The sequence below is a fragment of the Kryptolebias marmoratus genome, linkage group LG10 (assembly GCF_001649575.2).
Source record: "Kryptolebias marmoratus isolate JLee-2015 linkage group LG10, ASM164957v2, whole genome shotgun sequence".
Lineage (NCBI taxonomy): Eukaryota > Metazoa > Chordata > Actinopteri > Cyprinodontiformes > Rivulidae > Kryptolebias > Kryptolebias marmoratus.
This window is the reverse complement of record NC_051439.1, coordinates 13,501,979-13,574,067: the sequence shown is the minus strand read 5'-3', so window position 1 is coordinate 13,574,067 and position 72,089 is coordinate 13,501,979. Positions and strand designations below refer to the sequence as shown.

General features: G+C 41.5%; 3 protein-coding genes across 4 annotated transcripts in view; 1 reads left to right on the top strand and 2 right to left on the bottom strand.

Moving 5' to 3' along the window:
- otx2b (orthodenticle homeobox 2b) overlaps positions 1-6,074 on the top strand; it is a 7,086-nt gene extending 1,012 nt beyond the window's left edge. Inside the window, exons 2-4 of the mRNA XM_017409786.3 lie at positions 1,006-1,204; positions 1,691-1,842; positions 2,343-6,074. Coding sequence (XP_017265275.1) covers positions 1,108-1,204; positions 1,691-1,842; positions 2,343-2,966 — 873 coding nt within the window. The 5' untranslated portion in view covers positions 1,006-1,107 and the 3' untranslated portion in view covers positions 2,967-6,074. The remainder of the gene's footprint in view (positions 1-1,005; positions 1,205-1,690; positions 1,843-2,342) is intronic.
- A 17,329-nt stretch (positions 6,075-23,403) lies between these two features.
- tmem260 (transmembrane protein 260) lies at positions 23,404-51,179 on the bottom strand. 2 transcript variants are annotated; one of them, XM_025004696.2, is made up of 17 exons: positions 51,121-51,179; positions 50,778-50,888; positions 47,965-47,996; positions 45,387-45,538; positions 35,558-35,735; positions 35,361-35,474; positions 34,948-35,127; positions 34,820-34,860; positions 32,615-32,701; positions 31,516-31,624; positions 30,664-30,836; positions 29,346-29,517; positions 28,210-28,349; positions 27,483-27,659; positions 26,269-26,322; positions 25,940-26,024; positions 23,404-24,954 (listed from the first exon to the last, which is right to left on the bottom strand). In XM_025004696.2, exons 2-17 carry the CDS (start codon positions 50,884-50,886, stop codon positions 24,715-24,717), a joined length of 2,043 nt encoding a protein of 680 aa, XP_024860464.1. In that variant the 5' UTR covers positions 50,887-50,888; positions 51,121-51,179; the 3' UTR covers positions 23,404-24,714. The 2 variants fall into 2 exon arrangements, with proteins under 2 accessions (XP_024860464.1, XP_017266787.1); XM_017411298.3 differs by having other exon boundaries at positions 50,778-51,149.
- A 6,584-nt stretch (positions 51,180-57,763) lies between these two features.
- Positions 57,764-69,882, bottom strand: peli2 (pellino E3 ubiquitin protein ligase family member 2). Its single transcript, XM_017417073.3, has 6 exons — positions 69,558-69,882; positions 64,842-64,971; positions 62,758-62,859; positions 60,938-61,135; positions 60,579-60,767; positions 57,764-60,497 (listed from the first exon to the last, which is right to left on the bottom strand). The coding sequence occupies exons 1-6, from the start codon at positions 69,632-69,634 to the stop codon at positions 59,919-59,921; spliced, it is 1,275 nt and encodes a 424-aa protein (XP_017272562.1). The 5' UTR covers positions 69,635-69,882; the 3' UTR covers positions 57,764-59,918.
- Between the last annotated feature and the right edge of the window lie 2,207 nt (positions 69,883-72,089).

Here is a 72,089-nt window from a genome sequence, read left to right as displayed (position 1 = left end):
TAATCTAATGTGTCATGTTTAATATATTTCAGTTGTTTTTATTATATTTGGCTTCACTCAACAAACAGATATGAGATTTGAATCATTTGGGGTTCAGGTTTTTAAATTATAGAGACAGAATTATGACAGAAGAGATTATTTTTGCACATTAACGCGCAGAATAAATAATAAAAATCCAACAGGAGCCTCGAACACCTGTCACCAGCTCCAATTAGGTGCCACTTAAATGACTTCGTTCATTCATCAACAGTAAAACATTATCATCATTAATTGCGCACGGGGTAATTATTATTGAGCGGGTGTGTGTGTGTGTGTGTGTGAGCAACTGGTTGACGGGTGTGTTTTAAGTGACAGATTGGGATGAGGGGGTTAGAACCGTTGGATGTTCAGGGAGGGAAAAAAAGGCAACTAATCAAGAGGCGCAGTGGGGATAACGGGTGGTGAGGGTCACTGAAGTTGAAGTGACAGCGATCAGCAGACAAAACGTCACATTTCTTCCCGTTTAAAGAGCTGCCAGAGCGCGCGCGCACACGGACGTTTTTCTTCCACCGGATTGCTGCCTGAAATCATCTCTGTTTAAAAGCAAAACCTATTTCATTCGTGATTCCTTTCAGAACAAGATAAAAAAAATCTTTTTATGTCACTCTAACGAACCAGATGATTACATGTTTACCTAGATTTGGTTTGTTTAGAAACATACAAAATAAAAAAGTAAAATCTATACAATTCATCGGGCGATTAAATTACTTTAATCACGTTTTCAAGCGACTTGCTGCAGTTGAAACGCTCGTGCATTGTTTTTGGTTCATGGGAGGGGGGTGTGGGGGGAGGGGGTTGGTGCGATGAGGACAGCTGGAGATGTGCTTGATGCTTTATGAGAGGCGACATGCGTCTTTGGAGAGGGCTTATTTCCTCACAACTCCGTGTAAACTGAGCTAATATCACTCCACAAGAAGTCACCTCTTCCCTCTTTCTTCTCTTTCTTCTCTTATTATTCTGAAACAGGTGCCCGGCATAACACGGACTCGCGGAAAACAGACGACACCTCGGGGAGCGACATCACTTTTCAAAATTTTCTCCAACTTCGGGCCTCAATCAAACATTAGCATGATGTCGTATCTAAAGCAACCACCTTACACGGTCAACGGCCTGAGCCTAACTACTTCCGGGATGGATCTCTTACATCCATCTGTGGGCTATCCAGGTGAGTTTCACCTTAAATAAATAAACGAACAAACAAATCAAATGTGACGCGATTATGGAGCTCTTCGTGCTCCTGTATGGACAAGCAGCAACTGGATTTAATAAATACGGAATATTCACACACAAAAAAACTAAATTAAAAAGTTTATATTATATAATTTTGGTTATTTTACTTTATTTTACAAACTAGTTGTTTAACCAACAGAAGCAGAAACACATTAAATCCAAAAATTATCCTTATTTTATTTATAAAATAGATATGAATTATGACTTTTTGTATAATGCAATAAATTATTTAATCTTTTGAAACGTTAAACTCAAGTAGGTCAATTTGGCACCCACCGGTGTTCCAGATTGTGCGTAATTGCGCAAACAACAAAATATAACTTGTTCGTTTCTGTTAGTCACACATTTATTTACATAATCTTCCTAGCTACTTGCAAAATTGTATTTTCATTTTACAATTTGACATTTTCTGTACTTGCAGCCACGCCACGGAAGCAGAGACGAGAGAGGACTACTTTTACGCGCGCACAGCTCGACGTTTTGGAGGCGTTGTTCGCCAAAACGAGGTATCCGGATATATTCATGCGCGAGGAAGTGGCGCTGAAGATCAATCTACCTGAGTCCAGAGTACAGGTGGGTTTAGAAAAGCACCTACCATAAAATATTAAATACATTAAAAAAAAAAATACAGCAAAAAATGTATTTCCGTTTTTTCTGTTAATATTGTGCGCTGCTGGCATCTATTGGAGAAGAATCCAAAGTATTCTGTAAACTAAAGTTTTTTTCAGTTAGACAAATATTTTTAAACGGGTTGTAAACAATCTATTGTTTAATTTAAATTTATGTGATCTCTTATCTTTAATATATATATTTAAAATTAAATCATAACGCAAGATTTAAAGTAAACAGTAAATAGATTCATGTATTTTAACCAAAAATAAATCAAATGTGAGGACAAATTTATTTGGATTCAAAACATTTTTAAAAAGCCTTGCAAGTATTTTGATATAGAAAATCCTTGTTGTAGGAATTCCTTGTAAACATTTTTTCCTTGACATGTAAGTTTAAAAAACGGATATTTTTTAAAGCTATAATCGGTGATTTTTTTAATGTGTTAATTTCTTTATTTTCAGGTCTGGTTTAAGAACAGGCGGGCAAAGTGTCGCCAGCAGCAGCAGCAGCAGCAGAACGGAGGACAGAACAAGGTCCGACCTCCCAAAAAGAAAAGTTCCCCGAGCAGAGAGGTGAGCTCTGAGAGCGGAGCCAGCGGCCAGTTCACGCCCCCCACCAGCACCACCACGGTCCCTGCCATCTCCACCAGCACTGCCCCGGTGTCCATATGGAGTCCGGCGTCCATCTCTCCCCTGTCAGACCCCCTGTCTACCTCCTCCTCCTGCATGCAGAGGTCCTACCCCATGACCTACACCCAGGCCTCGGGCTACAGCCAGGGCTACGCCGGATCCACGTCCTACTTCGGGGGCATGGACTGCGGCTCCTACCTCACCCCCATGCACCACCAGCTGTCGGGCCCCGGCTCGACCCTCAGTCCGATGAGCACGAACGCGGTCACGAGCCATCTGAACCAGTCCCCGGCGTCCCTGTCCACCCAGGGCTACGGCGCGTCCGGCCTGGGCTTCAACTCCACGGCGGACTGCTTGGATTATAAGGACCAAGCCGCGTCCTGGAAGCTGAACTTCAATGCCGATTGCTTGGATTATAAGGATCAAACGTCCTCGTGGAAATTCCAGGTCCTGTAAACAGAACCGGCGCACAAAAAAACATGACACACAGCGTCTACCCCCCCACCTCCCCTCCACCCCCTTCAATAAAACACTAAACCAGACTAAGAGCCACGGAGAGGCAGGGGCTCCCGGGGGGCCTCGAGTTTTCGGTCCTCCTAAAGGAGATGTTTAATTTATTTTAGCACTGGCAAATAGATTTTTCACGTTCTTTCAACCTCATCCACGTCGGTGCGTGCCTCCGTGCGTAAAAATAACTTTAAAAAATAATAATAAAACACCTGTTGAGGGGAATTGAGACAGCACAGCCACGGAAACGGGAGACATGAGGATACTGGACACGGATGCACTACTTTATTTAAGGAAAAAAAAGTGTTTATAAGGAATCAATATGTAGTTTCTAAAAGACAATCAGTGTGAGACTTAAATAAATGGTACATATGTGTGTTTTATTATTATTTTATTTGTGCTAGCCTTTAAAACTGTGATCTGTTGTGTTGTATACAGTTTGTGAGCCCCTCTCGCGTCAGACTCTCTGCTGTGATTTTAATAGATTTCTACCTTTTTTTTGACAACTAAAAAAAGAGAAAAGCCCGCTGGTTAAATTACCACAACAGAGACGAGACTTTGCAGCTTTGCAGGCGCACGGCGGTGGTTGGTGGTGATAATCAAAGGGGTTAGGTCATGCTGGAAAAGACTCTCGGCTGCTGAGAGCTCTACACTTGCCCCCTCCAACCCCCCTTCATTGATCTCAACACACGGTGATTGTGGATCCTTTTACTGGCTCCCAAAGACGGTGTGGCCTCACCGCTGAAAAGACATGAATAAAGGTTCCTGTGAGCTCACTCTTCTCACCGAGAAACGATCTGTGTGTGCGTGCCTGTGTGCGTCTGAGAGGTGTGTGTGTGTGTGTGTGCTGGGGCAACCAGGTGGGATTTCAGAAGCGAACGTTTGCCGTCCCATTTGGCATCACACAGGTTTGTTTGTTTTTTCGGGAGGGGAAACATAAACTGGGTCACCCGTTGGAACCTTGTTTGAAAACGTGTTTGGGTTAACGGCTGGCACATGCGCAGTGTCGCTTTAATTAGGCCACTAATTGCCATCTAAGTGAGTCATAATTAGACTTGTCAGTTCTGATCGAGCTCTGTTTTCTCATCCGTAATTAGGAAGCACTTATTCCAACAGAATCGTTACATATGTTCCATCTCTCAGTTGCTGTTTTGGAAACAAGACGCAGCATTTTACCTCCATCCGGTGCCGATAAGAGTTATAAACTTAAATTATTCCGTTATTTAAAGGAGGAACCCGGTGTTTTGTTTTGTTTTATTTAGCCAGAGAGTGGCTGCTGGATGTCAATCCGAATAATTCACCGGCGGGGAGGTCTCATTTAAAGCCCCGGAGCCTCAGTTTACCGATCCCTACACGAACCTTCTGATTTTAGCTCCAAATATTACTGTAACTATGGGGAGAAAAATAGATAAAATTACTGCAGAATCAGTGAGCAGCTTGGAGTGTAATAAAAAGAAAAGATGTGGGGAAAAATAAAATAAAAAAGAAACTTCCAGGATTGTTTTTTCCGGGTTTGAAGCATCGACATAAGGACATGTTTTTAGATTATATTATATTATATACTAATGTTACAGTAATATAATACATGTGGATTGTTTAAAGAAACAAAAATAATAATAAATAAAATGAATCTCCAAGGAATAAAATTGCGCACCAAAAGCAGAATAATTACCACAATTTCATAAATAAGGTCACTATCAAATGCAGCTGACAAATTATAAACCTGTATTACAACGTTTTCCACATCTAACCCTCCTTTGACAATATTTATTTTGTCTAATCAAGGTTTGCACTTGAAGCAAAATCTGCTGCAGGGGGTTTGTTTTTTTATTTTATTTGTTGCTCTCGAGTCCAACTCTCAAGTTTCCGACTTTAAAGTCAGAGCGGGTCTGGGATCTGTAATGAGTCGACATGGCTCTGCAGTGGGCTAATTGTTAGAAGTCCAACATTCAATTAGCATCCTTGACATTGCCAATAATCTCTCTTTCATTGGAGGAGCGCACTAATTAAAAGCGTTGCTTGAAATAATCGACGCGTTAAATAGGAGAGAGACTTTGATACGACTCCTGCGTGGTCAGGAAAAAAATATATGTGAGGGTGTATTTTATTTTTTTTAATGGCTAATTTTACAACAAACAAGTGAGTTGGAAACAAGAATATTTCAGGCTTGTGGTTGCAGCCCACAAGTATGCGCCGTTATGGCCATAAACAATGAAACAATTGAACTTGGAGACAATAGGAACCTGAATATTCATGAGATGCGTCTGAGCAGCGTCAACAACTCCTTCACACAGACTCCTGGACAAAAAAGTGTTTCAGACTGCAGGGTCACTTTCAAATATCAGAGAAACTGACAGAACCAGATCACGGATCTATAAGTGACCAGAAAATCTGCAGAAAATATTTTGATTTCTAGTCATTTTTTGGCTTCTTTTAATCCAAAAATAATTACAACAATGCAATGAATATAAAATGGCACCACATCTAACAACAAAACAGTAGAATGTGAGAAAACAGGACATTCTAAACCACTTTCTTAAAGCAAGATGATAATTTCTTACTGATATCATCTGAGACAGCTTGTGTCTCAGAGCGCACGTCATAAAGAGTGTGTGTTTGTGTGTGTGTGTATGTGTGAAGGGGGTGCCATGCATCCACCTTACTCCAACCTTAATGAGTTTTAATCAAGACCGAAGTGCAACATAGCATATGGGCCCAACAGACGCTGCATTAACCCTCCTCCTCTTCTGCAAAGCATCAACCTGTAAGAAGTTTGAGGCCGGGAGGACTGCAGCTGCAGGAGGATTCTGCACCAGGAGGTCAGGATTGAGGGGCAAACTGAAGGAGAGTAAGTGATAACACAAGGGTCCACTTCAAAATAAAACTAACCTTTTAAAAGACCCATAAAAGCTTGATAATTAGGTATTAATCAAGATGGAAACAATTCACAACTTATTATTAAATCCTTAAATAAGACTTAGACACCTCATATGATGCAGTCTTTTGGTTTAAAAATCAAGTGCAATATTTGTTATTTCTCATGTACCTTTAATGATTTTATTTTACCTGTTTTCCTGCTTGTCACTTGACCTGTACTTATTTATTACAATGTTCCTGACAAATATTTGATGTTAAAGATCTTGCAGATGAAAAAAAAAGTGGATTTGGCTCACTATTTTGCAAAAAAAAAAAAACCACTAATACAAAAATAGCCATTTATTTATAAAGTGTTTCAGCCTTATTAATAACTGTATTATTAGACATTTAGTAATTTAATACAGGTAGTCTCTTGTACCCAGCTTATGTATTTGATGTTTATGAGACGACGATTCTCTGCAAAAGTTTGCAGGTGAAACCTGAAAACAACTTTTTTTCCCCGACTTCATTAAAAAACACAAAGAAGTAAGTAAGTATTGTTAATGAAAATTCAAATTAATCCACTTTCATAGTTGTTGAAGACAAACAGGGAGATTATCAAAACTGTCCAGGAATGTGGGACAGTTTGTGAAAATGAGCAAAAAAAACATTTTCAGCCTCTCAGCTAAATTAGCACAACATCTGCAGCGTATGATAGCCTGCTTCAAATAAATTAAATGTGTTTTTAAGACAAAACAAATAAAATTAAAATCAACAACATGACAATATGTAAAATGTGCTAACAAGTATGAAAAAATAATAAAAAATAAATACGATTTTAAGCTAATCCTGTAGTATTCCCTTGAAAGTGTTTATCCAGGCTTATAGTCTGCATTTTTTAAATTATTTAAATTTGTGACATCATCAATGAATTTGATAATCTTGTCAAAGATTAAATTAAAAGGGTTTTGTGAAACCTACATAATAACAGATTTAGATTTTTTTTTTTAAAGAGAGATTTGAAGTAAGCGCAGTAAAAAGCATGTTATTTTAATTTCTCACACAAATCCATGGATTTACACAGATCCAGGACTGATAATGATACCAGCAGCTTGAAGCACAGGGCCACACAGTCACACAAGTTATGATATATTCTAAAAAATATATATATACACAAATTACTTTAACATATCTTTCAGAACCTGTCAAGATTTATTACAACCTGTGGCAAAACCATGCACATAAAAGAGGCATTTTCATAGCGTGCTAGCTGCAGCAACAGGGTCCTTTGGCCACATTACTGCTCTTTTAAAAAAAATGTCTCACCAAATATGCCCAAACATTTGGCTTATGATGTTCATAAGCCCCACAGGACACAGAGGGCTTATCAGTTCATTAGCCACTTGATGGCCTATTTCAAGTTATAGTTGGAGGGAGGAGGGCGATGGATGAGGATATAACCATCCATTACTGGAGCAATTTTGTTAAGCTATTCAGAGATGGAGAGAGGGAAAAATTCAAACCCATAAGAAGATTAACAGACCTCAGCATATGTTAAAAAACATTATGGGTTGAGTTAATACCTAGTTAGTGAAAGCTCAGCTAGATATGCAGTCCATTTAAAGGGCGCTTCTGAAAAATCAAAAAAGTTGATTTTGGCATATAGAAGTTAAGAAAATATAAAATACAAAAACTAGATTTTTGGACTATTTAAATTGTTCTTAAACTCTGTAACATGATGTCATTTAAATCTGCAGGTTAAATGTTTGCCCTGCAATGTTTAAAACTCTCTTTATGAGACGGATTTTCATATTGGATTATGCATGAGTCTGTGCCCCACTGCCTGCAGCACGGTAAAAATGCTGAAATTTTTAATCACCTCTAAGTGATGTCTAATGGTCATTAATGCAGCTAGAGTCCAGGAGGTCACACATACAGTTTTGACGGATGAATATTTTAAATTGGATGCATTTAGCTTCAAGCATATGAAGCTTGTTTCTGGTTAACGACATGTTGAGCCTCAGTAAAGGAAAACATGTTAACCCAAACAGTCAATATAATGAATTAACATTACTGTAATGGACACAGTTTTTTTAAATAGTTGTCTTAAAGGCTGTTCAAAGAGCTATCTACAGCAGGTAAGATATTAATTGTTCATTACCTCCCCACAGCTCTCTATCAGATGGATGACAGTTAGCGCGCAGAGATGAAGAAAAAGCAAATCAGCCCCAGAGGCAGAATTTATTCTTTGCTTATTTCAATATTTCATTGAGTGTTATACATCAATGAACTGTTTCAGGGGTGTCATCGCACAAAAAGCTAAGCCCTCTGAATTCAAGGCCAGCAAGTGTACGCTTTTATCCAGCAGCGTGCCTTGAATACATGAAAGCAGCCGTCTTCAAAACAGACTTTAACTTCTTGGTGCGCCACATTCACACGACTGAGCCTGTTTCCTCCCAGCTGCTGAACTTTAATGTCTCACTGCAGATTCTTTGGTTCACCTAAATGTTCAAGAATGTCATCCTGAAGTGATAATAGCTGATAGATATAGATTTTTTTTTTCTGTTACATCTGAAATCACACAAAAGGGTCAGTTAACACATTACCAACAGTCAGATTAAATCTAAAACTAGATAAACAGGTTCTAGACTTGTTTTCTCCCACTGAATGAGCAAATTCTTAAGTGAAACAGGAACTTACCAAGATGAAAAAAATGAAACTCAATAAATAAATGAATAGGCAAATAAAAAAATAATTTTTTTTTTAAAAAGGTAGGGAAAAAAGTCTAACAAAACCCTAAACTCAGCTCTGAGTGGGGTATATTTAAACCTTACAAGAGAAAAGTTCAGAGACTGACCTGATTTAGGGAAAATTTATATTTTCCCAACTTTCCAGAGTCAAAATCTAATGAACTCTTCAGGAATTGTGTTTTTTTTAAAATATACTGAGCACAAAAAGTAAGAAAATGTGTTGATTTGGTTGATTATTTCTTTGTTGTAACAATGATTCTTGGCAATAAATCTTATACCACTGGAAAGCCTTTTTATTTCCCCTTAAACGGAACCACATTTGTTGAGACAATGCATTTGTCTTGAGCAGCAGAGCTGAAGGGCTCACATAAAAAAAAAAAAAAAAACTTGCTAAATCTTCTCTGCCAAACAGCTTATTCTGCTACTGACTCTTGTTTGGTGTCATTTATAGGATTGGATGATTGAGGTCTGAAGAAACAAGACATATTGGCAATTCAACAGTTTATTCATTTAACAAACAGAGGCCTCAGTAGCATGTGGAAGAACCACATACAGCAACAACAGCCTTGCTCCTCCTCATGCTGCTCACCAGTTTGGTTACACAGAAGTGTAATAAAATCCTATTTGTCAACCAGCATTTGTCACAAGTCGACTAATGTGGTTGTGTTGGTCACCGTGGAACAAACAGCACATTGTAAGCTGATCCCACAGGTGTTTAATGTGGTTCAGGTAAGGACTGCAGGCAGGTCATTTCATCCTCTCCACCCCCAAATAGTCTCTGATAAACCCCAATCTGTGGGGGCGAGCATTGTCATCTTGGAGGATAAAGTTTGATCCCAGACTGTAGAAATATTTGATTGCCATTGAAACAAGAGTCAATAGAAAAATAAGCTGTTTGGCTCTGGCAGAGAAGATTTGGCAAGTTTATCATGGGTGCAACCCACATACTCATTCAGACTTTAAAAAAAAAAAAAAAGTTAATTTGTGAAATTTCTTTCATCTAAATCTTGAACTAGTTTAATTCAGACAATCCTTGTCTTCATTTCAACTTCATGCAGTTTTCAAACAGATGAGCTTCAGTGTTTCAGGGTGGTTCGTGTTAAAAACAACTCAAGGTTCTGTCTGTTTTAATAATCACACAACACAGATGCACATTCAATCAATATTGATCATTTTTAAACCACTAATTTATTTTTTTTGCTCAGATCAACACTGAGACATGGACACTCAGTAAGAAAGGGCCCAGTTTGTGACTCAATAAGAGCCAGATTAAAACTGAGCCATCTGCATGAACAAACAGTGACAGTTGTGTGTTGCAGACATGATGCTGCTGGGTCGATCTGACAGAACTGTGTCTCATTTTGTCGCCCAAACACTTAACTTGGGTTGAGAAGCTTTTATTCAAAGTAAAATCCTCTTCTCAAATCTTTTTTCCCCTCTCATACAGCTAATTTAACAGTTTTAAAATCCTTCACTGACCATTTTATCATATTAATCACATCTCTGTTCCCCTCTGAGTTAGTCTGGTTAGCTGCATGCTGTTCCCCTCTCCCCTGGGAGCATATGGGCTGACCCGGGATGTCGTTGAGGACAGATGCAGCCCCCCCTCCCCCTTCCTGGTCCACCCGCCGCCACCAACCCTTCCCTCCTATCCACCTGTTTGGGTCACAGACCAGGGGGAAGTGCGCGTGCCACACCGGCGGCTTGGCCACTGCTTTGTTACCCTCAAACCAAAACAAAAGGGTACTTAGAGAGGCCGGCTGCCTGCCCGGGGGGGAACACAATGCCATGAGGCTGGCAGGCCTCTGGACCCCAGGCTGTCCATCACGTGCCCGCTTTATGCGTATGAGCGTCAGGGGGCATCTGTTGTGTGTGAGGCTCTAACCTGAGGTATTGTGCCAGACGAGAGGGTTGAACACAAAGAGTGTGATGCATGTGTGAGAGGTGGAGGGTGCTTACTTAAAAACTGTTGCATGTTTTATAATTAAATGAGGTCCACTTGAATACAGAGTAGAAATAGAACAGGTCAGCTTCTGCTGCCGGTTGCACTCACATGGGTCTATTAATGCGTGTATTCTATTCATTCATAATCTTCACCAGTTTCCTAAGATACATGAAAAATAATATCTTTTAACATTCAGTATTTAGGACTGACAGAGACCACCTTATAGAGAACAACTGAGATTATAATTTCAACAAAAGCCATAAAATCGTTGAGAACTTTTTATGTGGGGCTCACTGAACTCTGAATGTCTGCAACCATCGAGCCACGTGGCTGAGTTTTGAGTGGTCAGTTTTTGAAAATCACAGCCTGTGTTTGTGTGCACAGCTCACATACACATTAGGCAGTGCACATAAATTTGTGGAATAGCTATAGAGCTCTTGAGACAGTTTGTGATAAAACTTTGAGACATCATGGAGACTTCCTCATGAATGCCATTCACCAACTAGTCATCAACAATCGCAGCTCAGTGAGATACTACCTAGATGCTCTGCTATTTCCTTTCAAACAATTATGAAAAAAAACTTTAATTTTAACAAGCATCAGCTCCTCAGCCAAAATACATGACACAAAGCTCTATGAAAGATTTCACAACAATCAAAATATTGCATCCAGACTTCATATTACAGTGATGAAGTCAAGCTGTGATAAAAGAAGGGGGTTGTTTATGCATGATAAATGATTTCATATTTTTAAAACAGGTCAAATCCACGTTAAGGCTTAAATGATTTCTTTGTCAATGTGGCGATTCTTGAACATGTTATGAAAACTGTTAACAAACAAACACAAAAATTTAAACAAAAACATTCAACCGTCTTCATACATCAATAAAACTGAGCTCTTAAAAAGTAAAACTACAAGTGACTGCTACAGTTAGATCAGCAGGTCCCAGCAGGTCCATGGTTAATGTGCTGCGGTGGTTTATGAACTCCAGTAAAGAACACCACATTAACGCTGTGAGGGTCTGGGCTCAGGTTCAGGGGGGTCACTGAGGCCAGGTCAAGTTGAGCCACGAGGATTGACCTGAAGGTCAACAAGGAAAAATGAAGTAACATAACACATGATTCAAGCTGTGGCAGGGCGCAAAGATGGCGACTCATGACCCTCACCAACCAGCTGCAGCTGTAGGAAATGAAGAGCCTGTAAGAAAACTTCAACAATTTGTGATCCCAAAAGTATTTAACATAACTTGAGACAAATGTAAACAAAAATGCTTCATCACTTCCTCAAAAACAAAACAGTAAGAGCACATGGAGTCATGGTAACAGTTTTTCATCTTCAGCGTTTTATGTATCAGGACAAAAGAAGCACTTATATGTTGACATTGCACATGATGTAACTTCTTATTCCACTACAACTAAGCCAAAATTCAAAAGTGTGTAATAAGTTTCAGATTCTGCAGCTTTTAGAAGCACTTTTAGGAAACAGTTAACCTCACATTTGACTTTGGGACACTTTGGTGTGCAGACAGTTTGACTCAGTCACTGCAACACCAGCCCAAATCTTCACCATACAACCACTGTTCTTGACACCTGATGTGAAGTGTTTGCGGCGATATGCTGCATTTGAGTTTCAACACACACTTTACCACTTAAAGTGCTAAATAAAGCTTGAAGAGTCTGAGTTAGAATTTCTATGACCATTGTACGGTCAGTCAGTATTGTTGTCATGCATGAAATCCTTACATCTGTTCATAATTTACATAAAATTAAAAAATATATATTTGTCTGATAAAAGCTGCTTTGGAATTTTTTATGTGAGATTCTTTATCACAGATATTCCTGAATGTGCTTTTGTTTAGTCTAGACGGTGTTACATCATTCTGGCAGGAGCGTCTGTATGTTATTGTGTGTTATTGTGGCTTACTACAGCGTGACATGCTCTCTCAACAGGCACGGTTACACATGGCTTGTGGCGCCCTGACCTACAACTCCCCCTCTTGTTTGTCAGCGGTTGTTTGGCCTACTTTCATAAGGACAAACATGGCCATTTGTTTTGTTTTGCATTTCCATAAAAATGGAATAAACAAATGGCAAGAAGGGGGCAGCTGGTAGATTTTTTTTGTGGGTGTGTTATTGTTGTTATAGCCCTTATTGTATAGGGCAGATATAACCACAGCTTACATGACAGTTCATAGAAATCAACAACAGATAAAAATATAGAACCTCACTTGCTAAATAGTGTTGTATAAATAATTAAGAATATAGTTGAGTTTTTTCAACACCAGTTAAACTGTGAGCCATGCAGCCAGCAATCTGAACTAACCCCTCCCCACTTCACTCCCTCCTTGGACAGTCAGGATGCTACAGTTCATTAATGAGTATGCTCCATAGCTCTTTAAGAGTATTTAATTAGTGGCACACTGACACTAGTCAGCCCACAACAAGGGAGGGGGGCATGAAGGGGAGGCACAGTGGGGGTGGGGAGCAAAGTCCTCAAACCTACTTTTATAAAAAACATAATAAAAAATATATAAATCTTTATCATAGCCAAAAACCTCCAACCTACAGTGAATTATCAGGCTGTATCATTCAAAGAAAAAGAAATGTTTTGACACAAGGAACTCTATCAAATAAAATTGATTAGTTCTCTGAAAGCGTGTGACACGGATCCCACTCTAATGGACTGCAGCAAACACATGTGATTGAAAAGCTCTAAATGGGTGTCAAACAAGCAGGGACATCGTGTTTGACTTAAATTATCAGCAGTCCCACAGGAGCGCTCCCCGGGGCCCGGTGTGCGTGTGGAATACAAACAGGGGATTCACTGCTGACCAGCGGGTCAGCCCTGGAAGAGGGACGGGTGCTGCTCGCTCCTGTGGGACTTGGCGACATTCCTGCAGCAGCTTTTTTAATTTGCTGGACATGATTCCTCCCCCCCTCCTCCCCTCCTCCTCCCCTCTCTCTCCCTCCCTCCAGGCACCAGGACACACTGCCACAGTTGATCTGAATGGCTGTGTGTGTTTTGGGGGGACAGGTGGAGGGTGGGCTGTCGTTGGGTCCCAGATGGGGTAATGGGGAGTTTAGCATCAGGATTACAATGCAATAGTGTGGCTTTAGATTGAATTGTGATTACTCCAAGCTCATCCTGGTTACTCAACAATAGTGTTCCTCAACATCACCTCTGGGCCAACAACTCAGGGTGCACAAATAATACTAATCAGAACAAAATACCAAATAATCTTACTATTTGTCCCTAAAATGGAATTTAAATCCACTAATTTTAGATCTACAATGTCAAATGTTTACTTCAAAATGCATTTCACAAAATAATTATAGCATTGATTCTATCAAAAAATGCACATCAATGATTCTAGCTGCACAGGCAAATCCAAACATTTGGTCAATTTCTAACCAATAACCATGATTTTATTCAAATTTAAGGTCCATAATGTCAAAACAAAATGTGTTGCTTTGATATTTTTTCTATTTTAGCACCAATAGACAAAAGAATCAATGTAAAAAAAAGACAGCTGCTTATAGTTGCATTTTAAAAACTCTAAGGTTAAAAGTCATTTTAAGGTGTGGTTAGGCTATATATCTGCCTCTCCATCACACTCCACCAGGACTAATCTGTTTGTTAAACACGTGTCTTGCCTCTGAAGTCTACATGCGACCCTCCCGCCTCCTCCCTCCCGAGCCGACAGCCATCTCAGGTCCAGGTCCAGCACCGCCGACCAGCCCGGCGAGATTGAAATGTTAGGAACAGAGACGACAGCTTCACTAATTAAATTCCCCAGGTTAATCCCTGCAGATCGCCTCACCGCACTCTCCAACCGGGCGCTCCGAGGAGGAGACGGGGCGCGGAGACAACAAGCAAACATTCAGGCCTGACAATGAACACACACACACAAATCAAACAATAAAACAAGAATTTAAATAATAAGAAAATAAAAAAAGCTGACTAAGAAATGGAAAAGACTGAAACATGGCATAGGGTGGGGGTGGTTTCACCTTTCCTTCTGTAGCTCCCAAATGAGGCAGCTAAACATTTATGCTAATCAGTTTAAAGAAATTTGAGCTAATTTGTCAGCTTCAGCTTAGTTATACACAAGACCACGATCAGCTTGGCAAATCTTCTCTGCCAATGTCAAATAGATTATTTTGCTTGTTTTGAGCTTCTGGTGTCCAATCAGGTGCCTGATTGGGACCTGATTATCAGCACCTGTGAGCAACCAGTGGCAATCTCAAATTTCTAACACGACAAAACCCCATTGGCTGACTTGTGACAAATGCTAGCTGAGAATGGGTCGGTTCCACAGCAGTGAGCAGCATGAGGAGGAGGTGCCAAGTTGTTTTGGCTTTGTATGGTTCTTCCTTGTGCTACTGAGGCCCCTGTTTGTTAAATGAATAAATTGTTAAATTGCCAATGTGTCTTGTATCTCCAGACTTCAATCATCCACCAAACTAAGAGTCAGTAGCACAATAAGCCATTTGGCAGAGAAGATTTGGCAAGTTTTTCATGGGCGCAACCCACATACTCAACTCTGCTGCTCAAAATACATTTTCCAAAGAAATGTGGCTCCATTGAAGCAAAATAAACAGGCGTTCCAATGGTATAAGATTTATTGCCAGGAAGCATTCTTGCAACAAAGTAATAATCAACCAAACACCAATTTCCTTACTTTTTGCACAAAGTTTAGTTACATTTTAAAACACCACCCTTTTTACATTGGATAAATAAAAGACAAATGACAAGTACATTCAGAGATGCATCATTTAAAACATTACAACAGAGGAAAACAAAAACTACTGATCCAAATTGTTGCAGGAAAACCAATTCAAAGGAGCAGAATAGAGTTGATGTTGTACATTGTGGGTGTGGCGCTGGCGATGTGCGTGTATCACACATTGGAGGCGTGCTGCGTCACAGACACCACGCGCCTGCGTTGTGGCTTCGCTCAGAGGTGTAATGCCTGATTAGGGGATTACAGGAAAGTGCTTCTTTGCAGTTCTGTGAGAAACAATTATTAACATGTTGGTGTCTCTAATCCTGGATAAACACAGCTTTTCAAGAACAACAGCAAGTCTTTCCCCCCCCCCCCCCCCTTCAAAAAAAAAAAAGAATCTGTGTTTAAACCCCGTAGTCACTTGAACTCCAAAGCCTAACTAATACAGCAGAGGAGACAGGCCGTTGGTGTGGAACACTCTCATTACAGAGGTTGTGCTCTTGGTGGAAGACGTAGCTGGCCAGCAGGCCTTCAAATAAGAGGGAAAATCCAAATTTAGCTTGGGGAGAGGAAGGCATTGTGCTGAGCACTGCATGTTGAAAGGGCATTAGACTGAAACATGTTCACAGCCTGTAATCTTTTATTTGTTTGTACACTTGTCTCGTGTAATCTGCTTTCTAGTAATGCAGAAATGATTTTCTAAGTCATGGTGGGGAAGTACTGGAAAACAGATCCAGGTGGGCTGGGATTCCACAGCAGGGTCAACGCTACAAAATACTTCACTCTAACATGTGCACACTGTTAAAATTATATTTATTCAGACCTGAAACCAGACTGTAAGGATGGAAATGTTTACTTGCCGCATGCTTGGATTTGGATAACCCACAGTTTCTGTTGACTATTTGCAAGGATGTTGACAAGTTAAAAGGAAATAAAACAATTAATTTGAAGAAAAGGATTAAAGATTAGATGAATATATAAGGAAAAAAAATCAAAAGTCAAGTGATTATACTTAACCCTACTGATGCTATTTAGTGCATGTTATGTGTGATAAAAGCCAAGCAGGAAGCAATCAACCTACTGCTGGTGCCCGAGCCACCAGTCTGCAGTCGTTCCCTCACACGTACACTTTATCATTTCAGTGTAGCCTGTGGCTCTGACATACAGCACATCAAAACAACCTCATTTCTGATATCCCCCAACCTGCTGACTGGCCACACTGTCCACCACCTGGCACTTTGAAGAGGAAATCAGCACAGCTGCTTTTCTGTCAGTTCCTCAGCTAGATGATGAGCGATATATTCATTACACTTGTTCTGAATGTCATTATCGCCCGCCATCAAAACCCAGAGGGGGTGCAGTTGTGCTTTTGCCCATTTTCTGCGTGCCTTTCTGTTACCAAAATGTCTCAAGAACCACTGAAATGAAACTTGCAGAAAGGAACCATCAGCTGTACGTCTACAACTGATTCCGTTTTGGAGTTGGTCCAAATCTAGATGACTGTCACAACTAATTGACTTTAGCAAACACAAAACTTGCAATAAATCAGTCAGTTTTACAGTTACTGAGCTGAAATTTTGTGTGGTAGTAGCTGGGAGTCATTCGTCACCCATCCTCAGGGTGTGACATCTAGTGATATTGAGCATAATGTTATTTCCCATGTTTGACCAAAATGGCATTAATTCTCATCATAAGATAATCTTAGTTAAAAACTCTGGCAAGAAAGGCAGCTGGTGATATGCATCCCTTCAATCTGAAGGTAGTGTAACAAATCCACAACTGTAATTCAATAATCAAAAGTACCTAAAATCTTTGTGATCATGTCAGCATGCTTCAATTAACCTCTGGTTTCCATCCCTGAATGTCCATAGGAGGAAGAGGCAGACTGAGACGTGTCCTGAAGGTGCTTGTGTGTGATGTTGGGGATGTGCTGTGCCCATCTGGCAGGACAGGGTTTTAGCCCTAATCCCGTAGCCTTCTGCTGGGAAGCCCCAGACTGTTGATTACCGGCCCCCCGCTGGTTCCTCCACAAGCCTGACCTCCTCAGCACATAAACACTTGTGGGCCCTGGCACAGGAAAACAACACATCTGCACAAAAACCAGCAGAGCACTCTTCGAGATGAGTTTTCACCCTCATATTCCAGGTCAATATTAGGTGAGGGGTTTTGATGCTCACAAGGCACAGGCAGCCAAACGGGACCATATATATATATATATATATATATATATATATATATATATATATATATATATATATATATATATACGTACACACACAAACATGCAGAGTTATTTTTGTGAGGCCATATGGAACAACTCATTTATCACACATGCATAAACTAGAAACAGAGTACATATGCAGACACATAATTACAAAAACACAGACAGATAGGCAAACACACAAAGACACCCAGAAACAGTCACCCAGCCATACACACCACACACCTAATCACTGATAATCCCCCAGACACACTCACACACACACAGAGCATCATTATGTTTATCACTGTGAACCAGCCCACCGACACCCATCACTCTAATTCCATTTGTCTGTTTAGATTCGTTGTGCTTTAATCCTCCCTTGTTTGTGCACATCTGCAAGCACTGCAACAGCAGAGACCCTGCAAGACCGGCGACGGCGGGGGAACCCAAGAGCTCGCAGGGAGCCGCTCTCCCTCCTGACATCCTCGTAGCTCCAGCAGAAAGGGGCAGACAGGCGTATCTCCTTTGCCCAGGGAGAAGCTCCCCGTCCCAGCCACAGAGCCGCCGCCAGGCCCGCAGGCCCCTGTAATCACTGCAAACAGTCAAACAGCCAGTCACACGGGCTCTTACACCAACACAACATTACAGGCTTTTTACACAGTATTACACCACATCTTATTATCCCATTCAAGTCCCTCTATTAGCTCAATTGGATGGTGGGATTTTCATTTGTAAATTGGGGGATTTTAGATTAGCTTGTCTGTCAGCGATGAAATGCCCCCTGAGACTGTGAATTATGTGACCAATCACAAATGAATCAATGCAGGCTGAAAGGATGGTGTCAGCAAAAAGACATGCCACAACTTTAACCTTAGCATAGAAATACTAAAACATAGATTATCATCAGGCCATAACAGCTGCATGGTTATACAAGCGGATAATATTCTGAATATTGTCTTCAACTCATCTCCAGATGCAAAATACAGCTCTGATGCATCAACAAAACATGGATTATATTATTATCACCTGCTGCCGAAAGGCAAAGGTGGAGCAAGGTTTTTGCCTGTCTGTGCGTGTGTTCATTTGTCTGCACTGTTAGCCAAATATGTTAGCCAAATATCTCATTAAGCAGTGGAGGGATTTTACTGAAATTGTCAGAAAGTGATCACTGGATGTACGACTACAACCACTTAACTTTTGGAGTTAACTCGATTCAAGATGGCCGCCACAGCCAACTGATCTTAGCAAACAAAAATGGCAAAAAACTAAAGACCAGAACTCTATAATTTTTCAAGATAAGTTGTTCGTAGTCTAAAACTGGCATGAAAGGCGGCGAGATGACAGCAAGCAGTGTCGGCTTTATGTAGCAAACAATATTCAGTTCTAATAGGGAGTTATTAAAGAGATAAATATTAGCTGCTTCACACACCTAGCAGCAACATTATGCAGAACTGAAGCTGGTTGGTTGAAAGGAGACGAATGAATTCCCCCCCTCTTCCTCCTCAGGCTTTCCGTTCAGATCCAGAGTGAGAGAAGGAGCAAGAAGGCACCTCGAGCTAGCTGAGAGACCCGGCAAATTATGAAAATGTCTCTCTGTGTCCTAAATGGAGGCCGAGCTCTTTAATGTGGCACAAAATTAGAACCTGAGGGAGGAAGTGTGGCCCGCTTGATTGGTGAAACCCCTCCTGGCCCACTACAGTACAGCACCCCCCTCGCTTTCAAAGCATACCAGATATTATCCTGCGCCTAGTGGGGCTCTCTTGTACCAGGAAAAGTGGAGGACCCTGGAGAGAGCCCAAGGGCGTCCATAAAGGTGTCTAATTTGTCAGTTTACTTCTCAATTATTTAAATAGATCTAAGAAGAGAGCGGAGAATGAGGCTTTTTCTGCTTCTTCTCAGTCAAAGCGGAGAGAGACCTTTCTCCACGGTAGCCATTTTCAATTACGCTCTGCACTGCTGTCTTTGATACACAGAAATGCTGCTCCGGAGAGGGGGCTGCATCAAATAAACAAACGCGTGTACACAAGATAACAACAGGAACTTCCAGATAATATTAATTCGGTTGTAAAGAACTCGTTATTCTACTTTTTTTTTAAATGGCAGATTAAAACAAACTTACAGTAAAGGTATTGCTCACAGAATACCAGACCACTGAAGGTGTCAGAAATTCCCAAGAGGATTGATCCTGGAAATACAAGATGTGTCGTTCCGCAGTCTTCTGACCTCTAATCCCACCAATATTTGCCTCTATTGTTTGGTTCGATTTATTCTAAGGGAGCGGCTGTTTGGGCGGAGTAGGATGAGGATGCTGTGAAGGTGAAGGGAGTCCACGCAGAGTCCTGTAGTCTGGCAGAGACAGGAGGCAGACCCTCTCTGTCTCAAAACTTTACAACAAAGCAGATCTGACTCCTGTTTATCATCCGATCCCAAAGGCAGTAATGTTTGTTTTACCTCTGTTTGCATGTGTGTTTGTAAGTAGCTTTAGCAAAATATCTCAAGAACTACAGGATGGATTTTAATGAAACTCTCAGAAAGTAATCATTGGATGTGCTTCTCCAACTTTTACCTTTTAGATTAAACCCAATTCAATATGGCCGCTAATTTAAATAGACCCTACATCGGCAGCGATAGCTTTACAGGGAGCACAAAGACAATAGCATGGTCCCGTAAACGCAGAATAAACACTTGACAGGCGCAAACTAATCCAAACAGTAACACAACACCTGTGCAAATAAACCTGCATTCGTACTCAGCCTGATACACAAACACAAGCAAAGCAACAACACACAACTCAAGAGTGACAGCAAACAAAAACCTGAGATGAGTCTTAACGGGCCTAATTCTACCCACTTTAATTAGTTTAGGAAAACATTTCACTGAACCGGGCTGAAGTTTTAGAAACCCCTGAGTTTAGTAAAATACCTCTAACTAAAAATGTGGTAAGTTCAGTAGAAGTCATCTGAAACCTCCTCAAAGATGGGTGGCACCTGGTAAACATCCTTGAAACAGGTTTCTCATGCTTTGGAAAAGGGATCTGCAGGCAAAGTTTTCCAGAGCGTAAGATTCTGCAAAATCTGTTGCCAGCTCAGTATATCATGCCTCTCACACCCTCTATTCTTTCTTCCCCTCGAACACGAACCAACACACCCCGAGCCCTCCTCCTCTCCCCACTCCGAGCTCCCATCCACAGCCAGAGAGAGGGAGAGGAGTGGAGATAGGCCCAGTTACTAAAGCTGCCTTTTCAGCCCCTGCTCCCGCTCGGTCTATCTGAGATCCACAGCAAGCGGAGGTGTCGCTTTTCTGCTGGCATTTCGGACAGTATCTACTTATAGACGAGAGAAAAGGAGAAAAGAAAAACAGAAGGGGTATTATCAGGGAGGGATGAAAGCAGCAAAGGCATTTTGTCTTTTTATTCCCCTCCTAAGCCCTGGGCTTTGCTCCCAATCCGATTGGTCGATACGGCCAAGGATGTAAATGAAATGCAAAGAGGAATAAGGCTGGCTTCCCATCTCCAGTGTGTGCCCCCCTAAGTCTCCCCCTCCCCTCTTTCTCTGTCTCACTCTGACTGTTTACCGTGTTGTGTTTCTGTCCCCCCCTCCATCACCCCTCACCATTCACAGACTTGCTGCTGTCCCTGTTTCCGTCGCCCCCTCTTTCCCCCCTACTTGCTGCATCCCTGCTCACTCCCTGGCTCGGGCTGGCAGCTCTTATCTCCTCAGACGCCCCACATTCCAGCGTCGCCGTGGCTCCCTGCCTGCATCCCCTGGTCACGGCGATTCCACGGGTTCCCACAATCCTCGGCAGCTTGCTGATTTAGGGTGGGCAACTGACTCTCAGAAACAGGAGAGAAAGAGGGGAGCAGAGGGGCTAAGGAGAGACAGGGTGAGAGGAGAAAAGGTAAACAAGAAAAAGTAAACTAGTGTGAACGCTGAAGGCTGAATGACTGTGCTGAAAAAGCTGAAACTGAGTTGTTTAAGCTAAAAGAAGCAAAACACTAGCTGAAAGCTAAAAGGAGCAAGTCTAGTTAAAACAGCAAAAGAGTAGCTAAAAACTAGCAGTATCCTAAGGCTACCTAAAAGTAACAAACAAAGTAGCTAAACATAAGCTAAAAGCCTTACAAGCAACAGACTAGCTAAAAAAAGCAAAATGGTAGCAGCAAAGTAAGCTCACATAACAAAACTCTAGCTAAAAGTAGCAAAAGGCTAGCTATAAGCTAAACGTAGCATAAGAAAACAACAATAGACCAAGTTTGCCAAAGCAAATTTCAAAGAGAACGATGTTTTTGAAGGAATTGAAGAGATTTCAATGTATTTCTATGGGTAAAAATGTCTTAAAATAAAGTTAAATATTTAGAAAAGTATAAAAGTGACAAAAACAAAAAGTCATGGCATCCATCCACTGATTGAGCTGAAAGTTTTGACATATGGATGGCCAAAATAGCACAAAGTATGCAAAAGTGGTTAGATTGCAAAAACAGCACAAAAAAAAACAGGAAAAGGAAAAAGATGTAATTTGGAAGAACTTCACAGTTTTATTTACTTGTAATGTTGAAGCTACTGATCTAAAAGTATATAAGTACCAAAAAGAGCACAAGAATTTGAAAAACAAATTTTTTCTTTAAATATTTAGTTCTGTAGAGAGCAGAGTGAGTTTTCTCAGACACCAAACCATCTGTGTAAGAGCAGGTCAAACCTCATCGTCCAGTCAGCTGACAGGCAGTAACCAGCCCTTCGAGTAGAAAAGGCAGATTATATTCTGAACATAAAACCTACACATTCACTTTCTGTCCTCCGTCATATCTAAGACAGCAGACGTTGTCAGCTGAGTTGTAAAAAGCTTCTGTGATATGATGAGTCGACCTTCAAACAGCAAATTATATGCCTCATTAAGAGAAACAAAGTGTGTGACTGAGGCACTGGATCCCCAGAATATGCCAAAGTCACAAAGACACATTAAGGGTTTGTTTTCCACTCTTTTCTGTCAACGACCACAGAGTTAAAGGTCAAGTTTCCAGGAAGTTGGAAGCTGACAGTCACGATGTCTACATGTGTCCCTGGAATCTGTTTTGAGTGTGCTTCCGTAACGATCAAAACATTTTGCTTTTCATTGTGCTAATCTGTTTATCAAACATGTTTATGTGCAGCTCGGACAGGGAATTAAAAAAAAAATCTGTAGTGGAGATTTAAGCATACGCGCGCACAAAAATCAACACGTATGCACACAGAAACACACCTCTAAAAGGGTCCCTGGCATTGTGACATTTCACATTTCATTTAAATCCATGAGGGATTATAGCCCTCCTGTTAGGAAGGAAGAGAGGGGAAAAAACACTTATCAAATCCATTAGTTTTAAACATTTAAAGGACCATCCAAGATAGACTGATGGAGGGATAGAGGGGTGGGTGTGTGGGCCTGCGTGGCACGGCACTGTGCAAGTCTGTCCTAGATTAAACAGCTGCTCTAATCCCCCCTTTCTGCCCCCAAATTGGGTTTCCCTCAATCTCAGCCTTGGCATCCTCATGTGAGGGTAAAAAAAAAAAAAAAAAAAANGTTAGGTGGGTGGAGGGGGCGAGCCGGTGGTATGGAGTGGGAGACACGGCAGTGACTGTACCAGCATCTGTTGGGCGCTCACTTAATCACTTCTAATTATGATGATTCTTGGTTATGTTAGGCCAGCAGAGAAGGCCTTGCTGGCCCTGACGGCCCACCACTGTTAAAAAAAAAAAAAAAAAAAAAGAGCAGAGACTGAGGCAAAATAATCTACACGTTAAGACCTTTCAGAGCAGAACGGGAGAGAAGAAGGAAAGAGATGTAAAGATAGAAGGACTGAATAGGTGAGTTTAAGGAGAGCGCAGCGGGATTAATTAAGATCAGAAAAGGCTCTCTGAAGTCAGACTCCTTCCCTCTGGTGGTCAGCTGTAAACATTTATTATAAAAAGAATGGCTCCGTGCTGCTCTGCTGTTTGCTTAGAGCTCTGTTTGATAATTAAAGGCAAGTTTTCATACATGAGAATTTTCATTTCTGTCTCTGAAGTCAAGGTGGCCAGAAACAGTTTGTCAAACCAAACACCATTTGATCAGTTTGTATTCTTCTGAGGCACAGCGGCTCAAACTGACTGCAACAAAAGACGAGAGTCATCCCTCATTTCTTAATATTTTGCCTCTAAGCTAACAAGCAACATTTCTACAGGCTTTCTGAAGATCATTTTCTTTGGATACTGGCTGCTTTTTTTTTACAAAATTTCTATACAGTCTTCCCATTTTTACAATAAGTGGGTTAACACTGACCTAATTCAAACATATAAAGCTCCTAACTCAATGGGTAAACTAGTATTATCAACATAAATTTGATTTAAATATCAGTTAAATATATAAATAAAATTGTATCTTTGGGTGCTTAAGAGCAGCATGTCTCAATTTGGTACCGTTTCTTTAATTAAATTTGCAAAAAATACTGAATATAACACAGTTTGACGTCAAAACTGTTTTTCTACCAAAAAGTGTATTTTCAAAGAGCTATTATATCATATAAATCAAAAAGTGAATGAATATACTCAGATGATATTTCTCATTTGCTAAAGATACCGGTTTTAAAACTTACAACTTCTCTGATTTCTTTACATTTTAGAGGAAACACTTCCAAGCACAGGACATTTTTGTGACAAATAGGTTTTTGGGAATCACCTTGTAGGTGCAAAAGCGCAGCTGTATGATTGTCAAACTATGTTATCTTTACCATTCCTTATAAATGGAGCTAAAGAAATGAGAACAAATTGTGTTTCTGCAGCGAGCTGCAATTAGAGAAACAAAAGATACAATTTAAAATTTGTTCTTTGCTAAACTGTTTTTCATGTGCTGACACAAGACCAGCTCATTACTTTACTTAGCTGCTTATTATACCTGAATGATAAGTAAGAGTTAACTGGCTTAGCTGACAGAAAAAGGGGATTTATCTGAAAATGACCAGGTACTGGATGGAAAAATGAGGGGAAAATTTGCAAATGTTAATAAAAGAAACAATTAAGATCTTCAAAACTCCCAAGGATATATTGCTCAGGAAGACTTCAAAATATACCACAAAATAATTATGACTCCTTAGATGCAAAATACAAACAAATGAGGGGTAGCTAAAGACTTTTTGTTCAGTATTGTTATTCCCAGGACATTCTCGGTGTTCCATGGGAATCTTCCAGAATCCCCGAGTTTGTTTTCTGGCTTTAATGGAGTCTGTCTCTCTCCTTGAGCAGGTGAGTAATGGCTGATCGGATGGCCGGTGCCTGGGGGTCAGTGGGGTCCTTCTCCAAGTAGAGCCTAAAGTGCTGAATGCTGCAGGTCAGCAGGACGTCCAGACCGTAGCCCCGGTGACCTGAGCGGAGGAGCCGCTCACATGCCAGAGCCAGGTTCTTGTCCCAGTTCGGAGGGTAGTCTGAGTGGGCCCTCACGATCTCTTTATAAAGCTGCGGAGCAAACACACACAGAGAAATACAGTCATGAAGGTTTCAAAGTTAAAAGCTATCCAAACCAACCTGGGCTTACAGGGAATGTGCCCCCACTTGTCAAATAATAAATTAACAGATTTTTGGGAAAGCCGAGTTCAGACCTGAAGAATCAAGAAATCACTTAAATAGAGCTGTTATCCTTAAATGGAGGAAACATGGAACAGTGGTGAACCTCTCCAGGAGTGGCTGGCAGTCCAAAACGACTCCAAGAGGTAAAATAACCCAAAACATCTAAAGCTCTGCAGGCCTCGTCAGAGTTCATGATTCAACCACGTGAAAGAGACGAAGGGCAAAAACGGCATTCATGGGAGAACACCGCTGCCGAGCAAAAAACAACACGAAGGCTCGTCACACATTGGCTAAAAAAACGTCTTTATAATCCCCAAGACTAGGAAAATATTCTGTGGACTGACGACACACAAGTGGAACTTTCTGGAATGTGTGCGTCCCGTTACATCTAAAAATAACACTGCGTTTCAGAAAAAGCACATCATACCCACAGTCAAACACAGTGGTGGTAGTGTGATGGTCCGAGGCTGTTTTGGGGGCCGACTTGCTATAATTAGTGAAACTATGAATTCCGCTCTCTGGCAGAAAATCCTGAAGGAGACAACCAGCCATTGGTTGAGTGAAAGACTCATCACCGGTTATCGCTATTGACTGATTGCAGCTGTTGCCACCAAGGATGGCTCCAACTCTAGAGCCAGGTTGGTTTGGATAGCATTTCATCTCTTCATAAACAAAATTATCTTTAAAAAACCGCATTTTGTATTTTCTCAGGTTATCTTTGCCTAATAATAACATTCATTTGATGATCTGAAACATTTAAGTGCGACAAAAAAGCAAAAGTAGAAAAATAAATTGTAAGGAGACGAAGACAGTTTCACAGCACTGTATATCTGCCCTGTTATGGAGAACGATCTTATATTTAGGTGAGACTCACGGTGTAGGACAGCTCATAGAGGCGAGCTTTCCCTTCTGCCTGCATCCTCTCTGCCAGGTCAAACAGAAAGAAAGCCGTCTTCATCCTGCAACAAAAAGCACGCAGGCGCAGGGCTAAGTGCTGGATGGGTGAGCCGTGCAGATCCACACTCCCAGACGCACCACTCCCATGGAGTGATTTATGTAGATGCCGCCACCAAACAGAATGTACATGCAGATGCTCTACCACACAAGACTGGTTTATGGAGATGTTGTAGCAGGGCAGTGTGCATTGTGACGCAGCGTTTTTTTTTTTCAGGAAAGAAATCTCCTGTAAAAAAAAATGCTTACCTGGCTTGCCACATCTCCTCATTAGCCACACGCTCCCAAGATGCAGGAGGGAAACTGTTCAAGTGAGAAAAAAAAGAGCACATTTTTTTAAATCTAAAGCAGCTTCGGGCTAACTATAAATGATTATTTCTGTGAATATCCACTTGAGTCTGCAGGTTTTATTACACTGAAATGTAATGTTTGCTGCATAAACATTAAATGACTGCGCAACAATAGCAGCTAGCACATTAGACATGGAGTTAAACCCCATCTGCAAATTTTCCCCACTTTGTTGGCTCCAAACACTTGACCTCTTCTTCAAAAGAATATTTTAGCAAGGTTTCCCCGGCTAAATATTTGGCTCGTGGGCATCTGCGGACACGCTTGTCGTAAAGGGTGCGGGAAATAATGTCACAGTATTCAGCCGTGGATATCTGAGTGAAAGAAGGGCTGCTGGCGACGGCAACAGAATGCAGAGTTTAACTAATTCCAGTTTTGACACAGTTATTGACAAAAAAACGCAATAAGAAACTCATTATTTTTCATCTTCAGTCTCATTTCAAATGGCTGAGGGCCCGATGTCTTGCTCCGGTTGAATTCGCAAAGAGGTGGATGGCAGCCGAGTATAACCTTACAGCAGGAAGATCTGTGGAGTCTGAGGAGGCAGGACCACAGAGGGAAGGACAGCGAGTGGATTTATTATCACCCGCCGCCAAAAGGTGAAGGCGGATGATTGTGTTTTAGCCTGTAGCTTTTGTGTGACTGTGAGCAAAATAACAGACACAAAATTTGAATGAAACGTTCGAAAAATCTACAACTGACTGATGTTTTCCAATTCAATATGGCTGCCACAGCCTTACCCGGCATAAGAACTGATATAACTCAACCAGCTTTACAGATATTAAGGTAAAATTTGATGCCGTAGTAGCTTAGAGTCATTTACATCACATACTCTGAGAATGACACCTCACAGTATCACATAAAAAGTTATTTTCAAGACTAAGAAGATCTTAGTTTAAAACTCGGCGGCGGGCAAAATGCCATACACTTTGCTCCTTTTTAATCCCTGAAATAAATCTCTCACCTATAAAAAATAGCAATCTGTGTTTCTATAAATACCGGGCATCTACAATTTGAAGAAAGTGTGTACGACACAGAAACAAACACATCTATAGTAGACTAATGTGATGTAATATTTAAGGCTTGCAGAGAACCGTTCTGTTTGACTTGTGCACCTGTTGTGCGGCTCAGTCCAGTTGTAGATGTTTTGAGTGCGCTGAGCCCACTCTTCAGGGTGAAACTGCTTCTGAACAGGAACCAGGTAGTCGCACACGCCGAAGGGCCAACGAGAGAAACTACGCTCCCAGCTTGGGTCTCCATCAGACAGCCCTATGCAGGCAAACACATCCTTTCTGCAAAAAGAAGAGAAAAAAAAACGATGATTAACGTTAAGAAACATCATGCAAACAAACATCTCCTCACATCCCAGCACCTTCTGATGTCTCTGTGTTGCTCAGTGACTGTGAGGGTTAATCCCACAGGTCAGTGTTGCCCCACAGAGAGACAACCAAGTTGGCCTGGCAAACACTGCCCCCTGGTGGGCTCGGCATTAATGAAATACAATCCAGTTTCTGGGTCTCGGCTCCTCCTGGGGGAGCTGACATGAGAACAGGGAGCAGCAGCGAGTCCGCCAGAGACTGTTTAACCAAATCAAGTAGATTAAGTCGACTTCTGTAGTTCATCAAACTCTTTTGTGGCCTCAACAGTTCTGTGGGCTTATCTTCTCCCTGCACTCACCGCTGCGTGGACCATCCCACTGATCTCTGCCTCATTAGATCACCCACTTGTTCATTCATCCCAGTTCAATCTCTCCTATTCTCCATTTAACATCTTTCTGTTTAGCTGTTCAGACACATCCCTTTATGCCCTCCCTGTTCACGCCACGTTTTCTCAGACACTCACTGGGCGTTGTGGGACAGAAATTGCTCGAGATTGAAGGTTTTCTTTTCCTCAGAGTGGACCACGTCCCACCGGCGGCTGGGAAAGCGGACCCCAGGGAGATGCTGAGCCAGCTTGGACACATACCAAGAATATGTCATCATCTAGTCAGAAAAAAGAGAACCAATAACTCTGTTTATTTATTTTTAATTCATAATTGCAGAAGAATTCATTGAAAACTTAAAGTTTACTATTTTAGTAACATTTAGTGTGTATTATAAAGCTTTCTTTAAGCATTTGGCTTTAACCTTGAAAGAAAAAAAATATATGTGGTCAGAAATACATGTATAACAGAAGGCCTTGAAGGAATCCATGTCACCCATTGCCTAACATGACAGAGTTTTAAGCTAAAATCATCTTAGAGTTGCAGTTGTTTTGGAAATAACATTATGCACAGTCTCATGCAATACTGTGAATATGTCCTGCTCCAAGTATGTGTTGTGAATGACCCTCAGCTACCACCACATAAAAATTTAACTTAATATCTGTAAAATTGTCTGAGTTATAGCCTGTTTTGTGCTGGATGCTGTTGATTAGCTGTGGTGGCCATCTTGAATTAAATTGACTCCAAAGCTTAATCAGTTGTAGATGTACATCCAGTGACCACGTCCTGAAAATTTTATTAAAATACATGTAGAGGTTCACGAGATAATTTGCAAACAGACAGCGTTGACTCAGAATAGGTAATGACCAAGTTTTAAACAAAGATCTTGTGAGATCTGTTAGCGCTCAGAATATATGTTGGGGATTGGTCTTAGCTATTACCACAGCAGATTTTAGGTCAGTATCTGTATAACTGACTGAGTATAGCTCTTTTTGTGATATTAAAAGTCAGTCGGCCGTGGCAGCCATCTTGAATGGGATTGACTCCCAAAGTGAATTAGTTGTAGATGTACATCCAATAATTTCTTTTTGCAAGTTTCATTAAAATTTGTCTTGTGGTTCATGAGATATTTTGCTAACAAATAGACAGACATACAACCTGCATTTCATTCAATAATTCAAAATGCCTCCTTTTGATTCTTTGATTTATATTAATGTATTCAATAAAAGACTTATTGGAACAGTGACGTAGAGACAATAAAAATGGTGGCTCTGACCTCTTGGTCGACCAGGCGGATATCAGCCCTCATGCCTTGGCAGTAGTGTAAGTAACGCAGAGAGTTTCCTGGCAGGTCTCCTCTGGTCAGGATCAGAGAGTCATTAGGGACGGAGGCCAGGAGCTCCCTGCCGAACTTCTCCACCACGTTGTTCCTGCTCTGGTCACACTCCCTGAAATCATCACACAGTCAAACTGTAAAACCACAGAAACACTCGTTGTTTTCAACAAACAGCTGAGTGCTTCTTTAGCCCTGCGTAGAGGTCCGTGTGTGATGTATACAGCTATAAGCCTGATTTTAAGGGTAAGATGCCAGTGCCCCCACCCACCCAGCTCCTCTCTGGCTGCCTATCTAATCATGGGGAGGCAGGTGTGATTGGTCTGACAGCGTGCTCTCCCCTTGATCAAAGGCACCCGGTGATGGCTGCCTGGCACTCCACGCTGCTGTAATCTGCCTTCTCGGACAGCTACCATCTCAGACTGAGCTCTACGAGTGGAATCTATGTGCTAACCATGCCGCCATTTAGCCCTTACCGTGAGGCGGGCAGAGAGAAACCTGACGTGTGGAGTTCAGACTGGAGCGCAGGAGAAACAAATCAGGTGGACTCAGGGAAAATGAACACATGGAGGGTTTTAGATAGAACCAAAAAAAGGGGGGGGGGGGTTCATTTTAGCTCAACTTTAAAGAGCAGAACACAACTTCATTCGTTACTCATTTGGGTTCGATGTAATTTCTGCAGCAGGAGTCCTGTAAAACTCACAGATAAATGCTAAAAGATTGTGTAGAATCTGAAAAGCCTGCCACAAAAACACCATTACAGCCTGGAATGACTAATAGCCCGTGGAAGTGAAACACAATGCAGCTACATTAATTATGTCCACTGTGATCAAAATCTTTGCTGTTGTAAAATGAGTTCTGTAATTGTCTGCAAATGTGAACGTTACAAAGATGAGTTTAAGTCTCAGCCCTAACAAAATAAGAGCATTTAAATACAAACTTACAAGAATGGAAATAGACTTGAAGCAGAACAATGAGAAGTTCTGAACGCTGACTCTGCTTTACTGCATTGCTCCGTTGATTTACTTGCAATGCAGTTCTCTCACATGAACAACATATTAAATCTTAAAAACTAAAAGTCAGCATTTTAATTTCCCAGATACGGCTTAATTTGATCCACTCTGTTACTTCAGACTCAGTGAAAAAAAGAATACAGCAGAAATAAACTGCTCACTTATTACAGAGCATTATTATACTGCATGTTATCGTAAACGTTCAACAAAAGCAGGTTTTTTTTCTTGTAACTTAGCGTATTGCTCACCTGTGATTGGTGCGCACCATATGGGCCAGAAGACCTAAAGTGAAGACCCAGCCGGTGGTCTTCCACAGCCCTCCACGTCCCAGCTTCCTCTCCAGCTCGGTGTGTGCGCGACTCAAGCCGAGGCCAGCCAGCACACACACCGCTGCATCGCTCTGCAGCCAGAAACGCTCAACCTGCACAAAGTATATCACTATAGTTTTATTTAGGAAGATGTGTCATTAGAAATTGGACATATTTTAATTTTCAGAAAGAAAACAACAACAAAAACTAAGCCATGGATTCCTTAAAGGAATGCATTTTGCTGCCTTTCATGTCAGAGTTTCAGACTAAGATTATATTATGTTGAGAAATGCAGCCGTTATGGTCAAACCTTGAAAATAACCTTATGCACGATCATACTCTCAGAATGTGTGCGAATGACTCTGACCTATTACCATGCCAAATTTTATCTCAGTATCTGTAAAATTAACTGAATTATATCCATTTGTGTGGTTTCTAAGGTCAGTTGCCTGTGGAGGCCATCCTGGATTGGGTTGACTCCAAAAATTGATCAGTTTTTGAAGTATATCCAGTGATTATTTACTAAAAGTTTCATTAAAATATGTCCAGGTGGTTCATGAGATAATATGCAAACAGACACACAGGGTTGACAGGGTTGTCAAGCAATGCAGATTACTCAGAGCCTGAGCTTTAAAAAGGTTTCAGCTACAAAGTTGAGCTCAACATCTGTAATTTTGACTGAGTTATAGAAATATTTTACTAACAGACAAATGCATAATTTTGTCTTCTGGTGGCAGGCAATGACTAACCACTTTGGTGACGCTGAAGAGAGGGTTAGGTGTTGTTACTCACCACCCCGAGCAGTAAAGGTTTGCTAATGTCCAGGTTGGCCCTCCAAGCAAAAAACAGAGAATAGAGCAGCAGCATGGCAGCCAACAGCCGGGACACTGAGCTGCACGTCCTGCAAGAACAAGACCGCTTATTATTCAGCTTTCAAACACTGAGCTTATTTCATCCACATATAGTCAATATTTCAGCACTACTGACATCTCCATATATTCAGTGTGATGCATTACGTTGCCTGTTTACTTGTTAAAAATATTGCTGTAAAAATATTAGAGCGGGGTTTGAGATCCCAGTCTGCAGCAAACTAAGAGGTGCATGATTGATTTTTTAATGCGGACTGAGTCACAATGAGCTGATGCCAGCCGCTGAATCACAAACTCATTACAGCACAGCTGTAAAACGTTCTTATAGACTAGAGAGAAAACATGTCGACCTCGTGGCAACAACAAATCATCGTGTGAACACGGGGAGGAGCTGCCAGGTTCACGGCCTCCATCAGCTGGCCTCATAAACTATAGTTTTAAAACAAGTAATGCAGGTTTTTGAGTAATGATATATATTTTTTTAAAAAAACAGCTTTTATTGTTTCCACACTGTGTGAATTAGCATTTGCATGGCTTCCCTTTGGCACTCAGTGGATTGACCTTGTTGTTTTTCATCCGTGTGTGGATGTAGTTTATTAAAGTGCTCCTCAGGAGAGAAAGGGGTGGAGGGGAAGCTGGTGCCCTGCAGAGCTCCAGGGCAGCACCAGGCTTTATCAGCACCACCCCACAGACCCCAGCAAAGCCACCACTGTAATGAATTACTGGATCACACTTCCACATACAAACACACACAAACATGTTGTGTGTTTTGTTTTTTTTTTTTTGAAAATCCAAACCAAACATCAACCCCTCTTGATCTGAATGCGGAGCGTCGTGACAGCTTGACAGCTAGGTGCCTCGGTGTTGTTTTGTGTTTTCTTTTCCCGGGATCAGCGTTTTGTCAGTGGTTTTGTTCGCCGCCTTTCACTTCGGGGAGGATTAGATTTTGGGGTTGAAGTGGCTGCTGAGATGTGCGTGACAGAGTTTTGTGTGCTCGCGCGCTGGCATCTTACTCATCCTACCTGTCCCGCGAGGAGAGGAGAAGGCCGATTCCTGCCAGAACCAAAACAGGAGGAGAAAGTTCTGCCAGGCAGTGGTCCAGCTGAGCCCTGCACAAACAGACACACATGTGCGCACATAATGTACGACGAACATCAAAGAGGAGCTCAATTACCCTTCATGATGCTGAACTCAAGGACAGCAATTACCAAATGCTCTCCATCCCCTATCAAAACAAACTCCTTGGACTCCTTCTTTCAGTGGGATTGACAGATACGAATGACTGTGTCATCCACCCCCAGCAGCCCCGTCCTCTCCTCACAGCGCCTGTCATTCACAAAGCGCTTGCTCAGAGCGGAGAGATAGTTTCCTGCCTCTTCCTTAATACCTATCTCTATTTGACAGCTTATTGAGTCTCTATATCTCCCAATGTACACTATGTGTGTGTGTGTGAGTGTGTGTCAGCTTCTCCGGCGGGTTTTATGTCTCCAGAGCAACATGCCTGTCATGTTCGCCTCTCTTCTCTATTTTGAAGGTGTGCTTGTCCGTCAAGCAGCGGGGGTGATGGGAAGGGGTGGGTGCCTGGCAGAGGGGGGTCTGGTGGCGGGGGTTCTTAAGATCCATCCCAGCCATCCCATCAGTTGGAGAAAGATACCAGCAGTGGGGTGACTGCGGCGGCGGCGGTAGTGGAGAGCAATGGAGGGAATTCTTTGGTGAGTGAGGGGAAAGAGGGGGTGGCAGAATGGAAAAATACAATTTCTCCAGCTCTGTTGCAGTGTCTGTCATCACAGCTTGTCACGCTTAAACACCAGAGCTGAGTGATCAGTTCAAAGTGCTGCAGAAACAGAACACAGCGATTTGGCCCTCTAAGCAGGTTCAGTTCTTCTCATATGGTGGGGGGGGGAGTGGAACGAGAAGAACAAAAGCTGCTGGGAAAGCGACAGGACACAGAAATGACTCCTGGCTCACAGAGAAGATTGGCGTGTCTGTAGTTAAACCTGTGTAAACCACCAGAGAAAGCAGCTGGACCTCCATCTCCAGACCCAAAAAGTGCTCTGACTGTGCCTGAGTCGAATCCCCTCGGTCTTCTGCACCAAAGTCAAATATACGGAGAACTTTAACTTTGTAAAAGACAATCAGCCAGGTTGGAGCAGAAAATTAATGATTGCATTTTCTATAGATAGTTAGAGTCACATAGCAGTAAAATAAATTAGGAAATAAATATATTGTTTGACTGCTGATAAAAAAAACAAAAAACATGTCATTTTGTTTCTTTGTTATATATCAATATTGTTATATTATTATCATCATATACAATGACCTACTGCTCAGTTGATATATTTTTACCTCAAATCAGAATTACTGGCACCCCTAAACTGTAGTTACTGTTGGTCAAACTAGATTAATCATTTAGAAAATAATAATAATCTATATATTCTAGATATCTTTACCAGTGTATAATTCCTGTATCTATTAGGTTCTCTTAAAGAAATTTATGGTGAAATGGTGAAATTTAATATAATATAAACAAAATGTGCACTCTACATAATATATTTGACTTCAGAGCCTCTGGGATCGACAGCAGCATCTAAAGGTTTCTTGTAGTGATCCAAAAACTTCCTGAAAGTTCCTGTTAGTGGAATTTGTGAATTCAAATTTGCAGAACTGTAACAGAACATTTGTTCCTTAAAGTCAGAATTCATTGGTGGATGATTTAGGTGTTTCTGTTTCTTATCAGGCATTCTTTGGTCAAACCTGAAACCAGGTTTTTTTCTCTGTAAAAGCGATGCTTCGAACTGAAACGTTTTGGTATTCTTCTGATTTCATCATTCCTCTCACAGCTTCAGTGTCTGTGGTGCCAGGGTTGGTAAATCAGAACCAAAATGTAATTAAACTTAGGACACGTTAAAGCTGATCATTGCAAAGTCATGATGACCGGTCAAAAAAAAAAAAAGCAATACATAACTTAAGAAACAAAATCTGCACTTTTCTCATGCCAATGATTAATTAAAAATCTGTATTTCTTCTTTGCACCATATCTAGAAAATGTTTTTACTGTTTTCTGTCATTTTGAAGTCTTCAAACCTTGTAATGTTTGTTAATTTCACATCTGTAAACATTTTAAAGTTTCACATTGCGTATAAATTACTTAAAAAGTTCATACACTTAGAAACCACTTCTACTTAGGATCTTAAATGTGAACCATATATAAAAAAAATCAAACTCACTGTAACATTTTGCTCAGACTCACAGAGGCCTCTGTTTTTGCCTGCAAAACAACAAAAAAAAATTAAAAACTTCATATAAATTCATCTAAATAAACAAATATAAATATACAGAGGCAGCCTGCACATACTAGACTGAACGTGCCGTACTCGGCTCTCAGCAGGTGGGTCAGCAGACCTGACAGGACGGTCTGGTCCCCCCAGCTCCAGCGGGCAGTGTTGAGGTAGGATGAGATGGGCAGGTAAATGTACGGCAGGAAACCAGCGAGAAAACACAACCCCAGAGACACAAGGCCGAGAAACGAGAGCTCCTGTTGAAATCGCAAAGCAAAGGACACTCTCTGGGTTATTCTGCTCTCCAAAATAGATGTTCAGTAACTTGTTATCATCTATTTTACCTACTCATACTCTGAGAACATTCTGTAATAACCTTTTTAAAGCAGTTGACTGGAAAAGCTGCTTTTAGGTCCTTCAACTTTGATAAATTGTTTACATTTAAACTTTTTGGGAGTATTCAGAGATATATAAAAGCCTAAAGGCTTACCTTTAGAGCATAAAGTTGGTACAGGACCCAGGGAATGATGATCACCACATACAGAACCAGGGTGTGCTGGTTACACAGCCCCAAGCCACAACATAACGCTCCCCAATGTGCAATCTGAAAGTGACAGTCACAAACGTGCACCACGGTGAGTTTCCCCATCTGAGAGGAAAGCTCCGTGCAGGAAGACGTCTTGTTACCTTCCTCCTCTGTGTGGAGCTTTCAGCACAGTGAAAACCGGCGGTCAGGAAAAAGAGAAGACCAACAAAGAGGTTGTTGAGGGTGAAGACCTCGGCCACCATCGCCCACTGCCAGCTCAGCCTGGAAACAGCAAACAGCCCTGCAGCCAAGACTGCACCGGGTCCAGGACCCGTTAACCTGAAGGAGGAGAAGAAGAGGGGCGGATTATTATTAATAATATTAATATTAGTAATACAAAACATGACTTTGGAAAGATCTATGCCTTTAAGGGTTGCTTTAACGTTCACACCATCACAATAAAATGAAGAGGCATAAACATTTTTTAACTAATGACAGCACTATATTTAAGTTTAAAAACAACATAATATTAGTAACATTACTAAATTTATGACAAGATTCTTAAGACTCTAAAACTGGAGTCAATACAGTTCAAAGATATTGAGCTAAACTTTGATGTGGTAGTAGCTGAGAGTCATTCACAACACATGCTCTGAGGGTGAGATCGGTATTTTCAAGGTTTGACCCAAACGGCTACAACGCTGTTATATCTCAAAATGAGATGAGCTTAGTCTAAAACTCTGGGATGAAAGGCGGCGGGCAATATACATTCCCTTAGGCAATACTTGGTTTGTGATTTGTAGCACAAATTATTTTTTCAACCACCACAAAGTTGTCTTCAAAAGCGAAAACTCATCTGAGAGGACAGGGACGTTTTATCTTTTAAGAGAAATCCAACTTTTGCAGTTTAGTTAGATCCAAAATCATCTTTGCCTAAAGGAGTATATTTCATAATGTGAGACTTTCTGGTCCATTTTTAAGGGTTACAAAACTTCCCTTGCTTTTTGCAATTTGTTTTATTTGCACTGCAACGATAGAAGAAATTTAAAACAACCGAGTCAGCACTATCACAGAACATAAAAATATTTAAGCCAAAAAAAAAAAAAAAATGCAGCTACTTCCTTCAGAATAATTTTGGAACCCAATATAATCTTCATTCTGCCCGAGTTTCTTCTTGGACAAGACCTTGAAAAACACTCTCGGTGATTTGGGGTAATTCACATATCATGAGAGCTTGGTGGTTCCACAGTGGCACAGATAGCACTTTATCCTCAGCGTCTTAAATATAATGTGTGCACCAAAGGTTTTTTTCCCCTCTCCTCCTCTCCTGTACTGTTTCCATCTCCTTTGCGGTAATTGAAGCAAACTTGGGGATAATCTGTCATACGCTAAGACCCACCACTTACTAAAAACGAGAGACAGAGGGCGGGGGGGTGGGGTGGGGGGTTGTAGAGAGGAATGATGGTAAGAGAAAAACAGTGCAGAAAAGTGAGACAGCGTGCGGGATGTAGGATGAAATGCAGAAATTGAAAGAAAAAAAGTTTGTAAAGAGAGAAAGGAAAAAAGAGAAAAGGAAAGAAAAAAAAAAAGCAACCCCAGTCCCCAGCATGCTGGCTCTGAAATATGAGCAGGCTCGACAATTAGGGAAGTCAGGCAGTATGGCCCTTTCCACCATTGTGTGGAGTGGCTTAGAGTCCTCATCAGCCTATCAGCTAACTGACAGGCAGAGAGCTGCTCTATTCAGCACCGCAGATACAAGCTGCAGGCCAAACGGCTGCCAGGTCCCTTATGACCCCACAATCCCTTGCCGGTGACAGCTTCAAGCTCCATAGCAAATTAGGCGCTCTCACATTACAATCGCAGAAGACAGATTCCATTAACGGTATCTGAAATTGAGTAGAGAGCAGGCCCGTTATCAGACCTGACTCATAAGCACCGCCATTAATCACAAGGCATGATACCATTTATACATTTCCAGCTCTCTGCCTGCCGCTGTGATAGTCAGCCACAAAAGGCCTGATGAGACTTAGGCTAGGGGAACAATGGAGCTTTCTGAGGAAAGCGCGGTAAATCAGGAAAAAAAAGGAAAGGGAGAGCGAGAGAAGGGTAGAAGAAAAAAAAAAACTCAAGCCTGCTGACTACTTCCCATTTTTTCCTTGGGTTTTCTCTCTCCCACCCTTTTTTTCCCCTCTCTCAGTGTTCTCTGTAAGGCGGTGAATGAGGCTGTACAGTATATGTGAGAGTGTGTGCACTTAAATGAGGGGGTGGGGCGTCGAGCAGAGGGTCTTAATAAGAGATAGCAGCGCCTTTCTTGCTGCACCGCTCCAGGAATTAGTTGTAACTTGCAGTTAAGATGAAGGAGGGTGGCTGTGTTAGGGAGGGGAGCAGATGGGGACTTTTGTTAGGGTGCAGAGACCTCCCGCACCCATAATTTTACCTCACTGCATGACAATTAACCCATGGCTCATACACTTAGCAGGGGGGCTAGTTTGGGGGTAGGACAGGGTGCTGAACAGTCACAAGGGGTCCAGCAATGTGGTTATTACACAAAGTGCGCTTCTGAAGCTTGTCTGATAGCCACATTTTCAAAGACACTCTCTCTCTCTCTCACACACACACACATACACACACTCCTGGTTCTTTCTTCTCTCTGAGCGCCTGACAAATCTCTCTGTTAGAGCATGTCAGTCACTGAGAGCCCAGCCATGTGTGGACAGAGCAGCCTGTAAATGACCTGTCTGTCTGCCTGCACGGGACCACCTGGGTCCCAGTCAGCCTCTCCACAGCTCATTCTCCAGGCTGGCTGGAGAAACAGCAGGACACACTCTGACACCCGTGTGGCCGTGTTCCCCGTTATCACGACTCAATGCCGAGCAGGATGCCGTGCCGCTGTGCTGCAACGCTGTGGCTCGGTGACAACGGGCTGCTTGAGACGTCTCGCAGGAGAATGACACGGCTGACAGCAAAACTATTCTACCCCGAACCGCTCTGCCCTGCCAAAATGCCTGCGTCATCACTTGGGTAATTAACCGAATGACAAATATTAAAGCTTGGAATAAGGCTTGGAAAAATATAAGCGATTTAAAAGGTAAATTAGCCCAACGTAAAACAACTGATTCAACCAAAACCTTTACAACAAATAAATGAAATGAAGAAGAAAGATCAAATAAATGTATTACATAGATTAAAGGCCTGACATTGATGCCAAGAGTTAATTTAAAAATTTTAAGCAAAGCTCTTGAGTGACATGTAGCCCTCAGAGTATGTGTGGTGAATAACTCTCAGCTACAGCTACGTCAGATTTCAGCACAATATCTGTAATATTAACTGAATTAGAGCTGTTTTTGTTTTTTCTAAGGTCAGTTGGCTGTGAGAGATTTAATTTAATCAGTTTTAGAGGTATATCCAATGGTTGTTTTCTGAAAGTTTAATAGTAGTGGTTCATGACCTAGTTTGCTAACAGACAGACAGAGTTGACTCCAAATAAATGATGGCAAAATTTTAAACAAACTTCTTGTGCAATCGTGTTCAGTCTCAGCTACTACCACACCAAATTGTAGGTCAGCATCTGTAAAATTGACTGAGTTAGAGACATTTTTGTGTTTCTAAAGGTGAGGTGGCTGTGGCAGCCATCTTGAACAGGGTTGACTCCAAACATTAATCAGTTTTAGGCGCATATAAAAATAATTACTTTCAGCAAGTTTCATAAAAATTGATCCATTGGTTCATGAGATACTTTGCTAACGGACAGACTCAGGTAAAAACATTATAGTTCCCTTTCGCCTCTTGGTGGCGAGCGATAATAAAAAGGCACTCAGTCCTCTTCAAGGACACAACTAAATCTGTGTATATTCAGTTTGAACCTGCCTGGTTTACCCGCTCAGCTCGGTTCTCCAACGTGTGCCGGACCGATGCCAGCGTCAGTCTGAGCTAAATAACAGCACACAAAAAGCCAACAGCAGCTCTCTGTGCTGAACGAGGCTTTACAATGGAGCTAGCCGAGGGAGCCGCTGTCGCACGCCACCCAGGGGAGCAGACAATACCACAGCTGTGCTGCTGCAGATCAGAGCTGCTCTCTAACTCGGTGCTGGTTCGGGGGCCAGCGCTGGAAAGGAATCACACATTCCTGAAGAGGGTAGAAAGCCCGAGCGAGGAGGAGGAGGAGGAGGAGGCCTGCTCAGGCCGAGGCGGAGGTTTCCAGCTGGCCCTCGCTCACACCCCCCAGGCTCCCCCTCTGGCCAGGACACCAGCCAGGGTACTTAGCAGCTATTATACGAGGGGTAAGTGTCTGATGTACTGCTTTGAAGTTTCAAAGCCAAGCAGAAATTGATATACAAACATAAAAATGATAATGCATGTCAGGAAATCAAACACCGAACCAAACCCTACAAAGGGTCAGCTCCTTGATATACAGCTTTGACTGAGCAGCGTGACTAAATGGCTAATTGTTTCATGAATATATAATCTTTGCACTCAACCAGTTCAATTTTCTCATCAAAAATGAGTCGAAACAGCTGCATAAAATGTATTTTTGCAAAAGAAATGCCCAAAATAAAAATTATAGAAATAACTGTATGTATGCTGAAAATACATTAGGATCGGAGACAACACCTATTTATTTTAGCTTATTATCTAGTGGATCCCTGTGATGCTGTGCTGAAAAGTATGAAATCAAACATACAAAAAGGTTATCATGAATATATCAAATAGTGCAGTTTGAAATAGTTTACTCCATTAGTTTTCTGGATATACTGATACAAAATTCTGAAATGCAGGTACACACTCAATGTAAACAAAGCACTTTTATCTGGATACTTTACACAAAAAAATCTAAGTGTAAATACGTAACAATACATCAGAATTGTTGTTCAATGCTTGTTGATTATGTCTTCACCATCAACAAACGATCATAACCAATTTCAAAATTATTATGAATTATTCAACTCTGATTCTTTTTTATAACTAACTTTTTATATTTGGACATTTCAGCCAATTACCAATCCAGGCACTTCCCTGCCTCATTCAGTGTGCAGATATGAGGCTGTCTGTTTCCACTCAGAGGAAATAAGCATTTTTAAAAAAAGAAGAAAAAAAAAAAAAAGGGTCCCGGGCTCTGCTGCTCAGACGCCCCTCCTTCCAGGAGAGCGCTCCTGTGCTACAAGTGCGTGTAAAATTAATCACCACAATTGTGCTCAAACAATACAGTCACTGACATGACAATTTCTCCTAGAATGTCATCCTAATCTCCACCCCCCCCACACACACACAAATTACAGGAAGAGGGAAAAAAAAAACAATTTACACAACCCCCTCTATGTTTATGCAAGCCCCTGAATGCCATTTTTATTGCCGCTTTCTCCAACAAAGTCATTAGGCACAGACCAGTGATACATAAATGTTGCTGTATAGATTCCATTAACTAATTCTGGGTGAATTGTAATTGCCGAGTCTGATCTGTCTCTGTGGCTGGTGCCTTATTAAGACTGCCTGTGGTGGGTGAGGAATGTAATATTGACGTCCGAGACAGACACAATCTCAGGCCCACGGGCGAAAGGAATATTAAACTGGTACTGCATTCTGCTGTCTATCTATCCCTCCTCCCCCCACTCTTCCTCTCTATCCCCATCCCGTAGTCAGTAATGAGGAAATAACATCTTCATTAGACATCTGTTTAACTGTATTAGAGGATGAGTCCTGGGGGAACCATTGGTCATGCTGGGGATGAGGAGAGTAAAGGGGCTCTGTTGGACTACAATGTGACGCCTGAGATACTGGAGAAAAAAAAGGAACAAAAGGACAAAACAAACTTAAAAAACGTGACAAATGAAGGCTGGGTGACTTTGCTGAAATTTGCTGAAGAAGCTGAAACTGAGTTGTTTAAGCTAAACCAAGCAGAGCACTTGTTAAAAGCTAAAAGTAGCAAAACGATAGCCGGAAGCTAAAAGTTGTAAAAGGCTAGCTAGAAATGAAAAGTAGCAAAAAGCAACAACAAAGACAACAAAAACAGAGCAAATATGCAGGAGCAGATTTCAAAGTGATCGATATTTCTGGAGAGATGTCAATATATTTCTAAGCGGAATTTTATTTAAAATAAAGTTAAATAGTTTGAAACTCTGAACCACCATCTCCTGAATCAGCTGAACTTTTTATATCCTGTAGAAATGGCTAAAACAGCTAAAAGTACGCAGAAGTAGTTGGAGTCCAAAAAAATCAAGGAAAAGTAAAAAAACAAGAAAACAATAGTGTGAATAAGCTTCCACACTATTGTTTTCCGCAGCTCTCTGTTGCTTCTTGAGATGAAGATTTTATTACAGCAGATGTGAGAAGGAAGGGTGGCTCCGTCGCCTGCAGGGAGAGGCGTGAACAAAATAATTCTATTCAGTTGCTTCTGGGGGGACGAAACCACACAAGCGGTGGCAAAAACAGCCACTCGCTGCTCCTTGCGTGACCCCGACAGGATACACCTTCCTCCTGTGGAAAAAACAAGCCACCTGAGCGAGGAAACAATGCGCCATCGTGACCATATGGTGAAGATCCTTATAAGGAGCTGGAGGTGCAGCAAAAAGCAGGGGATGGCGGCGTGCCCACCCTCCTGTCCGCTGAGGTATCAGCTGTCCCACATGGGCCAGCTCTTGGCAAAGAAATCTCTCACAGGTGTGCATGTTTCTGTCACCAGAGAAAAGTGAAGCTTCCGGGGCCCTGTTATGCAATCATGTGATCAAACCAAAAGTGCTGATCACTGCGAGGCTGCCTTTTCTTTTCCTGATGCGATGGCTGTCAGCACTCTTAATGCGTCTGCTCCTGGTTTCTCGGGATAAGCTCGGAAACGGAGAGAGATTCCTCTCAGGTAGCAGAGATTCTGAGCAGCTTTAGCAGATAAACTGTGAAATGAGAGAGAGCAGAATATGGAGCTGTCTGGATTATCCAGCTATGATGGGTGCATTCCTCCAGAATCTCACGGCTGAGACCTGTGGCACTTCAACGAGCCAAACATTCCTTTCCATGAACCTCCGAGTGCAATCAATAGTGATTATCATTACGTCCGGCATCCTCAAAGGCTTGTCAGGCCACGGTGTGAAAACAGAAAAAGACATGCAATTTGGCCATCAAACCGCATGATCGAGCCAAGAGAACTGTAATTGACAAATCAAAGGAAAGGCTGAAATGCTACGTTTAAACTTATGCAAGAGAGAGAGAAGTGGCTTCCGAGCCTATCAACTTACATTCCCCTACATTAAACACGGCAATCTGGCCGACTAATTTAAACTGATACATCAAAGGCTCGCCATGTTGGGCATATTCCAGATGAATTTCAAGGTCTTACAATTTATCATTTGGGCAAAAACTGCCTACAAGCACCCCATATTAACTTCAGTTTATATTTCCATCTGAAAATAATCAAGCAACACAAATATTTAATTATGAAGGGGAATATTTCTGAGCACGTGCAGAACTGCAAAAGCCACAAAAACGATAAAAAAAAATAACATCTCAGAACTTAATAAAGAGTTCCTTCAAGGAATGGTAGGCTTTTCATGCCAGTGTTTTAGACTAAGATCATCTGATGCTGAAAATGACAGAGTTGTAGTTATTTTGGACAAATCATAAAAATAAATATTGTGAGATTTTGTGTGATCTGTCATTGCTTAGAGTATGTTTTGTCACATGCCAAATTTCACCTCAATATCTGTAAACATGGCTGCGTTATCGCCATTTTTGTTTTTTCTAAGGTCAGTCGGCTGAAGCAGCCATCTCAATATGGGTTGAGTCCAAAGATTTAATCCTGAAGGTTTGATTAAAATCCATTCAGTGGTTCATGAGATATTTTGCTAACATACATAGTTAACTCCGACAGTTAATGGTAAGATTTTAAAAACAGATCTTAAGCAATCGTTCAGAGTATGTGTTCGTAATGACTCAACTACTACCACAGCAACTTTTAGCTTAATATCTGAAAAAGGGACTGAGTTATAGGGTTGACTTCTAGCCCTTTTTGTGCCTGCTGAAGTCACCTAGCTGCAGCAGCCATCTTGAATCGGGTTAATTCCAAAAGTTAATAAGGTATAGATGACAACTAAATCATTACTTTTTGAAGGTAGATCCACATCCTCACAGCTTGTCTAGAAGTAAGGGCCTAAACAAATATTAGCTCAACTTTTTTATGCTTTGTTCCCAAACTGAAAACACAAATTATAGATTCATATTTTAGTTTATGTGGTTTAACTGTGTGCTCTGGCTCATGTCCTGGAGCTCTTCACAATGACCGTTTATGTGACTATTATCTACAAGTGGGTTTAAATCTTCAGAGATTACAACAAGGCTAAAGTTAACAGGCACACAGGGGGGCCAAACATCACCCAGACAGGAAATAAAGAAATGTCTGGCTAAGAGCTGAGATCAATCCTCCGAATGATTACTTGCCTATTAAGTGGAATAGAACCAGAGTGACAGTAGGGATGAAAAATCCAAAATCAAAAGAAAGTTTGACATTCCTTCTTTTAATAAAATGTTTTAAATTTTTCTTCTTTTCTGGTCTTGTTCTGAGTTAGAGCTGGGAGTTTTGATCCACTTCTATGGACAGGAAGATGTTTCTGCCTCTTCTCTGCTCTGGTTACTCCACAAACATCTACATGTTAATGAGTTACCGCTGCTTCAGTTTGGGTCATTTCTTTTTTTTAAATTGGTTGTTGTTTGCCCCTCTCAACTCACACTAACTATTAACCATCAGCATTTGGTCTACCTGCACCCCAGTTGGCTTACTTTGGGTAAATACCCACAATCCTTCACTCTTCTCAGGCTGATATTGACACAAGTGGATACCACACCCCAGACCTGAAGTAGAGTAGATGAAGGCAGGATCTGATACCTCAGACTCACCAAGAGATCAACCCTGTGTCTTCAGTCTCATATTTATGTCCTACTCTGATCACACAGATTGTAGAACCAGCACATCTAGCATCACACACAACTCTATTTAAATTTCCCTTCCTGACAAAATTACAGCAGGAAGAAATTACATCATCCTTTACAATTTCTATTGTAGACTTATTAAACTAAACAATTAGAATGTGGCTAAAACTGTCCTTGTATGCCTAAACTCAGACAAAAAGGGCAAATGTTCACACTAAGTTACCACCAACAGCGCAATGTGGAAAATGACAAAAATCAGTGAAAGGGTGAGGTAAGGTATTCCACCGACCATCTGAGATAAACACACAGACAAAGCATGAATGCATAAAATACTCCTTACATGGTGGGGTCAGCAGCGGGGGGAGACCGCAGGGTGGTGGATGGTAATGCAGAGACCATGAACTGTGTTCACCACCGAGTGAGGGGTGAGAGGGAGGAGCTGAGGCAGTGATCCTGTTCCTCTCAGACCCAGGAGGCGAGAAGGGAGGGGAGATTAGAAATCGTGCCATGTCAGGATTGGGAGCATGCTGGGCAGCAGGGGGGCAGGAGAACAGGGACATCAGGGCGGGGGGCTGCGGGGCACGATAATTGTGATATACATACACATACACGCCCGCTCGCGACGGGTGGCTGATGGGTAAATAGGCAGGGAAGGACGGTGGGAGGGAGGAGAGTGGCTGGGTTCTGCTCCTGAATACTGAACAGAGGATCAGGGACACCACTGCCTGTCAGTCAGGACCTAAAAATATAACTCTCTGTTACAGACAGAATCAAGATGCAAAAACTAACAAGGGGGATGTTTAAAAACCTGTCTCTCTCAAAAATGTCTTCCTCCATTAGCTCGCTTCCTTGTATATATATGTATTTAAAACTAACACGTTCCCTCTGATGTTAAAACATCTCTTTAACTCCTAAAATATTTTCTTTGGAGTTTCTGTCCCTGTAAAACCTTGTAAAAACAGAATAATCCACAAATAAGAAGGGCTTTTTGCTCAAAAAATTCACCTTAATGGTGGGAAAGAAGGAGAAAAGAATTTGAATATAGTGTAAATGGGACAAAAGAAGCATATATTTTCTTACCTGCAGACAGTTATGCAGAGGCAACCACAAGCTGCAGCTCCCAGAAGGCTGCTCATCAGGTTCACACTGTGGGCTGGTGAGAGGGAGGCCAGTAAACACATGGACAAGCGAGCCAGTAGGGTGAAGAGTGGATATCCTGGAGGATGAGCCACCTACAAACACACTGGCAAGTCAGTCCCAGCTCCAGAAATGCAACTCGAGATGTATTTGCATATACATTCACAGCAATAAAGCAGGTATTGCTTCCATAAGTTTGTGTTTAAGATGACAACATACTGCAGAGGTGAAAGAGTACACGTTAGTTACTAGACAGTATACATTCTAGTACAACCTCAGTTCTGAAAAAGATGGGGCATTATGTTAAATGTAAATTGAAAACAGAATGCAATGATTTTCAAATATTAGAAACCTACATTTTATTCACAATGGAACACAGTAAACATATCAAATATTTAAGCTATGGAATGGTACCAATTTTAGGAAAAATCAAGTTAATTTTGAATTTGATGACTGCACCACAACCCAATAACAGCTGAGAAGGGAGCAACTACAGGCTGAAAAAGTAAGTGGATGCTCGTGATCTTCAGGCCGTCAGGCAGCACTGCATTAAAAACAGGTCTGATTCTGTTCTGAATATCACTGCATGAACTCAGGAACACTTCCACAAATGACTGTATGTAAACACAGTTCATCATGTCATCTATAAATACTGGTTAAAGCTCTATCATGCAAAGAACTCAAATGCAAACACCATCCAGAAATGCTGCAAACAGGTAAACGGTCATTTAACATAGACTGAGGCAAAGTAGAATATGTTTTGTGGTCAGACGAATTGAAATTAAAAATATTTTTTGGAAATCATGTTCTCCTTACTAGAACAGTCCACAGTTCAAAATCTTGCCTCTCTGATGATATGGGGGTGTATAACTACATTCTGCACCATCAATGCAAACAAGTTTTAGAACAACACATGGTCCCATCAAGCAAAGAAGCCGACAACGAAGACCAAGGACTGTTGAGCAGCTAGAATTCTACACCAGACAAGAATAAAACAATATTCTCTCCAGAACCTCTAGCAGCTGCTCTCCTCAGGTCCTATATGTTTACAGATTGCTGTTAAAAGAAGAGGGGATGGTTCACAGTGGGAAACATGGACTCATCCCCACTTTGTTGGGATGTGTTGCTGCTATCAAATTTGAAAATGACTTGATTTAAAAAAATATAATTTCTTGGTTTAAACAATTGGTATGTGTACTATGCTCCATTGTGAATAAAATATGGGCTTATGAGATTTAAAATACATTGAATTCAGTTTTTATTTACAACTGAATAAGGGTTGTAGAAGCTAGTGGTGGCATGATAATATATATCACTAGCCACAGAAATTGAGAAAAGTCAGACACATCTAGTATTATATTTCTGCAAGCTGTTTTTTTTTTTTTTACATCCCTCCTATCTGTTTCTTTCGTCCTCTTCTCACTTCTCTTCCTCTGGCCTCTTCCCAAGGACAATGCAGCTCCCTAGAGCCCAAGGCAAAGCACGTGGTGCTCACCAGCCTCAGTCCCCAAACCACCTCAGAGCCGCGGTCGCTCTCGCCTGGGGGATCTCAGCAATCACAGCAATTAGCCGTTAAGTCTCCTCCAACCCAGATAAGGGCTCAGTCATTAAACACAGGCTCATTCCCTGGTACTGATAACATGAGCTGCACAGACAGAAGGAAAGGGGGAGCTCTTCAAATGAGCACAGAGCTGAAAGGTGAAGGAGTGAGTGGCTCACCGGTCACCTTAAACACGTCAAAGTCTCCATACAGAAATACAAAACAAACAGTTTAAAGGGGAGGAGATGTTGGAAAATGAACATGAAAACGAGATAAAAAGAGGGTAGAAGAGAAGAGGTAAATAACAGCATATTAGAAAATTCAGCTGATAACTTGTCAACTCTAAGACAGGTAGGTAACTCAATTTGAAATGTTTAAAAGGATAGGCAGTGCAGCTGAAGGACAGCTGAGGGATGAAGGCCACATGGAGCAAAGGCAGGCAGAACTCTGGAGCTCTGGGGATCAGAAAGGGGGGCCAGCAGCCTGGGGCAAAGGGATGGCCTGCGAGGCCCTGGGGGAGGCCTGAGAGGCAGACAGGCAGGCCACACGGACTGCAGCACTAACTGCAGGATTACTGGCATAGTGACACCGACACAGCCTCCCTAAAAGGATCACAGCGGCGTAATAAACTTTATTAAATAATAAAACTTATTATAACTGTTAACCCGATTTAGTTCATTCTTTGCGGCTTACACACATACACAAAAAAGAGGGGTGGATATAATAAGCCTTATACCGTACATAAGGCAAAGCCTACAAAAGCCATCGCCTTACCATTGACTTTAATTGGATTTGAAAAACGGGTTGCAAATTATAGCATTTTCTACTTGCAACTTAGTAAAATAAGTGTATAGAAAAGAAGGGGGAAAACCTGTGGACTGAAAGTAAATTAATCTGCTTTCTGCCCATGCTTAATTAAACTTCCTTAATGCTTATAAGAGTTAATGAGTGAATTGATTAAACAATACAGCTAATACTCACCCCCAGCTCACATGCAGTGGTGATCAGCTCTCCTGTGGAAGGGAATAGGGAAGGAAATTAATGTAAACCCAATAATTATTATTAAGAGACAAGTCTGCTCCCAAAGTTTTCCCAAATCAAATACTTGCACTGGGGTTTTGCATTAATTTGCCAGGATCAAAACCTGCAAATCTTCCCAGTGTGACATTTCCTAAGCGGCACGCTCATTCTCTTCATCTTTCACTTCTCCCATGATGCCTCCCTCCCCTTCCCCGGCACATACACACAGATATAAACACACACAAACCGTGAGACTGCCTCTCCAACGCTCTGTCACACAAAGACACACATATGCTGATCTGAGAATAATGCTTCCACTCCCATCCTCCCCATGCATCAGGGTCCTTTCCTTCCCTCTTTCTTCTGCTGTTCTGTGAGCCTCTCTGCAGCTCCCACACTCCCAGTGTCTTAGTGTCTCCTTTAGTCCGTTGGGCACAAACAGAAAAGGCTACGTTGGTGACAGACACAGAATGAGGTAAGCTGTAAAAATAAGAGCCGGCTGCACAATTTTCTGACAAGCTCTGTGTGAGGCGCGGCACAAAGTGAAAAGAAAACCCCTAAAAGCTATTTGAGGAAGCTTTAATGTATCTGGGCACAAACCCATTTGTGCCAGAATACACCCAGAGCGTTTCAAATTATACTGATTTCTCACCCAATGTTTGCATCTCCCACTCATGGAAATTGAAATTTGGTTCAGATTAAATGACATTGATAAATGCTGGGGATCAGAACAGCTCCCTCTACTGGTGCTAAACGGGTAGTCTTGTCCTTTTCAAGTACATCTAGTGAAAAGGTTGTTTTGTTGAGCTAATTACTTATAGGACGTGTAGGGTTTCCTGTAAATGAAGACAAATGAATAATAAAAAGGAATAAAGATCCACATGTCTTTTTTTTCAAAAAATGTACAAGTTAAAAGGTCAAGGTTTTATGTCACACTCGTTCTTGACAATTAAAATGTTAAAAACAGCCTCAGCTGGTTATTTTAAACCTAAGCAGCTGTAAGTTTTTACATAACAAAAATAAACAACATGGTCCACAGCATACAACCATTATAGCACGGAATGGCTGAATTTCAGATGGCGCTGTCTGCCTCACATATTCTGCAACCTTGCCGATACAGTGAATTACGATGCCTAAAATTCTGCCACACGAGGAGCCCAAACTCTTATCAGTCTAATGGACCATGAAGTCAGAACTCCTCCACCTGCACAGCTTAAATGTTTTCACAGCTCCATTTCACCTGGCATGAGCCGCCAGCTAAATGCCATCATTCTACATCACACTTTCTCATCCTTCATCAGTTTCTCAATTTCACTCATTTTCCCTCAGTAGTGGCACACTTTTACCCCATTCAGCACAGAAACTAGGACTAAGCCAAAACATTCATTCAGTGCCACAGAGATGCAGTTCTGCAGCCCCAGTACTAAAAAGGGAAAATATTGACTCTACGGGGAAGCAGCATGGATGCCAAGAGTCTTTGTGATTGTGGAGCATGGGCACCCACATCAGTCTTCCCATAATCCCCGTCATTTCCACACTTCACATTCCTAGACAACAGCGTACCCGCAGGGCTGCGCTCAAGCCTCTCCAGGGCACATCACACCTAAAGAGATTAGGACACAGAGACGGAGACCTGGAGAATTCAGATGGGTGTTCAGCTGGCACTATCGGAGCGGGCATCCTGCACCGTCCCTAAACACTGTGGAGAGAGGGCTGACCAGTTTTTTTTTCCAAAGACCCCGCTAGACAGCAGCACAACCAACGGGGCTACTCAGCGCTCCAATTGCCTGCTCTCTCCTCAGCTTGTTTGTATCTGGTCGAGTCTTTCTTTTTTTTTTTTACACTTTCATTCTGCAAAATGCATTTGCTTTTTACGCTTGAACGCCTGAGCTGTGCAAACTTAACAAGCAGAGCCTTCATGTCATCAAGTCCATTTACAAGTCTGTAACCTTATCACCTCTAAAAGAATTTGTGCAAGGCAGTCCCTCATAACCTGCATTTTACAAATGTTAGACAACACAAGGTCTTGTGTAAAATGTACTGAAATAACCTCATATGAAGAAGTGAAAACTGATACAGAAACATGCCATAATGTATTTTAAAAATAAACAAGCCAACAAAGCAATCTTACGCGGCTGTAAACAATCATTCATTAATTAAAATGGCAACCAAATAAGCCTCTATAAAAACAAAGTGAGCAAATGAAATTAGATCTTCTCTCTTCTCAAATATCATATTGTTATTAAATTTTACCTTTTCTTGCATCTTTCCTTCTATCACAAGAGAAAGAAAAATCCCAATAAAAACAACATAAACATAGAACTATAATAATACATTATATTTAGCTCTTTTAAAAATTATTAATAAACAAATATTCTCTTTATTATTGCAATCAATCATCCTTGTTTACAATAGCAGCCTGGCAAATGGCAAAACGTTTGGGGCATTTCAATTTGTTTATTCATTATGACTGAAAAATCTGCTACAAATGTAGATTTTGTATTTTATATTTTTATTTATTTATAAACGTATTGACTTTTGGGTCTGTTGGTAATGATTCCTAATAGGCATAGAAAGGTGCTGGACTGACTACTGATTACTGGCAAAAGTTATTTATTCATTGATTCATTCATTCAATCCTCTCCTCTGAATAAACGTACCAGCGTCTGCAGCACCACGGACAGCGCACACACAAGGTGCCATCTGATTGGCTGTCCGGCAACACAACAAAGTCATGTGACCCACCGAGCACTAGTTAGCCTGTTAGCACCAACCTGAGTCTCCGCCGGGGACAGTCCTCTGCACACAAGGCACATACAGCGCCGTAACGCAGGCGACGACAGTTCCAGTCAGTATCCAGCTTCCTCTGTGCTCAGCAAACATATCTGTATCGGTAAAATAAATAATAATAATAATAGTAATAAGAGATTCCAGTAAACTGCAGCTTAGCTAGCAAGCTAATGTTAGCATGCCATATCTACTGCTGTACACGTTAAAATTAAAACTATGAGCGATTTATGCCTTAAAACATTTGTTAGATAAAGCTGAGGTGACGTTATTGTTATATCAAGTAAAAGGCTTGCGGCTTTAGTTTTGTAAGCTGGAAATTTGGCTAACTTCATGCGTTTTGTTGCCAGGATGTAGCACTCGGATCCACGCTGCGGAGAAAATCTCGCGATATTACCGAACTGCGGCGCGTTATTTGGATGAAACTAGTGATTTGCATTACAGCTAGAATGAACGTATTTCCTATTAAAATCAAGTCTGTCAGGTTCACTTACCTTTAAATAACTATTTAATTTTTTTTACATAATTCTTAAATTGCTTTTTTGCAGACATTGAGGTAAGAAGATGATAGACTACAATAAAATAATTGTCTTTCTGATTATATCATTCATTCCATAGATATTGTATATAAAATGAACTCCATACTAAAATATTAACAGGACTACATATTAGTTGCAATTGCTTTAATAATATTTTCCTTTAAATTAGTTTGTTAAAAATATGAGCTAAAAATTGTTATTCAGTAGCACTTCTATGACCAAACTTTTATGCTCATATTTATTTACATATTTAGGCTTACTGTACTGGTTTTTAGTGAGAGTTTAATCTAAATGTTGTAAGATATCAAAGGTTTATTCATTCACCATTCGGATCTCTAAAGCGTGGTGAACTGTCTTGGTTTAATTAGTTCAGTTCTAAATCTTTGAATGTATCTGGAGTTTTGAACCTGGTTTTATTTATTGTTTAGATTTCTGTTACAAAAATGAATGCAAATACCATCATTTTGATATATTCAAAACATCTTAACGTATTCAATGTTTAAACACACGTGTGCTCATTTATTTCATATGTATACATTTATTTTCCAATTTGCAAATTTCAATAAATATTTAAAAAATTAGCAATTTTCTGAGCTGCTTCATTTATCTGTTTCTGTGCCACCTTGTAAAGGAAATATGTCATTCCTATAAACCAGTGGCATTTTTACTTTTCACAGATGTTTAAAGATTTGGACTGAAATGCATGCTGCAGTCTTTTTACTGCTGCTTTATGTTGTTGTCAGAGTGTGGTTTGAATGTTGACATCCTAGCTAAATCCAAACCAAATACAACCAGTATTAGCCAAATTATTGCTTGAAAGAAAACTCACGTTGTAGTCACTGCAGCGCTCTTCGAATCCACCTTCTAAAGATCTTTACTTCATTAAAAAAATGCTTGTACTACCTGCTGCTAGGCTCGTTTATTGTAAAGATAAGTGTGTGATTACACCTGAAACAAGATACATGAACTTGTGAATGCCTCACAAGTGTCCAAATTTTACAGGTCAAGGGGTGACGGTTCTAAAGAAATTGCCCCATTGAACTGATAATAATCCCAGCCCGTCACAAATGAGTCTGATCCCTCAGTATATTGAGCCCTCGGCGAGGTGGAGTGGTGTCAGCACCTAACCAACTCTCCGATGGCTTTCTAATCCTCATCTTCCTCTCACCACCACCCTCGCTGTCTAATCAGTCCTGAACACACACGTAACACTCACACCCGTTTGACACACAGAAACCAAGAGCACTCACCCTTCCTCACACAGGGGGGTGCTCAGCCTTCTCTTCAGTGTGATGTCACCGCTAATCCGAGCTCGGTTATCCGCCGGGCTGCAGCGCTGGCAGAGGGATGTCGGGAGGAGATGGAGTAAATTTTGGGGGTGGTGGTGGGGGGAGGTGGATGCAGGAGGGAGGGTTAATCGGGCACGTCATAAAGTCTCCTCTCTTAAACTCCTATTTTTATTCCCCCACACCGCGTACAGAACTGTACAGCATGTGCATAAACGCTCAGTGGAGTGTTAATATAAAGTGGAGCCCTGATAGGAGAGATAAAACGGCACATTCACAGCGGCCTGTGGCTCCTATTCAAGGCACAGAGGAATCATTAGAGCCTGATGGATTAACCACATCCTCCACACCTCCCCCTCCACCCCCCACATCCACAAAATGCATGGCCTTTTTTTTTATTATTGACATCTTGTCCAAAGAGGGAAAAACTAACCCACATGGTTGGAACCCTCATTCCGTTTGGCACCACACTATTAACAAACATTAGTTGACTGTAATAGCAGTGGCATTAAATTCATTATCTTTTCAGATTGTGTGTGAGGTGTGTGATAATGTATGTGTGTGTTTGCATGGCAGTGTGTGTGATTAGCGATTTCTAATGTTCCGGCTCTGGGGATTTGTTGCATTAGATAAGAAAAAGGGCATTAATGTCGAATTGTGTCGGTCCAGTGGAGCAAAACTGTTATGGGAAATGCTCATGTGTCTCCTTTGTTGAGATCTTTCCACATTAACGGCCGACACTTTGTCTCATATTTATGTTGCAAATGTTTGACAGTTCGGCGCCTTTAGAACAGAATCAGCGGAGTGATGCGTAAGCAAGTGGCTTACGAGAAAACTGAGGACGAATTCCCATGTATTCCAATCCTGTATTTTCCTCACTTACCACATATCTGTTTTAATCTTACCTTAAGCATCCTTGAAATGAGGTGTAATCCAGTTAAGCCCCTTTTGAATCTGTTTTGGAGCCACATTACTCCCATTTATCGCCCCATAAACAATTTCTGATAAACAGCTGCACACTGACAAAGTCCACGAGCCAAAATGTACATAGTGCACAAATAAAAGATTAAAACTCTGCCGTATTCATGACAAAACAAAAAAAACGCACCCTTGTTTGGCTGACTTTTCATTGGGTACAAAAAGTTCAAATCAATTACAGAGTTTGCAAAAGAAGGAATTAATTTTTGGGTAAAAAAAAGAAAAATAACTTGATTTGTTAAGGACTACTGAGGCAGCTTTGTTTAAAAGTTGCATCATTTCAAAAACATTTAGAGGTAATTCCCTAAATTTGTTGCTTCAAGAGTTTTGCACAATATGTTACAAGAATAAGAGCAATACGTTAAATCAGATGATTCAGAAACGGTCCCAGAAAAGTGACTTTTAATCATAATTCTTTGAAAAACATATTCAGTGCAGTTTTATTAAATACGTTTGCTTAAATTATCATCCAACATATAAGATAATTTAACATTTAACTCCAAAATTCTTTATTATTTCAGACATGGGGGCTCCAGGAAGCCTAAAAAATTTCATTTGCAGATTTTGATTTACATGAAATGAACCGTAAATAATAAAGTTATTTGGTTTTATTTTATTTTGTTCACAATTTTAAGAGTCAGCCCAAAAGTAAAAACTGCAAAACTGGATAATTCTCAATTTTAGTGTTTTAAAACCCCAAATAAAACAAAATTTATCGAGCTCAATGCTCCGGAAAACTGTCTCTTATTTGGAATGATGCCTCAGATTTGATGTAAATCAAAAAGTAAAAACCTTTATCCTTTTTTGACAAGTTCAGCCTGTTTCCTGTGTGTGTTCATGTAGTTATATTTCTCTGTTTCGGAGGTTTTGTCAGCGTTGAATGCAATTGTTTGATTTGAAAGTGTTAAATAAATTACCATTGCGTTATTATCCTGTGAAATGTACATGCAGAGAGGCCTTGAGTCAGTGAATAAGTCTTCAGACAGATTAATTCTCCTCTGTGATCGTGTTCTCATTACACCAAGCCAGGGATTCAAACACACATAATAACAGGGCTGACTGCTGTTCCTTTGTAACGTGTGGCTACCTAAATGATCCTAAATAAGATAGATGACAAGGATATGGCAAATCATAATCGGCGCCTTGCACAATGGAACATAATAGTCTGCGGAGAACAAGGGACAACACACAGCGCTCACGTCTCCATGGCCCGGAGCAGCACACCTAGTCGAGTGCAATTAAAATGAGAGGATTCAATTTTGTCAAACACCAGGAACCTCAGATAAATCGTGTATCTCATTTTCCAGCGTAGGACACTCCCTCACATCGGTGCTATCATGTTTGTTACGGTGTTTTTAAGACACAGCTGGCTACAAAGTTGGTGAACCCCTCCCACCTCTTTTTGTTTTTTGTTTTTTTTCTCCCCTCAAATCATGCTAATTCCAATCATTCCAGTGTGATGATGGAAGGAAAGCAGAGCTGGGTGAGGCTGGAAATAAAAGATTTTGCCTGAGCAGAAGTGGAGGAGGGGGGGGGGGGCAATGCAGCACGTCTCTGCATGGTTTCCTTGTGGGAGCAATCCACTTACTTAAACTGATAAAGATTTAATTAACACAAGACTCTGCAATTACTCCTTAATTAAAGTCATTTGGCCCCTTGTTTGGATGAGTAGGCAAGACGCCACATGTGCTTCTAAGAGCAGAGGAGGGGGGGGCACGAGGTGCTCACTTTCATGTCTGAATTTAATGCTTCACTTTGCAAACCTCTTGTCTCGTATGTCCAAATGAAACATTTGTCTGTGCGCCTCTTAAAGCTCGTGTTCGTTTGCCTTTTTTTATTTGACAGCTCATTTGTTATTCATTGAGAGAGCTGAAGTGTCATCCAGCGCCACATGAAACAGTCGAAAAGGCCTGATGTAATCACGGTCCTCTCCAGATCACATCGCAGACAGGTTTGAATTTTTCACTTTTTACAGGAAGAAAAGTGAGAAAATGGTTGGAAGTTTGGGTCATTAACTCAGATTAAAGCCAAAATACCAGGGTGACAAGATACAAATGGGACGATCATACAAGTTGGAAACAAGAAAAACAGACATATGAGGGTTGCATGTGCTGCTTTATTTTACAGAGCAATTATCGAACTAACAGATGATGCTCAGTGTAATATTTGCCTCAGTTGCACATAACTGTAAACATCACAACCTTCTAAATGCCAGCTGAGGTGTGTTGTTGCGTTTTTATGTTAGGTTTTCTGATAGGCGGGCCACAAAGTAACACAAAACTAACACTGAACTGTCAGAATACAACAAGCTGAAGGTGTTTTCTGCCATTTTTTTTTATTCAAACTTACCTTTGGCTGGCAGTGATCCAGCTGGTGGTTTCCTGAAGACGGTCCAGATGTCCAGCAGGGTTTATTGGGACAGCAGGCACATTTTAAAGCCTCTGCTTTGCAAACAGCTCTGATCTCGGGTCAGCCAACCTTTTGTCCCATTAACAGAGCAGACCTCCTTAAAAGGACGCTCCACATGTTTGCTTACCCTTTAAGTACGATTTACAATGTAAAAATAATTAAATTTATTGTTTTATTCTGAGATGTAGAGGATGGGAAAAAAACTCTAATTAGAGTTTATTATTAGTCTTCCACCTTATAGAGCAGCTTTAGATTTACAAGCTTTTTTTTGACTCCATATGACTGTTGACAAAAACAAAAAGTTCAGTCTGTGTATTAATCCGTACGCCGCATTTAATAATTTATTAAATGTCCCTCCTGTGATTCTCAAGCACCATATTTTTCTCAGTTAGAAGAACAGAATTTAGAGTTTGACACAATAAGATCGGCCTTTTGCTGATCAAACATTATAGTTGATATCTGCCCAAACAGTTTTTCTTTTTGTATAATTGTCATGGAAATAGGGCTGCTGAGAGACGAAAAAAAATTACATTTTTAAATATAAAAAGTGAGCAAAGGACAAAAAATGAATTGTGGAAATTTTTAAAAGAACAACTTTTAGTGTTCTACACAAGCCCTGCTTTTACTTCCTGAAAATTTGTTGAAGAAGAAGGAAGTAAAAAAATAAACAGTGTCATTCCACTTTATTTGCATAACCCTGGCCTGCTTAAAGCAGGGGAGTCACCCAATGATCCCAGAATTAGCATGCTGTCACCTTCGCTGTCTCTTCTGTCATTCAGGAAAACAGGCAGCTGTGCAGACGTACGGACCCATTTCCCCATCAGCTGCAGAAATATTAATCAGGAAGCATCACGCGGCTTCAGTCCTCTCCCACCGCCTAACTGACACGTATTTAACTCGCTTTCATGTGCCCTTTTTATCGAGATGAAGTCGCATGTTTGTTTTTCCAACGCACGGGTGGAGGGAAAAAAAATTAAAGCTAAAAAAATTGCAAACAACTAAATGCATAAATCAGGCATTCCTCTGGCGTCGAGCCAAGAGTTAGATGGGAAATAAAAGCACAATATAATTAATTTGACTGCACAGGCAAAGACAAAGAATGTCAAAGATGCAGGAGCAAAATCTTTAAATATATAACATGCATCTTTTCTAGTTGTCTGTTTGCACATTTAGAGGATTTTCTGTCATCTACAGGCATGCCAAGTCAGATAATTCTATTTTTCTCCTTTTTAGTGCATTAGTGTAATAAATAAAACTTTAATTTCTTTGCTTTGGCTTTTGAATGCCTCAGTTTTAGTGCTTTGAGGGGTGAGACGTCTCTATTGTTGAGGAAACAGTGCCCCCCTGTGGCTGCAGAGGGGAAGTGCTCACTATATGTACAGAACAGAAGAGGAACAATAACCAAACAGTTACTCTCTAAAATAAAGATAAAGCTGATAAGATCCAACACGAAACTTCAAGTACATAGTTTGCTTTATCTTCAGCAAATGTTCTGATAGAGCTATCAAAATTCAGAGCCACACTTTAGCTGCTAAGATAGTAGGTAAATGCTCACAGAGGCATGATGAAACACATATGTAACGATGATTAAACATTACTGCTGTGTTGGTTGACTGAACACGACACAGACATCTGGGGTTCAAAGGCGAGGGCTGAATAAAGACCAACAAATCCTCTCCAAATGCACACAGATTTATAAATCAGTGCATCAAATAATGCCCTTGAGTCCCTTGGCACAAGCATGAAATCCGAGTCAGAGCGGCACGTTTTCACAAAAATATTTTATTCTCAGGAAAGGAGGCATCAGGAGCACCGCTGTGTCCTATGGCTTTGTGTACAGAGTTCCTGCAGAAGACTAAATTCAAAGAACAAGCCCTTGGGTGAACTGCGAGCCCCACCCATGTTTACCGAGGAGGAATGTTTGAGGCGGCTACTCTACAGCTGTTACAGAACACGCTCTTCTTAAGCAGTGGGCACAGTGTTTCAGCTTCAAGTGTGAGGAGAGGGGGTGGGGGGTGCTACTGTACACGTATGAGAAGCGTAGTGCGTGACCCCTGCGCGGCGGTTACAGAAAACCTGCGGAAATCAAGCAAATTCCTCGGCGGTGTGGAAGAAAAGTAATGCTGCTGACGCTTTAAAGTACGTGACAAATGCTGTTTCTGCAGAAAAACTATGTAAAAAAAATAAAAATGTTTTTTTGTTTTAGTTTAAGAGTCCTTAATCGTGGTGGATTTTGCCCTTCCGCGACACCTTAATGAGTTTTATCGACTTTATTGCAGCCTGGAGGTAAATTTAAATGCCGTCAACGTCTCATTGTTTTAATGCTTTCTATTGTTTTTTGAGGAACTTGTGGCAGAACTGACTACATTCGGCATACGGGCAGAGTCTGGAAAGCCATCCTCACACAAGAATGCGCAGATTCGTCCCAGATTTCGACTCATCTGCTACTTCGTTCGGGACAACTTGACTCATCTACACACAATAGAATTGACGAAATTTGGCATGCAGCGTGATTATATTGTTCGCATTGAGCCCCTACTGTAATCCCAGGCTGTCAACATTCCATCATAGCAGCAGTTTGGGGTTACGATTGTTTACAGAAACACTTTGGATTGGCCGTTGCCTCTTGCATGCGGAGAGAAAAGATCTTATATTTGGTATAATCTCTGGATGCTGCTGAGAATGTGCCCAGGTTTGACAGTGAGCAAATCGTTGGATCAGACCCAGGCTGGGATAAAGCTAACAAACGGTGCAGAATGAGCTCGATAGCAAGCAGGTGTTTTTTTTTTTCTGAACCTAGTGATGTTGTCTTAAACAGCGAGCGAGCCTCAGCCAAACTCGGAAAGCGGGTCGTATAATTATAGCAGCACCAGTGAGAAGTCGCTGTGTTCCCATACATTCATTGTGAAACCCTGTGACCTTGTTTTCATTCCTGCGTTGACTCTGTCAGCATTTTTTGGGTGGTGGGACAAGATCGTAAAAAGGGGTTTTGGGTGAAATGATGCAACCACACAGTCCAACCCATCCCTCACATAAAATCACACGTGCACTCAAGCGTTCTCACACACATTACAAATGAAGGAGAAAAATATATTAACATTTGCATTAGAAAAAACATTAAAAGGGACTCAGTGTAGTAAAATATCACTTGTGTTAGAATCCATGTGGGCTGTTGTTTCCTTATGTTCTGTATTCAAAACTATCTGTCTTCAGCTTCAACAAAATAGATATCTTTTTCAAATTCTAGTAAAAATATTCCCACTGTTCGTTGGGATTTTGAGGCACTGGGTTTTGTCTCTGTACACAAAATATTTGTTCTCCCCTCCTCGGAGTTTGATCGGTGAATGGAAGCCACTTTTAGTGAGTTAGATGATTCGGATGCCTTTAATAGCTGACAGCCAAGAGGAGCAGATGGGGAGTATTAAACCCTAAGTTTCTTCTGGCTTTTCTCCCAGCCAACAGTCCAGCTGTCTGGCTCTGTGGAAACTTTGTCCCAAGCCCATCAGGACCCGAACTGTGTATTCTGTTAATTTTTTTTATTTTCTTTCCCAACTAAACCTGATCAACATTGTTTGCTTGAATCAAATTCAGCTCGTTCCTTCAAGAGCCTCAGCTTTACAGCAGCCTGATGGAAACCTAGCAGGTACCCGACAGGACAGCTGAAACAGTATTTCGTTCTGAAGGAGTCAGACATTTGTGGTTCAGTGTGCTCCTCATCTTTGTTCATCACAGTAGCTGTCCAAACAGCCAAAAACGGCTCGCAAACAATCTGTAATGTTGTGCAGTATTCACAGTAAATGAACAGACCTGTTCCATTCCAAGGCGGGCTTACGCAAACAAAAGAAAGCACAAAATAATCGGAACCGTTTCCCAGCACATTCCTGGTTTCCTCTTCCCCGCTGGAGCACAGAGCGGCTCAGTCCACTGGGCCCTGGAAGATGAGCTTAGACCAGCCCTGAGAGAGGCTGAGCTGAGTGGCGCAGAAGGGGCAGGCGGCGTGGAAGGCGTGGGTGCCGTGGGGAAGAGGGATCTCCGACCAGTACTTGACTGACTTCTCCGAGCACACGTGCCCGCACGGCACAAAGGCGTGCGTGGGCGCGCCCGTGTCCACGTAGAAAGCTGGCTCGCAGCCCAGCCACAGTGGGACGTAGGGACCCACTACTCGGCACATGGGACACTCCCGCTGGTTGTCGGGCCCCTGCTCTGAGCGGTGGCCCCAGTTGTGGTAGCCGTGCACGTGGCCGCACGCCAAGTAGACCCAAGGCTGCTTGTCCTCCAGAGACGAGAGGACTCGACTGCGCTGCATGCTGGGGAATGCGAGGGTATTAAGACCGACGGGGCACTGGGGCCGCGCAGCGTTGATCTCCTGCCTCAGAGCCTCCAGGTGCTTCTGGGTGGGAGTGTGAAAAAGACCCTCAGCCGTACGCCACAACAAGGTGGCGCCACACAGATCCACCAGGGAGCCGTCCTGCAGTATGTTACTCTCATTCTCCACCTGCGAAGGGCAGAAACACTTAGTTTCAGGAAATACTGCTGATTCGTTTAGGTCATTTTCTGCATGTTTGAAACTACGGACCAGTTTTCCAGGAGTCTGTGCCGAGCGGGTCTCCCTCAGAGTATACACATCTCCACAAACAGAGATCTCTCTCCAAACACCGGGCTTGGACTCCTCCGTGAACCCCCCCTTAGGGTGCATTACCAGCACCCCGTTGGTTGTTAGGCCGTCCATGTGACCATCTGGGTTTTTCCACTTTGCAGCTTTTTCCTGCAGACAAAGATGATGGCGTAAGCTGATATTTCTGAACTATACTCACACTAAGTGATAAAAAAAGTGTTATTTTCATTCCATCTGAAGATTTAAAACCTAACTAGAGCCAGACTTGTAATCTTACAGAGATGCTGTAGGACCACAACGTTAGACTAACTAGTAATTACCCCGAGGAAGATGTTTTTGGAGGTGTCAAATCCAGCTGCATAAATACGAGCAGTATAGGGCGGGTTCCGTTCGCAGACGATTCGGCAGGCAAAGCGGGAGATGGTGCTCTGTGTGATCGGGGTCTCCTCTCCCTCCTGGCCTCCTGCTATTGTGTCGGTAACCACAAAGTCTATGGGGCTCTCAGTGGAGCGTCCAATCTGCAAAAACAACAATCATTCATAAGCATCATCACAATCTACAACGTGGCTTTACTGTCCGAAGATGATGAGAGCTTCTTCTCTATTCCCTGCAGATATTCAAGTTTCTTTTCTCTCAGTTTGAGAAAGTATATTTGACTTTTTATAACTCTGACATCAGTGTTATATTTCAAAACAGCTGGATTACAGTATGACCTCCTATGTTAGTAACACTACTGTGAGTGCTGATAAAACCAGTTTGTGTGGAAATGAAAATAAAACGTTTTCCAAATCTTTGAACATATTTCTTACTAACACTTTCTTTTGGAAGTCCACATGCAGGTCACTCTAGACTTTTACTGCAGAGACATCTTTATAAACAGGGCCTACCCTGAAAAAAGACTGGTGCTGTTTTAAAACCAGTTCATACTGCTGAAAATAATATAAAATATTAAATACCGCAAGATAGTTTTAGACTTAACTCCGCTTAAAAAAAAAAGTTCAAACCAAGAGAAGCTTGTAACTTTTCTGCATTGTGCTTTTTTCTGTTCCTTTTTTTAACTTCAGTTACATTTCATGAAATTTGCTTAATGTAAATAATATAGCGGGAGTTTTTACTACTTTTTGCAAACACGGTTTTTCTTCCCTTTTAAGCCGCAAAGAAGACAGCATAAGAACTGAGCAGAAAACTAAAGAAATAAAACATTTTATGTCTATGAAGTGACCCCCTTCTACCTCTAAGAGACTCAGCCTGTTTGGGATGCTCTTTAAACTCGTAATGTTTCTGACCAATAGGAGAGTGACCTCTTGAGTGTCTCTTTTAACACATTTTTGTCATCATATTCAAACATATCTTATTTTTTCTTTTCCTGTAAAACCTCTCACTTTGATGTGCTGACTAAAAGAAAATAAGGGTTAAAAGAAAATAAGAAAAAAATATTTGCATTCTGTTTTTTTTTGTATCGTATACAGTTGGACTTCTTCAGGAAACAGAGCTGTTTATTTTATTTATCGGTTTAGCTTTAGGTATTGCCACAGACTTAAGCTCAGGAAAAAAAAACAATCCTCAAACTGAACAGACACCCCAAAAAAAAGCATTTCCTATTTTCGTTTCCTCTTCTTTACATTTCTTAAGGTCATAGTTTTTGAGCAGGTTTCTCCTCTGCTGTGTGTAGGTTTTTAGTGCTTCTCAACGACACACTGGCAGGACACAGATGACTGCAAAACACATGTCCATCTTATCGCTTTATGCTCAGATTGATAATACAGGCAGAAAAGAGCTGACAGCACACACTTACTGAAGAAATGTAAGGTTTTAGAAGAAAAAAAAACACTTTATCTTGTTAAAAATACAATTTTTATTATTTATTTAGTCATTTTTTGGTGAAAAACTTGAAATATTAACTAAATAAAGCTTTTAAATGGGATGTTACAATCCTGTTAGTTTAGGTTTTTTATTTTTACTTTTTCTTTTAGATTCAGAAGTATCCTGCTAAACTCTAAAATTGTTCCTAGGTGTGAGTGAGAGCATGAATGGCCGCCTCCAGCTCCGGAAAGGAGGAGCGTGTAAAGAAAACGGATGGATGGATGGAGGATGGAAGTATCCTCCTAATAAATAACTGTATAACTGAAGTGATATTTACCTGAAACATGTCCGTGTCTTTATCGTGGCTGTACTCCACCACCACTGTCTGGTGTCTGGACAGCGTGTAGGAGATGCTGTGCTGGCCTTTACTGTTCACAGCCTGAAAGACAGCAACTCTTTACTGGCATGCCACACATCGGGGAACAATACAACCAAAAACATTTATCTTTCACTCGTGTAAGAATAAGGGCACGACAAAAACAAAAAGCAGTGATTTCTTGTTTTAGTGAAAAAGCCGTGAACTTCTTATTTGTGGCTTTAACACAAAAAGAAGTGACTGCTGGGTCACAAACAGGAACTAAAATACAAAATGTCTCACACAATCAGTGCATGTTAAATACAAGGACAAAACCAACCTCGTGTTTCGACACAAGACAAACTAGTGAGTCACATCCTGAGATTCAACAGCCCCAATGGCACTTTGTATGGAATATAGAATTGTGTTTATTTCTATCCGGTTTGTTTTTCCTCGCCGAGTAATTTCTTTGTTTTTTTGTTACCTTAAACCACACGGCGTGGCTGGAATTCCTGAGAAAGGAACAGAGAAGCAAGTGTAAAGTCACACTCCCATGACAGCGACCATAAACTGCCCGCTGGCCTCAGTTAGCACGAGTGTGCCTACCAGCTGAACTGCCAGTCGGTGTGCTGTTAAAGTCCAAGGATGACCCCTGCTCAACACTCCACCACACATGCCATCATCATCCAGGCCCTATCTGCAAATTCCACTTTCCAAAACATCCCCCCCAACTTGACACGTGCAGCAGGGAAAGAGGGAGCGAGAAAGTGGGTCATGAGAGCTGCCACGCTCTGCTGTAACATCAGACACAGACGGGGGGACGAATGTCATCATCGGCGCACGCAGATCTGTCTCGACTGCGCTGCTACAGAACAAATGGTGCTCCACCTGTTCAGCATCTAAAAGAATCGTATACACACTCCATATAGACTAATGTGTTTGAATATAGAATCAAAACAAAGCGGTTCCGAATTGAAGGATGGCAAAGACATCATGGGAGCTCCTCATTATCTGTCATGAACACCAGAGTGTGCACAGACACGTGAGCTTTCCCTCTCAGCCACTGGGCATTCTCGGTTCATTCGTAGGCTGCACACCGAGGGAGCGAGAGTGGGCTGGAAGACTGAGCTAAAAGAAGAAAGATGTTTTTCTTTCACACGACTCCTTTAGCGTTTGATATATTTAATCACTCTTCCTGATAAAAAATTGGCTCGCCACGCTGTTCGTCTCCAAGAGAGAGTTATTTCTGACCGTCGTGTCCAGCTGAGAAAAGAGGAGGGCCTGTTGCAACAACCTCATCCTCAGTTCACGCTCTGTAATCCCTGGCCTGGTAACAGGGTGGCAAAGAGGAACGGCAGTGAAAGAGGAAGAAAGTCACAGCACTTCCTGCAGCGGAAAAAACCTTCACATTGTTCTGCTGTGCCACATACAATGCAGCATAGTTCTCCGAGAAACAACACTGATTCACCGCAGCCCAGCATTCAGCTCGATGTTGATTTCTTTCTCAGAGAAAAACCTCTAGAGAGTTAGGTTACTCAAGGTTACAGTAACCTGAACCTGAGAGCCTTTTGGTCACAAAACAGTAACGAATGTTTAAAAGAACAGCAAAGGTGAGCAGGTCCTTCTTTAGCAGATTTGCTTGGGAACCAATAAGAACACAGGAAGGCCTGCATGTTGTACTTGCTCTCTGGTGTGAAGAGAAGCACAATGAGGCCCAGCTGGAAACTACAGTTACTGGACTGGAAACGTGAACACAAAGGTCTGCCAACAATAAGATGAAATGTGCAGCGGAAGGTTCCATCAGCTACCGAGATCACCAAGAGGTCACTTTGCCAGATTTTTCTTTGACTGCGATTCCACTTTTGCGTTCAGCCGCATTTTGAATCGAATGAACTTTCCGCATCTACATCTGAAAAACACTCAGCGCCATTTGTCACTGTTGCAAATTCACCCGCCTTTCTAATTTTGTTTTTGTCCAAAATGTGCATCAAAAGACAGGCAGGCAATTCTTCATTCCCACTGAGAGTGAGTTCATTAAATTGCTAATTTATCCTTTTGTTCTGTACCTTGCTATCCTGGGGTGTGTTGAGGATGTGCACAGAGCTCGGCTTAACACCATTGGCTTTGGTCCTCTTGTATAGCGCAAATCTGCTTTTCCGTCTACCCCGATCTCCATTGGGCAGGGAGCCATTGTACCTGTCACAGAGGGGGGTTGGGTTAGGGTGGAGAGAAGGGCAGCAAATTCACTTTTAATGTTTTTTTTTCTGGATGAAAAGGCAAACAGCTTTTTTATGGCTGAAAAGAGATGTGTGTAATGAGATTTACAAGCAAAATTCTTGTAATCATATAAAAAGTACACATGGAGATTTAGAAACATTCGTGTGTTTTGAAAGGGAGCTTTTCCACGCATTACATCACTGGCAATCTAATACACTACATTAGTAATCTAAGCGTCACCTCGGATAATGTCTCTTATTACATAATGCACTCCAGGGCTGGTGATTTCAGTGAGCTTTAACTATGTAAACTACAGTGATTTTTAAGCTCTGGGTCTCAAGCAGGCGCAGACTGAAAAACCTTCATTCTGAGCAACGGACTGACTCACATTACATTTTCCCCAGATCAGAATTGAGCACAGGAACATCTCAAAGCATCTGAAATCTATCTGTTCCGTGTCTCCTAATCATTTAGTAACAGACTCCAGCTCTGACCTTCTGTCTGGTGTGAGGCACCTTGTCCAAACTCCTCCTCGCGAGTAGGGAAGCCTCTTCCGGTAAGACTGGTGATCTCTCTGTTCACCAGCTGGTTCCTACAGCTGGGACACCCCATGCTTTACCCCCGTCCAACACATGGGCCTTCTGTCACACCCTCACATGTAACCACAGTCTGCTAAACAACCACTTCGGACAGGAATATTTAATTAAAATCCACCAGCCTTGCCTACAAAGTCATCTAAAGACAGACATTCTACCAACCACAAAATAATATATATAATAAAAGCTACGAGCCTTCTTCTCCTCCACCCTACCTCCCTTCCAAGCTAGTCCACCTGTCTCGTGTCTCCACGAGGCTGGCCAGGCACGGAAACACATGGTCCTAGTCAGCACAGTGCACAAAGCTGGCCTCTAAGACAAGCCACCCACAGAGAGCTACAGAGGCACTGAATCATTCTGTGGACAAACTATAACTAAAGGCCTTTTCACACATAAGACAACAACTATCAGTCAGGTAAAGCTACAGCATTAGGTCATTTATGGTTATTTTATTACGTTTAACGCAGCTTTATTCAGACATGCCAGTCATACTGACAGAAAGAGCACGTGCAATACAGTATTTGACCCAAAATTCCGCCCACTCTCACCTGTTTTTCAGATGAGAGGATGCTCACCACATTAAATCCTGTAAATCCTTGTAAAGCATGAGTTTTCTCATAAACATGTTATTTTGCCACAGAACTAAATTTCAAGCTGACTAACAACAGTTGAAAATATCTCAAATCTACCCCAGAAACTCCCCGCCTAAAAAAAACACAACACTGTTCAGAGTATTGGCTGGCTGCTTGTACCTGAATGCCTCACGCTAACATTCAGATGACATGCAGCTTAGCGTTCTGCACCATGATGAATTCTCCCGCAGAACACCTTTAAGTCTGTAATAAATGCCACACGTGCTTTCAATTATTTCATCATTACACCGAGGAACAATACTGTGTCATCCAGGAGCTGCCACCATCACATTAGCTAGGACAGGTTCTTTAAAGCAGCGCTCTCAACTAATTGTGATCACTTTCCTTTTTGACCTGTGCCAGACAGAAAGCGGATTTACCTTCCAATATTTAGCAGCAGGGATTAGAAGACTCTGGTGTATCACATATCCTCCAGGGTTGCGGTAAGGAGCCAACAGCACCTCCTACCTCCTGCGCTAACATGAAAGTCTGGCGTTCACAGAATAAGGAAGCGATATGCTGAGTAGTTCAAACACTCATTAGCATGACAGGGAGTCGAGGGTGCTCTTTAGGAGTCACAGAATATGTCAGATGACCCTGCAAGGTAAGATCAAATCCTATTAAAGTTTTGGGTTAAGGTAACCTAAATTGTAAACCTACATTCTGAGCAAACACAGTCCAGCTAAAGTCACTTTTCTTCAACTTAATCAATCTAAATTTTTCATTACAATCAAAGATAGTCTTTTTGTCTGTTACAAAAACAAATCAACAACCCGTGGACGTCTGTACCAAGGATGAGTTGATTTATTCGCCTCCTTTGCTGAGCAGTTCTCTACGGCAAAAAGTAGAAAGTTCAATCAATAGGCCCAGTCTCCCAGCCACAAAGAACAGAGGAAGCTGAGGAAAGGCAAAGACTGCACCCTGATCAATCCATCCTTTCATTTCCAAAACACTCAGCCGGCCCTACCCACCACCCCTTCCTCCTTTCAGTGACCAGCACTGAGCCAATCCACCCCAGCAGAGATGGAGGGCAGTCATGCAAGTAATAGGAGCCACCACGGCAGTCGTGACAACAAACCACAGAGGAACTGCTGCTCAAACAGGCTTTGTTCCATGCTGTCAACTATCTTGTCTACCATCAGCTTTATCAATGGGATGTGATGTCATGGCAGTAATTTTACACCCGTCACATCTGATTCACATATGTGTCTTGATGTCAGGAGACAGAACAAAAGTCCCAGCGTCAAACCCACCACATGCTCAGCCTTGGGTAATAAGCAGTCAGCACTACTTTTTGTCCCAAACAATAAGCAGGATAGCTGTGAAAGGACAGCTGGAGGTTAAGGACACACACAAAAAAACACATTATACTCTCAGTCTTTAACCTTTATGCAAAACATTTCAAGACTGTTCAACAAAGGCTGAGTTACAGAACTGACCAACAAGTTTTAAAGTGTTGGAAATGATGAACAACATAGTTCAATGAGAATCTAACAGCCCAGAATATGAGAAAAAGGTCATTTGTAGGTGCTATATAGTCATTCGGTTTTCATATGATAAAGTGCTACATCCTAAATATACTTTACGATGAATTAAAGTAAATAATAATTTCAGCTCCACTTCTTAGTTGATAATACTTTATGCTGTGGCCATGATTCGTTTGTACCAAAATGCTCTGTGGTTCTTCAACCCATTACAAATGACTGGAAGAAAGTTAAACATTTGTTAGTATAATGGTGTTTAAATAAGGTCACCGGTATCAGAGAGGTCCTTCTGGTTCTGACTGCGCCGACTCACTGAACTCCCATGAGCAAAGACATAAACACTAAATCCACAAGACTTTGTTGTTACTATACACTACCTTTGCTAAAAAGCAGGGGGCTAAAAGTTTCTATAGTCATAACCTGTAGTGAGGCAATATCATCAAATTTTGCTACATCATCCATGTTTATAAACTTCTCTAGAAAACAGGAAACTTAGAAGAGGAAACTTTTCAATTAACTTCCTTTGGACCATTAAACAATGCCAATCATAAGTGCAACACAATAATATTGACATAGCTACGATTGCAGTATTAGCATGATGGGTCAGGGTGACCAGTAAAATAAATTATGATTAAAGATATATGACAATCTTAAGATTATCAAGCTCAAATTAAAGCTTGGTTTTAACTAATTAATAGTCTTGTTAGTACACTGGGAACCGCACAATGATGAGGTGAGTAGTTCGATCTTAGGGCTGCACGATATTAAGAAAACTGACAATATCTACTGTGATAAACCCAAATTTTTCCTCACTTTATCTTCTGTCAGCAATACCATTTAAACCAGGCGTGGGCACTAAGACCAGTGAGTCTGCTGGATTCAGGAATATATTATTAGCATGAAGAACATGAATGGATGGTACTTTAAATACAACCTATGATTTGTTGCTGTGCTTTGCAACAGCACACTCAATGATAAGTTTTCAATAGATACTTCTTATGCACTCTTCTAAACACATTCCATTTTCTTGACTCTTGATTTGCACCTAATGCCCAGAGTTACAATTGCGTCTAATATAGATTACTTGATTTACATTTAGTTTTTGTTTTTTTTAATTACTATATACATCATCTGACAGGCTCTAATTACCTGCTCCATTGTTAGGATAATAATGTCAACAGTTGAGGTTCAAATCCTGACTCTGAGTCAACGTAAACACATAAATTATTCAATGAAAGCATTTGGGAACACAACAATAAAGTATCGACAGCTTGAGTGAACGTGTTGCAACATAAGTTGTGCAGTCTGAGCTTGTGATAGCTGTAAAGGAAGCAGCCTGGGGGCCTGGGGGTGGGGACCATCACGACTTCCGAATTCCTGAAACCCCATGAATCCAACTTCAAGGCAGGCAGGGAGGAGCGCTCCGGTCCGGCCAGAGCCACAGAGAGAGGAGGAGGGGGCGGTGTGGTTCTCTTCTCGGCAACTAAAGTCGTCCTGGACGTATTTATTACCTGCGTGTACGGTTTTATCCCCTGTTATCAGAGAGACGTCGTCACCGACTGTTACAGGACCGTGAACGCATCTCTCTAACCGCGCACGTGTCTGCTTTATGGAGTAACGTGAGCTCGTAAATTTCTAAACCGAGCCCGGTCGCAGGAGCCTGAGTGAAACTTGATCATTGCCGTAAATAAAAGCAAATTACTGCAAAAATTAAAAATAAAAATATCAGAGCCAGCTTTCCGAGGAAGCGGCTGAGTGAGTGACCCCCTATTGGGAAACTTTTAACACAAACACCAGCCCTCTCCTAGGTCCATACAAGGTAAAATAAAAAAAGGTTAAATACATGAACTTACCCCAGTACTACCAGCTCCCCGTATTTCACCGGGTCTTTGGACGGGGCGCAGTGCTCTTCTTGGCTCGACGAAAACATGAGGCTTCTTTACTGTTAGCTACACGGCAATAACGGCGACTCGCACAACACCGGAATTTCCTTTTTTGTTTCTGTTTTTCTTAAAAAGCACAAAAAGCTGTCATCTCAAACCACACACCGAACACCGTGTGTGTATGTGTCTGTGTGTCCGTGTCAACACGAATTCGGTTTTCTTGAAACAAACTGCTCTTTAACTTCCTCAGCGTGACACAACACAACGTAACTTAGTTGGCGGTTGAATCCGCTCTAAAGCAGATACAAAAACAGCGAGGAGCAGGGCCGGAACGTACCATTCACTTCTTCTTTACTTTCTGTAGGGGGGACTTCCTAACGGCTCCTTCTTGTTACGCTTCACTCTGGACAAACGTTGCGATAATTTTGTTATTTATAGTCATAAAACTAATAGATGAAACCCTTCTCTTTTTACTTTAATACCGAGTCGCTAAAAAAGTCAAAGCGAGATTATAGCACTCGACCATCTCGCAATGTCTACGAATGGTACATTCTGTTATGTAAACAAAGAGTACAATTTGGGAATTCTTAAAGGGAACATATTCTGAGATTTGTTTTTCTTTATTTAACTAAGCACTGTTTTTGTCCTAATATGTTTTATATCAACACTACAGGATAAAATAGTGTTTTCAAAAATGCTATTGACTTTTTAAGAACCTAAATACATGCATATAACTGTAGTGGGAAACATGTTGGGAAACACTTCTGAGGGAGTAAAAAGGTGGTGAAATTAGATTTCCTAATTCTGTTTGTGAACCCGTTGAGCTCTTTAATGGCTTTATTTAAGTAGGATTTCATTGCAGTTTTCAAATACATGTGACTGATTATGCATCTCTACATCACTGTTTATCATGCCTAGGATTTTAATTTTCTTGCTTATTTTGATCCCTTCACTTAGCTCTTTGTTTCATTGATGAATGCCTACAGGTTTAGTCTTTTCCCCTCACTCTTTAACGTCTTATCAGTCCCTTATCATATGAGAAAATGCAATCAACCTTTTAACACACAGGCCTCATTCTTTGCCTAATTGATTTTTTTCTAATGGCATCCTTATGTGAGGATGTCAAGGACCTCTCAGCTTTCATGATCGACTTTTCCAGTAATCCCACATGTCCGGTTGTTGTCACGCCTTTCTAGTGAATGTCCCACTTCTCCACTTTTCCACTTTTCTCTTCCCATCAAGCAGTCTCATCAACGCTTTAATGCCTCCGTCTTGTTTTCACAAGAACCTGCATGACTGGAGGTGTTACCGCTGCCCCAGGCCCCACTGCCTCTGTAATTACGGCCCTCTGTTTGAACTGGTGTTCAGTTTCAAAGTGCAATAACACTTGACACAAAAGCAAAAGGTAGTAGGGGGGTCACTGGGGTCCATAAAGCCATTTGCATTCCTAGCCCTTACGTTCTTCAGCTTGAAACACCACCGTACAGTAAGGATCACTCGAATACTTTGAATTTGTCAGTTCTGTTCAAAGCTGCACGTTTTTTCCATTAATAGCCCAGATGTGTGAACATCAGCTATAATGTTAAGGTTATAACTAAGGGGCTCGGGGCAACCCTTAATGCTGTGGGTATAATGAATGTTTACTGCTCTTTTGTGTCACTGTCTCTTTCCGCTTTGCTTTCATCCGTTGTGCTATGTCTTTGTTACAAAAAAAAAAAAGCCTTTCAATTTCTTTTTTTTTTTTTTACATCTGTCTGACTCAAACACACAGCAGAGTTGGGGGTGGGTGGGGATCAAAGGCTTCACCAGCACATACCACACTGATGGAGAGCAGATGCAGGGAGTGGGCTGCTCTGCTGAAGTTATGCTGGCGTAGTGGGAGCGTAAATCTGTGTTTAGGAGGTGGAGTCGAGCGTTACTAGGCAAGAAGCATGCACAGCAGAGGGCCTACTGCATACGGGCCCGTTGCACAACAGAGGGACTGTAAACAGTGATGACAATGGAATGGAAAAGTCCCCGCTAACTTCCAGTCTGCTTTGTCATGCTTTACACACAAAATATCTGATAACCTGCTGGATTGTCCCACCTTCTTCAACCTCTGTCATTTCCTCATAAAGGGTAACAAGTATGCTTTAAGAAACAACATGAGTGGGACAATTCCAGCCCACATATTTTCTAGGCCATTTTAAATGTTGTTTTTTTCAAACGAGGGCCTATAAATCAAAAAGAATCTACCTAAGTCTGCCAAAATTCAGCTCAGCTGCCTCCATCATCACTTTCCCTGCAGCCCCACTGGAGATGCTGTGGTGCGAGCCGTGTCACGAGGTTTCGATGAAAGCAAAAATCAGATCTCCAATCAGCTGACTGTAGCATGACGGTGTGGGAGAATGGGAGGAATGTGCTGATCCCGTGTCACTGGTGCTCTTGACCTGACACCTCCCCTGCCTCACACACTCATACACACACACACACACACCCTCTCAGCCAGCACAACAGTCTTGT

Bases quoted from the DNA above. Each gene is read 5' to 3' on its own strand.
- peli2 (XM_017417073.3), bottom strand. From the start codon at position 69,634: ATGTTTTCGTCGAGCCAAGAAGAGCACTGCGCCCCGTCCAAAGACCCG. The intron at 64,972-69,557 runs GTAAGTTCATGT...CCTCTGTGACAG, and splicing joins GGGGAGCTGGTAGTACTGGG to GTACAATGGCTCCCTGCCCA. The intron at 61,136-62,757 runs GTAAATATCACT...TTGTTTTTGCAG, and splicing joins AAGACACGGACATGTTTCAG to ATTGGACGCTCCACTGAGAG.
- tmem260 (XM_025004696.2), bottom strand. From the start codon at position 50,886: ATGTTTGCTGAGCACAGAGGAAGCTGGATACTGACTGGAACTGTCGTC. The intron at 31,625-32,614 runs GTAGGATGAGTA...TTGTTCTTGCAG, and splicing joins CTCCTCTCCTCGCGGGACAG to GACGTGCAGCTCAGTGTCCC. The intron at 27,660-28,209 runs GTGAGTGTCTGA...TTCTTTTTGCAG, and splicing joins TTTCTGTCCCACAACGCCCA to AAAGGATGTGTTTGCCTGCA.